Source organism: Pyrus communis, chromosome 5 (genome assembly GCF_041283825.1).
Source record: "Pyrus communis isolate YQ-2024b chromosome 5, ASM4128382v1, whole genome shotgun sequence".
NCBI classification, from domain to species: domain Eukaryota; kingdom Viridiplantae; phylum Streptophyta; class Magnoliopsida; order Rosales; family Rosaceae; genus Pyrus; species Pyrus communis.
The window spans coordinates 29,888,390-29,960,478 of NC_142569.1; the positions used below are offsets into that span (position 1 = coordinate 29,888,390).

Consider the following 72,089-nt stretch of genomic DNA (forward strand, 5'->3'; position numbering starts at 1 on the left):
AGCAAGATATAAGTGAAACCATAAGATGGAGGGAAAGGGCCCATGAAATCAATGCCCCAAACATCAAAAATTTCAACATTAAAGACAGGGGTTTGCGGCATTTGGTCCTTGGTACCTATGTTACCCATTCGTTGGCAACGATCACAAGACATACAAAAGGTTCTAGCATCCCTAAATATAGTCGGCCAATAAAAACCACACTCTAAAACCTTGAGGGCAGTGCGTTGTGTGCCAAAATGACCACCACATGCATATGTGTGACAAAAGCTTAGAATTGAGTGAAATTCAGAATCATGCACACATCTACGTACAATTTGATCTGAGCAATACTTCCACAAATAAGGGTCATCCCAAACATAGAAACGTGCATCATTTTTAAGCTTATCACGTTGGTGCTTGTTTAGTTCATTTGGAATTTGTTTAGCCACCAAGTAATTCACTAAATCTGCATACCATGGTTCACTTACCTCAATGGAAAGCAGCTGCTCATCGGGAAAAGTTTCAGGGATAGGTACGGCATGTTCATGCTCCTCGTGGATCATTCGGCTTAAATGGTCAGCCACTACATTCTCGCTTCCTTTCTTATCCCGGATTTCAATATCAAATTCTTGAAGAAGAAGAATCCAACGGATAAGCCTCGGCTTTGCTTCCTTTTTCGTGAGCAAGTACCTCAAAGCTGCATGATCAGAATAAACGATTACTTTAGTACCAATTAAATATGAACGGAATTTATCTAAAGCAAAAACCACAGCTAGAAGTTCTTTTTCCGTCGTGGAGTAGTTCAATTGGGCATCATTGAGAGTCCGAGAGGCATAGTATATGACATGCGGCCGCTTGTCTCTTCTTTGTCCTAGAACAGCTCCTAATGCATAGTCGGATGCATCGCACATGAGCTCGAACGGAAGGCTCCAATCTGGAGGTACAATAATGGGGGCCGAGACTAGCTTCTCCTTGAGTTGGTTAAATGCCGAATTACACTCTTCATCAAACTTGAATGGCACATCTTTTTGAAGCAATCGGCAAAGAGGGTTGGACATCTTGGAGAAGTCCTTGATAAAACGCCTATAGAACCCTGCATGGCCAAGAAACGAACGTACCTCTCTAACCGAAGTAGGAGAGGGTAAGTGACGTACAAGGTCTATTTTTGATTTATCTACTTCTATTCCTTTTTCTGAAACAATATGTCCTAAAACTATACCTTGTTTCACCATAAAGTGACATTTCTCCCAATTCAAGACAAGGTTAGTTTCAACACATCGTTTCAAAATTAAGGTCAGATTATCCAAGCAATTATCAAATGAACTCCCAAATACACTGAAATCATCCATGAAAACCTCAATGATCTTTTCAACAAAATCGGAAAATATACTTACCATACACCTTTGGAAAGTGGCCGGTGCGTTGCATAAGCCAAATGGCATGCGACGATAAGCAAATGTTCCAAAGGGACATGTGAATGTGGTCTTCTCTTGATCATCCGGGGCTATCACAATTTGGTTATATCCAGAGTATCCATCAAGAAAACAGTAAAAAGCATGACCGGCTAACCTTTCGAGCATCTGGTCGATGAATGGCAAAGGAAAGTGATCTTTCCTAGTCATGGCATTTAGCTTCCGGTAATCGATACATACTCGCCATCCAGTCTGAATGCGTGTAGGCACGAGCTCATTCTCATCATTCTTGATAACAGTTACTCCGGACTTCTTGGGAACGACTTGAATTGGAGAGACCCAACGGCTATCGGAGATAGGGTAGATCACTCCGCAATCCAAAAGTTTGATTATTTCCTTCTTCACCACTTCCATCATCGGAGGGTTGAGACGGCGTTGAGCCTCTCGAGTTGGTTTAGCCCCCTCCTCAAGAAGTATACGGTGCATGCATGTGGTAGGGCTTATTCCTTTAATGTCGGCCAAAGTCCACCCTATGGCCGTTTTGTGCTCTCGCAGCACCCTCACAAGCTTCTCCTCCTCCATTGCCGTGAGACTTGATGAAATGATGACGGGCAATGTTTCGCCTTCTCCCAAAAACACATACTTCAAATGGTCCGGCAACGGCTTAAGTTCAAGCGATGGTGCCTGAACAACAGAAGGTAGCATCTTAGTGGAAACTGAATTTGAAAGTGAGAGTGGAACCTTACCATATTGTTGTGGCAATGACTCAAGGGCTGCCACAACCTCAATTATTTCTTCACTAGAACCCATTGCAAAGAATTCCTCCTCCTTGCCGTGGCCTTGCATTGGCCAAAATCCTTCATTTTTGCACTCTATGGCCTTAGTGATGGTTGTTTCCAGGGCGTCCTCGTTCAATTCTTCAAGGTATACCTGCGCCAAAGAATCGATAACATCAATGGAAAAACAAGAATGGTCATCAACGGGATATCTCATAGTTTCAGAAATATTAAAATCAATCACTTCCCCATCGAATTCCATTGTCAAGGTGCCTTTGTATACATCAATCTTCGTTCGGGCCGTCTTCATGAATGGCCTACCAAGGAGAATCGGCAAAGATGTAGAATGGGCTGAATCCTCCATGTCTAGGACGTAGAAATCAGCCGGAAAAATTAAATGGTTCACCTGCACAAGCACATCTTCCAAAACTCCTTTTGGATACGCGTTAGAACGATCGGCCAATTGTATAATTACACCATCTTGTTTTAATTCACCCAAATTCATAGATGCATAAATAGAATAAGGCATGACATTTATGGATGCACCTAAATCAAGCATGGCATGTTCAAAACGATTATGTCCAATCACACAAGGAATCGTGAAACTACCGGGGTCTTTGCACTTGGTAGGCAGTTTACGTTGCAAAACAGCGGACACATTCTCGCTTACCTTCACTACCTCTTTGTTTGCCCTTCTTCTCTTTGTATTGCATAGGTCCTTGAGGAATTTAGCATACTTTGGAACCTGTTTGATTGCATCGAGAAGCGGTATGTTCACTTGCACCTTCCGGAACGTTTCAAGAATGTCCTTCTCGCTTTCTTCCTTTTTTTCTTGCATGAACCTGCGAGGAAAAGGTACATTGGGCAGATTAGGACGTGAAGTACATGAATTTGAACTTAAATTACCTGATTTGGCCGAGTTAGGGTGATCTGCCTCAGGTTGTGTCGTCTCTTCATCTACTTTCTGGGCAGATTTGGGATTGTTTGGCTCGGTCCCAACTTCTTTTCCACCCCTTAGGGTGATGGCCTTGGCGGATTCGAATCCTCCCTTTGGATTGACTGTGGTTGAGCTAGGAAGCTTTCCTTGCTCTCTAATCTGTCCAAGGAACTCAGAAATCTGCCCTATTTGTTTCTTCATATCCGTCATCTCCTTCTCGTTATTTGCTATCCGGTTGTTTTGATTTTGCAACCCCTGCGAAATAGAGGTTAGTAATTGCATAGCTTGATCACTTTCCAATGACGTACCTGAATGAGATGATGCCGAAGGTTGTTGGGGTTGTTGGGGTGCATACGGCTTGGAATAAAAACCAGGGGGGTTTGGCCTAAATCCTCCTTGTTGGGCAGCTTGTTGTGGCTCCCTCCATTTGAAGTTTGGATGGTCCCTCCATCCGGCATTGTAAGTGTTCGAGTATGGGTTGTTTTGATATTGTCCTTGGAAACCAATTGCATTGGCAGATTCCCACCCACCATTCTCGATTAGTTGAGGGCACTTGTCGGATGGATGCCCTTGAATTGAGCACACGCCACAAACTTGGTGTTCTTGTGTTTTTGGACCAATCACAACCTGAGAAACAAGAGAATTAAGATTAGCAAGTTGTGATTGAATTTCAGAAATAGCACTCACCTCATTTACACTTTGTTGCCGTGGGGCTTCCCTTTGGCCCACTCCTTCATATTGTTGAGCGTTGAGCGCTCGGTTGGCTATGAGAATATTGGCATCCCTTGGTGTTTTGTCCACCAATGCTCCTCCCGCTGATGCATCAAGCATTTGACGTTCGATAGGAAGGAGGCCCTCATAGAAATATTGAAGGAGAAGTTCCTCCTTCATTTGATGTTGAGGACATGAAGCTACAAGGCCCTTGAAGCGCTCATAATAAGCCGGGAATGTCTCACCATGATTCTGTTGAATACCACTAATTTTCTTCCGTAGGAGAATCACTCTCGAAGTAGGGAAGAATTTCTCCAAGAAAGCACGCTTCATACTCTCCCACGAAGTCACAGTTCCCGGGGCTAGTTCGTAGAGCCAATCTTTGGCCTTGTCCATAAGTGAAAATGGAAAGGCCTTCATCTTCAATATACTCCCATCCACATTGACGGGGGTCATGCTCGAACAAACCACCTCGAACTCCTTCAAGTGTTTGTTGGGGTCTTCCATAGACAAGCCATGGAACTTCGGAATATGGTGTAACAAACTGGATTTGAGTTCAAATTCCTCAGTCTTCCCCTCTGCAGCCGTGGGGTATTGGATACAAAGAGGCAATGCATTATCCAAACCCGAGGCCGAAAGCTCCTTGATGGTTCTATTATCTGCTGCCATGGCTTGTTCTTCTTCAAAAATCTGATCCGTGGGCTTTTCTTCTACACCTACTTCGTCTTCTTCAAGCCCAGGTTGTGGTGGAGGTTGTGGTGGCTCTTGTTGACTCCTCGTTCTCCTCAAAGTGCGTTCAAAATCACCGTCAAAGTCGGAGATGTTCTCTATAATAGGCCGAGAGCGACGAGTCATACACAGTACCTAAAAAAACAAGGAAACAAACAAACTAAGAATCTGAAATAAGAATGCACGAAAAACAAAAACAAAATATATAAAAATAAAGACAAAGGATTAGCAAAGTTGCTAATCCCCGGCAACGGCGCCAAAATTTGATGCGTGATTTACTTGACACTCAAATTAAACCCTCGTTTGACAATTGTAGTAGAATGGATAAGTGAGGGATCGTTCTAGACCGGGGATTAGGAGGGCTTGCTAAAACCTTCTAAATTGACTTTAAAACATAAAAACACAATATAAAACACTATTTAATGCTCGAAGAAAGCAAAACTAAAAATAAGAAAGATTAAGACTAAGATTTCAACGAAATAGGGGGGAATTGGATTTGGACGAATTTAAACTAAAATGAATACTTGGAAACAAAACAAATTGTAAATATGGATTTGACGGAAATGAATGGATGGGAAGCTAGCTAAGGGTTCTTTCTCTACACATGATATTTATGCATATGAATCAATTTCCAGTTATTCCTTCATTGAATTATGAACGACAATGCCCCAAATTAACCGTGACATCACTAGTTAACCCTCAGATTTTCCTTATATTATTGGATTGGATGGCATCATTCGACAACCCAAAACATTCTCAAAAGTTCCCTACATGTCATCATAATAGAGATACAATCGAAGATCATTAAGAATAATGAAAACCATAAGCATTGACAAAGCATTTGCAACTATGACATCATGTTACTCATGCTAAGAATTAAACTTAACGCGATCGTGACAAGCGACCTTCACTACTTTCAAGTATAAGATAGTAACGATTATGTGAAACCTTCTTAAACTTTAGTCACATATTCATGCATGCTAATTAAGTGTCGACCCTCAATCAACAAACACAAATAAGTTAATCATCAAATAGTTAAGCCAATTGCATTCACGAATCAAGAGTTCATAACCGGAATTCATCAATTCATATCACATAAATAAACATGGTATTGAAATCACCCCTAGCCAAAAAGGGTTTAGTTCCTCATAACTTTGAAATCAAAGAAACACCTAAACATTCCAACAACTCAAACTTGAATTGTATGAACGTTTAGGCACTCTTCTCTTCCATTTCTCATATTACAAAACAAAGAGAATTGAATTTAAACATTGAAATCAAAGAAACGCATAAACATTCCAACAACTCAAACGTGAATTGTATGAACGTTTAGGCCCTCTTCTCTTCGTCTTCTTTGTAGCACAAGGACTAAGGGATGTTGTTGGTGTGTTGAATGGATTGGGGGATTATGGAAATGGAAGAAATGGAGGAGAAAGGGAAGGGAATGGTGCAGAAAATGGAGAGACTCACGGCTAGGGAGAAGATGGAAGTGTTTTGTGGTGTGTTGTGTATGAAAATGAGATGTTCTTGAATGAATGAATGCAAGGGTATTTATAGGAGTAGTGGAGGGAACATATGGTTGTTTGTTTAAGATGCAAGTGGCTAATTAATGATGGAAAATTATGTGATTTAAAGGATGCAAAGTGAATGAATCATGAATCATTGTGGATGAAAGGTGGAAGTGCATGTGAGATGTTTGGAAAGGAATAAAGAATGAATGGTGGAAATGTGAGTGAATGATGTGCATGTGTGAGAATGCATGTGGAATTAAGAGGAGTATGTGGTGAAATGATGAAGTAGGAAGGTGGAAATGCATGTGAGATGTTTGGAAAGGAATAAAGAATGAATGGTGGAAATGTGAGTGAATGATGTGCATGTGTGAGAATGCATGTGGAATTAAGAGGAGTATGGAAGTGAAATAAATGAATGATATGTTAAGTGATAAGTGAATGATATGTGGTGAGTGATAAGTGATAAATGAATTAGTTTAAAGGGCTAGGGTTTAAGTACATAGAATGAGCCTAAAATAGGTTGGTTTGTATGGCATAATGTGTTTGATTGGGCTAGAGCCATTGTTTTGTGTCTTCAAGTGCATACAAGGCCTTCAAATTCGTCCATCCTCTTGGCTCCATGGATAAGCTATCCAATCCATGCCCAAAAATGCTCCAAATGGCCTCAAAATGCACTTTCTTGCTCCCTAGGCCCTTAGAACCTGAAAACACACAAAAGAAGCATAAAGGACTAAAATAACGAGAGAAACATAACGTAAATGCACGAGAACAAGCCATTTAAGTCGCATGAATATGCTCCTATCATGCCACTCTACATTTTCATTTTAAATTGAAAAGGTGGTATGTCCACATGCACTTTGAAGACATAAAAATCTAAAATCTTTTGTATAGTTCTTACCACAAAGATAAACAAATAAAAAAACCAGAAAAACAGTGTCAAAGTAAGAAGAAAACAAACATGAGGCAAGAAGAATAAGTAAGAAGAAATGAAATAAAGAAAGTCTAGACATCTCTACAACTCTCTGTGGTAAATACTGCTAATATCTTAGTTGGTGTAATAGTTTGACAACATGAGTCTATAGCACACGAATATATAGGTAAGGCGACTATGAATGGGTAACCAAACTAAGAAAGGTTGAAAACTATTCAAAATTTTTTTGCTTTATATTTAAAAAAAAAAAATACTATTGAATCCCTATAGCATTTACACTCACTTTCCTAACTAAATTAGACTACAACACTCCCCTTTGAGTGTGTAAATACTCAAACAAAATGTCAGCAATGAAGTAAGTTCAGGTTGTGGTGTCGTCAGTACATTAAGCGAATGCAAGTCTCAAATTTGTTTTTTGTCAAACTAATAAACTATTGATCACTAAATTAATTCAATAGACTGGGGCCTAACAAGGTTGAGTTGTGGATGCAAGAAAATAGTGACATTTAGGTCATATTGGTTTTGAATTGCTTCGGCCAAGCAATGAAGAAAATAGAGCCCAATTTTAAGATTAGCCATGGGAACACCAACAAAGTTGGGTATTGCTAGAAGCAAACATGCCACATAATGGCTTGGGAAGAAATTAGGGCTAGCCCAACGACTCGAGCTGCTGGCGAAGGGCAGGAATCCAAACTAAGGGAGAAACCCTCCTCTAGCGTCACATTGCAAGTGTTAAAATCCTTGGCCCGAGAATTGGGGCAAGGAAAAGAAGAATAGTTCATTTTTACAAGTTATTTTAGGTATAGTGCAAAGGTCTTTCATCCTTAGTCTGATAAATGGATTGTGACGATTGTGGAGCAAAAGATTCTTCATAGTTTAATGTTTAATTTTTTATACCGAAGTCAGGTGGCATTCCAAATATCGTGATAAGAAACTTTATGAATACTAAGTTTAAAAGATTGTGTTTTTCCGAATAGACATTACCAATGAGCTTTTTAGCACAGTTTTGGGCCCTACAAACTTATTATATTCTGCTTCATTCCTAATTTCCTCTAAAAGTTCGTTTACTTTGGAAAGATTAATTAGATTACAGTTTTATTTCACGAATAGGAGAAGCAAGGGATGAAGAAGGATACAAAATTCATACAAACACAAGTTTATTTTCAAAGTCTCGAGGAAAGGGCACGAAAGACAAGTACAATTGTTTTGGGGAGAAAGTCCTCACCCCTGACATGCAAATTCTACTAAGAAAACTACAATGCATACTTGGCTAGGATAATCAATTCTAATGAGGATCACTTGTCAGCGGCGTCCACTCCTAGATAAAGGCGAATAAGGCTCCAATGAAAAACCTTATAAAGAATCTCAATATTTTGTTGAGATTGCACCTGTGCACGGAAACGATGCAAAAGGATACCGCAAGGGGATGTATGCTATAAAAAAAAACCACAAGAAGCAAAGGATGGTATTATAGCTTGATTCAGGCTTGTTTGACTTGGCTTGGCAAAGATTGATGTGATGAAAGCAAGTTTCAAGTTTGAAAATTTTAGGTATCGAAACTTTTGAAAGGTAACTGGGTTTGAAAAGCGGATCATGAAGCAAGCGATGAGACTCCATGATTCACATTAAAGAATGCGGAAGTACAAGGAAACCTAACAGGGAAGAGGCTATTTAAAGGCAGTACTAGGCAATCTTACCGTTGAATACAAAGGGTCTTTGTCTCGAGATCGGTAGATACGAAGATCGAAGTTACTTGAAGAATTGAATGGCCACTTCTTACAAAATGTGCCCACACGATACACACAATCATGAAAATCTTCATGGCACAGTACTCGAGATCACATGTCTAAATTTGAAACGCCACTATGCATCGAATCACCAAACGAAGAAAGAATACTAATTGGTACGTATTCGAGCTTACTCTGAAAGGCATGACCGTTGGATAACTATCCATGCGCAAGAGGAATAGGTTGTCTTTAGATACATAGTTAGGGGAAATTATGGGACCATGATTTTTGACGAGCGGAGTAAGGCTGATCAAAATACAGATACCTCAGAAGTCCGATCAAGAACTTGACAGCTCCGAGCAGAGCTGGATCATAAGGAGAAGCAGCACCACCATCACCATATTCTAGGACAATAAGCGAAGTCTGAGCAACTATGCTAGAATGACCATGCTTGTTCCGCAAGACATGTGGATACACTCAGATTTCTTATAAGTCATGGGTTTCCTTACGATTTAGGAATTGACATGCGCCACAAGTAATCACAACTCCTAAGAAGGTACAATCTAGGATTTTCCCATCTTAGAATGAGGATTTTATCCTACAAAGGTCTATCTCCCAATGGTATAAATACATCCATCTAGGGTTTGTCTCTAGTAATGCAATCACTATACTTTAATTCTCTTACTCATTGCTTGAGTCTAAAACTGCTTACTAACTTGATCGTTGGAGAGCCTTTGACCGGCACACACATACACACCCCCAGAGACCTACTCACAGTTGTTCTCTGTATTAAAGGTTGCTCATATTAGTGCCTCCATCATCTGTGGCGGTGCACAAATTTGGTTCCAAAAAATTGGTTGTGGAGTAATTTGGAAGCCATAGTCACTAGCACTGGTTTTAATTTTCATAATTTTCATGTTTGGAATAGAACTTTGTCATCCGTTGCAAGGAAAACCGTCTTGTTTGATCGTATTGGAACTGGGTGTAATCGAGGTCACACTATCTATTATCTTTCTTCTTATAAAAACATGATTATTAACAATCTCGCCGCTTGATAACTCAACCAATTGTTTTTACTTGTTTTGCCAAGAGCTAACTATTTTTACCTTGGGGGGGGTATCATTAACTTTCATATTTTCTTGAGGAGCTTCTGCCTTTTAACTTCTTAATTAATATATCTTATTAATTCTGTACTATGAATATAGAAAATGCATGTACTTGAGTTAATATATTACGTACTCCCACCATCACCTAAGTAATAATAATAACAACAACAACAGCAATAACAATACGATACCAATAATAATAATAATAAATAACAATAACAACAACAATAACAGTAATAATAACAATAACAATAAACAACACTTTACTTTTGCCAAATTTTATTAATTGAAAATTTCAAATTATTACATCGCACAACGAAGAGAAAACTTATTAGCTCTTTTTGGCAGCCGATAGTACTAAGAAGGGACTAAGGGACTTCAACACTTATAGGTGCAATAACAATCAAGTTCACTAGAAAGACTTTTGGCTTTGCATTCATATCCATCTGCTCTCTCTTGCCCGTATTCATTAAAACACTTGGTCCTGCAAGCATCTAATGTACACCTACTAAGATGCAATTGACTTGTGCATAACTTCTGCGCATACACTTGACGCACATTTTCCTTCTTCAACGCAACTGCAAAATTTACAACTTAAACAAGTGAATAAACAAAATGGATAATACTTGCATCATCCACATGTCTCACCTTCTGCGAATAACGTATCTTGACTAAATAAAATCAACTATTGGAACTGTTCAATTTATCAATATTAATTTGAAAATCAATTCTACAAAAAATTATTCAAATTGCAGATCATTTTTTCATCCAAATGTATCCAATAAATGGATGATTAATCATAAGCATATTATTTGGTATATAAACTGTCGTTTGTTCTATACATTTGAATGACTAAATAATATTCGATTGAAATGATTTTTTTTGTAGAGATGAACTTCAAATGAAGATACAACAACTTAAAGACAAGTGTTTTGCCACTCTACATTTTCATTTTAAATTGAAAAGGTAGTATGTCCACATACACTTTAAAGATGTAAAAATCTAAAATCTTTCGTATAGTTCTTAGCACAAAGACAAACAAATAAAAAACCGGAAAAAACAGTGGCAAAGGAAAAAGAAAACAAACCTGAGGCAAGAAGAACAAGTAAGAAGAAATGAAATAAAGAAAGCCTAGACATCTCTACAACTCTATGTGGTAAATACTGCTAATATCTTTGTCTATGTAATGGTTTGACAACATGAGTCTGTAGCACACAAATATATAGGTAAGGCCACTATGAATGGGTAACCAAACTAAGAAAGGTTGAAAACTATTCAAAATTGTTTTGATTTACTTTTATATAGTAATTTTTTTTGCATCATGTTATATATAGTTGATATATTATATCTGATAACCACTTTTCACATATATGTATATATATTTCTATCGAAAGAAATTCTATTATTGTACATAACTTTTTTTTTTAAAAAAAATTCTTTATATTTATGTGGTTAAAAATTTCGCATCATGTTTATATACAGTAGATTGATTATTGTTTAAATATGAGGTTTATTTTCCAAGTATGTATTTATTTTTTTCTATCCAAAGAAATTCCAATAAACAGGTTGAAAACTATTCAAAATTGTTTTGATTTACTTTTATATAGTAAAAATTTTTGCATCATGTTCATATATAATTGATATATTATATCTGATAACCACTTTTCATGTATATGTATATATATTTCTATCGAAAGAAATTATATTATTGTACAAAACTTTTCAAAATTGTTTGTCTTTATATTTATGTTGTTATATACAGTAGATTGATTATTGTTTACATATGAGGTTTATTTTCCAAGTATGTATATATTTTTTTCTATCCAAAGAAATTCCATTAAACATAATAATGTTGAGGCCTATTCATCTGAACAATTATAGAGAGATAGAAACGGGGCGGTGGCAAAGAGAGAGGAGTTGGTGAATTTTGAAATGTGTATTATTTTACCCCCATTGTGCCTTTATTTATAGTAGAAAAGGGAGAATCTTTACCCTTTAAGTAATACAACTCAAATAGGACAGTATTTAAACAGTCCACCTCAAACAAAATGTCAACAATAAATTAAGTTCACCTGATGGTGTCGTTGGCACATTGGGCGAATGCAAGTCTCAAATTTGTTTTTTGTTGAATTAATGGACTATTGATCACTAAATTAATTCAATAGACGGAGACCGCGCAAAAATAGGTAGTGGAAGCAAGAAAAGATTGAAATTCATGTAATATCGGTTTTTAATGGCTTCGGGCCAAATAATGAACCGAGCTTCAGGCTCGGCTTGGCTCAGCAGAGCACAGCTCGGCATGAACTTGGGTTCATGCCAGCCAGGCGCGGCTCGGCATGCGGCTTGGCGCAACGTCGCAGCTCCAGGCCGCGTGCCGCGGCCAGGAATCGTGAAAATGGACCTTACGTCAGAGTGTATTAAAGAGCAAACCAAAGCTCAGCCTTGTGTGTGACTACTCAAACTTGGAAAAGAAGAGAGGTTTTCCTTTTAATTTCTCACTTGGCATGTATACTTCGTGAATATCATGCTAAAATAATCACCTTGATTTCATCAAAGTTCAATAACATCTGATATTGTGAATCTTCCTGAAGCACCATTATCCAAACAAAATACATGCCCATTTCTTGCAAGTTCGCACAAGTTATAAACTCTCAAGAAGATAAACTAGGGTACTACATCACTCCATACAAATCACAGATTGTAAGACATTTTAAAGAAAGGGTTCCGCGAAGCAACTCATATAAAACAGAAAATATGGTTCAAACAACGATTCTTGGTAAGACAGATTTCGTACAAGGGAAAACGGATGCAGAATACTAACAATCATGATCAGACTCAACTAACCCGGTCCTAACTTTTCATGCTCTGAATTTAATCTCAACAACAGGGTCCCAAAGTATTAACCAATCCATATTAGCTTTCTGAATTTTGTCAAGCATCGTGATGTTTTCGATAATGAAATTTGAAACGAAAATCAAACAGACATTGTGGTGAAAAGCAGTAGTCAGCCTTGCATGAGTAAATCGAACAAGCAGCTAATAAACGCACAAGAGATAATATACAACAAACGCTCGAGCTAGTGAGATGCTAACAAGAAACTGGTAATGTTAGAGCTGCTGAATTCAGAACATTTAAGCTTGTATAAGAATTTAACCAAACGGCGTATCATCAAGAAAAGATAAATTCAATTTATCAGATGCAAAATTGAAAAGGAACCAACCAGACCGTGTACTTAGTCTTGCATTTTGGAACCCGAATTTCAAGGAAGCTCTTAACCCATAATTTCAATCATTTGAAGACAGCAGTCAGTCCCAGCAAAGTATACCCTGTTCTGCTCCTGTGATCACAAAAAGCATCCACCGTAAACTGGAGGAGTCGCAAGCAATGTTATTAGATAATACTGCTCTCAAATTCCTTGTCCTTTGCCTCCTTCGGGCTCTGATTCGCTTGAACCCAGCCACCATCAATGTTCTCGAAACTACCAACTAACCCATCATCCAAGGAATCACCCACTCGTTTCACTTTAACCTCGCTAGGCTCCACAGGGTATTTTCCAGAGAAGCAAGCATAACAAAAGTTAGGAGACTGACTGCCCAACATTTTCTCCAATTTACCAATTGGCAGAAAAGCAAGTGAATCCGATCCGATAAACTCCCTAATTTCCTCAATACTCATCCTATTTGAAATCAACTCCTCAGAGCTTGGTGTGTCCACTCCATAATAACAAGAACCAATAATCGGTGGGCTTGCAATCCTCATATGAACTTCCTTTGCACCAGCCTCCTTCAACAACCTAACAATTTTGGAAGAAGTGGTTCCTCTTACAATGGAGTCATCCACAACCACAACCCTCTTCCCCTCCAACACTGCACGAACCGGGGACAACTTGAGCTTCACACCAAAGTCCCTAATCTTCTGTGATGGCTCAATGAAGGTCCTCCCGACATAATGAGACCTAATCAAACCCTGCTGAAAAGCCACACCAGCTTTAGCCGCATAACCAAGTGCGGCTACCACCCCAGAATCAGGCACTGCTATCACAACATCACAGTCAACCGGCGCCTCAGTGGCAAGTATCTCACCAAATACCCGTCGGGACTCATACACTGAACGACCGAAAACCACAGAATTTGGAAGAGCAAAGTAAATGTGCTCAAAGATACATTGCTTTGGCTGAGGATGAGACATTAGGCAAAGTGATTGAACCCCCTCCTTATCCACCACCACAACCTCCCCAGGAAACACCTCTCTCTCATATGTGGCTTCAATCAAATCAAGAGCACAAGTTTCAGAGGCAAACACAACAGAGCCATTGCTCCTCCTACCCATTACCAATGGCCGAAACCCGTGCGGGTCCCGAACCGCTACGAGCTTATCTTTGGTCACAAAAACCATAGAATAAGCCCCCTCAATCTGCTCGCACGCATCAACAATTCTCAAAATAAAAGGTCTATGCTTAGAAATTGCTATAAGGTGAAGAACAACCTCCGTATCAGAGCTGGTGTTGAAAATGGAGCCGTTGTCTTCGAGCTTAGCTCGAAGGGAACGGTAATTTACCAAATTGCCGTTGTGGGCAACCCCAACTGAGCCAAACCTGTACCCTGCAACAAAAGGCTGGACATTTTTTAGCATGGAGGAGCCTGCAGTGGAGTACCTGACATGCCCAATTGCCAAGTCGCCGGGCAGCTGGTCAAGCTTGGTCTGATTGAAGACCTCGGAGACGAGCCCCACGCCCGTTATAGACTGAAGCACCTCGTCTTTCACACACACGATACCGGCACCTTCTTGACCACGATGCTGGAGCGCATGCAGGGCCAAATAGCAGAGGCGGGAGGCTTCTGGGTCGCCGTATATGCCGACCACGCCGCACTCCTCCCGGGGCTTTTCGTCATCAACATAATCGATTGAATTGACATCTGGGTTTTGTTTGGCGGCCGAGAAAATGTCGGAAATTGGGTTTTTAGAGTGGAGGGTGAAGGAGGAGGGCTTGGGGGTATGTGAAAGGGTGGAGGTTTTGAGAGGGAGAGTGGGTTTAGGGAGGGTTTTGGGGGAGAAGGAGGGAGGGGTTTTGTGGGTTCGGGGGAGAGGAGAGGGATTGGAGAGAGAGGAAGAGAGAGTGGAGGAAGAGGGGTTGTTGGTGGCGGTGGCAGCCATGGGAGACTTGCAGAGAAGGCGGCGTTATGTGAAAGAGAAGCGACAGTGAAGGGAATGGAGGAGTCGGAAGGAGTCGGAAGGAGTTGAGGTTTGTAGGTTTTTTTTTGGGAGTTTGAAGGAATCAAGTAAATGTGTTAAATCACCCTTTGGTGAGATAGTTGCCTCACAAACAAAGATTCGTATTGGATTATTTTATTTTTTTTATTATTTTATTTTTTATCGGGTCAAGTCGCCCTCGGTCGTTTTGGGTTTTGGGGAAAAACGACTTTAATAAAGTAAATGATTCTAATCTATTGATATTTATCTTCATTTATAAAAAATGTTAAATTCGATTTTTATTAAAGGAAAATTTGAACCACATCATTATTTTGTGAGACTTAATCTTCTTTCTTACTCCTTAACATAGATAATATTATTTATTAAAAAAAATGTAATTCAATTCTAACTTTTTTTGGTTCTTCTTCCCGAATGTTAAATTAATATTAGTTGGCTTCTTTTACCTGTACTATTTAAGAAATTTGAATTAGAGATTTTTTAGATAAAAAAAATATAAAAGGTTGGTTTATGGATGAAAAAAGAAGGATTAGTCTGACATATTATGGGGTCTGATTTTAAGTTAAGTGACAAGTGATGCACACAATAAATATTTAATGAGAATTATGGTGAGAATATGGCTTTTTTAGGATACAGCATTTGTCACATTAAATAGTACATTAATTTGGTATAAAAATATGATCTTCCTAGAAAGTGATTTTATATGCTATTAGGTGTACTCACGTACACTTGATAACCTAACAAAGAAGAGGGTTAGAATTCAGATAGGGTTTCAATGAGCTTGTTTCTGCTCATGTGATTTCTCCATTTGTCGATTCTCGACTTGTAAAGCTTCTAATTCTTCTTTGTGGGCAGTGATGATGGTGGTGGGCGCATCATGGCAGTTCATACCATTTCAGCAACTTGTACAACCTTTTTCTCTATGTTGGCAGCTTGAGTTGTAAGGTGGAGTCGGTGATTTTTTTATTGGATTTGGAGGTGATGGCTTGATGGGGGTTGTGGTGAACGTTACTCATTTGGAATGTTTAAAAAAAAATTGAGACCAATTTTAGAATGAAAATAAAAAGTTTTGAGAGTTTTAGATACTTAATCCTAATAATAATTGTTTTTAAAAAAAATTATGTGGCAAGGTTGTGGCACAAAAGACATAAATGTATTTTTTTTAACAAATAATATTATCTACATTAAATGAAAGGAGATGAACTTAACTTATATTAATAGTAAAACTATCCGATATGAGTTTAGTGGGACTTTACACTCTTCAATAAACCCTTTCCCACACAATTATAGTTGAAAATGCTTTAAATATGTATTAACACTCCGCTAAGTGGGACTACTCTTCACTCGGCCACACGTCAGTCAATTTCAAAATGATAACCCTATTTGATTTTAATTGGGTTCCAGAATCTATCTACTTGCTCGCTACTAATCAACATCAATAATGTATATCCACTTTAATCACCTAAGACCAGTGGCGAAGCCATAAATTTTCAGGGGAGGGGCGAAATTTCAAAGCGTAAAAGGTTCAAAAAAATATCGACACCCACATCCTTTTAGATAGTAAATAATATTAATGTCGTTCATAATTTGTCAATATAAACAAGTTACAATGTCGTTCATATTTTGTGGTGATTTCCCTAATAATTTGGCATCATTCCTTTGGAACTTTGAAAATCCTCATCCAAATATGAATATGAATGCAATTAGCCAATTTTAGATGTGTCCTAGCAGGTGATCCATTTGTGAGTGATGGTGGCCCTGTTAGTTGCGGTGTGGTGTTGGTCATGCGAGTTGATGGGGGCAGTGTGTTGGTGTTTAAGGGAAACTCTTTAATAGATGTAGAGTCCATCAATACATGTGAGTCTCATTTCTATTAAAGAGATAGTACAAGTAGATGAAAAGAATATCATTTTTGTTAAGTGTGGTATTCTGATAAAAAGTTAACATGTATACTTTTTAGTGGCATTGTATATCGACGATGTGGGTACTAATTAATATATTCATTTGATTAACATTCTCAAAATTATGGTTCTTAACTGAATTATATACTATCATTAAATTCATAAAGTAGATTAGAGATGTCTAACAAATGACACAATAACCAACTTGACAATTTTTTTTTTTTTTGAACAATCGATATTATCATTAAGGGGTGATGGAGTGAGCTAAAGCTGCACAATGAGTTAGCAATAATATAGTTCAAATTCGTCTTTGGCATGAATTGAACCTGAGACCTATCACTTACAAGTGAAGAGGAATATCATTAAACCGTAGTACTAAGTAGCAACTTGACAAAATTAAAACAACTAAAAAAATGAAATCAAGGGATAATCACAGCACCAAAATGCCTTCATTATAAATAAAATATTAAATGAAATAAAAAGAAAAACGAAAAAGAGCCCAAAAATTGGGCCGAACCAGTTTCATGTGGGTTGTAGATATAACTAAGTCAAAAGCCTATACCCGTAACGGCACCGTTCCATTAAAGCCAATAAACATAACGGCACAGTTCCTCTTAAAGCCAATATACGTAACGGCACCGTTCCATTAAAGCCAATAAACATAATGGCACAGTTCCTCTTAAAGACAATATACGTAACGGCACCGTTCCTCTTAAAGCCAATAAACTAAAATATGCTACAGTTCTTCTTCCTTGCGAGAGATGTGTGAAAATTTCACTGTTTTAGTGCAGGTTCAGAGGAATGACGTCCAGTCCAGAGGGGCAGCTTATCGCTCTTAGAGTCGAGTTCCGATGACCAGAGGTGCGACCACACCTGCTTGCGTCTTTGTGGCTTGCCACTGCATGCGCAGCGTTTGTGCAGCTGCAGCAAAAAACAAGATTCCAATTCCAGCTAGAGGAGGGGCGGGTACTCCATCCTGGGCTTCATTTCTGGCGAGGGGAGTGGCGGCCGCCACTCCTCGCCCTCACATGGCTTTGCCATTGCCTAAGACACGAGAGAGTGTAGTACTATTTACATTCTTACTCTTATCTCTCACACACCCTTGTCACATTATGGAGCTTCAAACTTACTATACCAAGTCTGGTGTAGTACAATAAGAAAGCAATCTCTCATGAACTTGATGTGAAGTCTAAAATAGTCAGAATTACAAGTTACAAGCATCTTAATGTTCCTTCAAGTTACAAGTAAAGACATCCTAGATTACATATATTTTTTCAACAACGAATTTAATCAAGACCCAATTCAAAACAAAAAAAAAATGATACAAGGCAAAACACAATATCTGATTTAAATGTGCCATACAATTTTGAATTTAGTTCATCACTTCATTATGTATTGATTTAGTATTTGAGTAACTTCTTTTACATTCATTACTAGCAAAGCATGACAATGTGGATGCAAATTCTGACACACACCTGATGGCAGATAGTGTTCCTAAACAATTAAATTTTGACAACTGGATTTTGGTTAGACCTCACTTAAGTTCACGTTGAAAAGTTGAAAGGTCAGAATGCCCCTTAACTCTGTTGTGTTTTCAGTTACACCCCTTCCATGTCTTGTAAATTACAGGAAATTGTACAGCCTCGAACGATTCCCTCCTTTCTTTCTCTTAAAAAAAAAAAAAATTAAAAATAATAGCTTTCCAACTTTCTCCAACTTTGCTTGCCGTTAGTCTAATCACAACATGTTACTGCCATTTTTTTGTTTTTGTTTTTCCAGTCAATGGTGCAGCAACCATTTTTTTGTTTTTCCAATTTATGGATGGAGACATGCAAGGCTCGGACACAGGTATTTGATTTTACCTTTTAGTGTATTAAGTTGTAAGTACGAGCTCTTAAACATTTATGTGGACATCGAAATTTCGGTGAAATGAATGTTGACCAATAATTAAAATTTCAACGCTCACGTGTCACGTAAATTTTACATGTAGCGTGTGACTCAACGAAAAATTGAAATAAATTGGAAAAGTCATCAAATAGGACACGTGTCATTACCTGGCAGAAATGATTTATTTCATCTGATTATTTAAATCCAAAAATCAAGTTTTGGAATTCTATAAATAGGAAGCCAAGGTATTCATTTTGGAAAAAAGGAGAAAGAAAGGAAGAAGGGAAAGAAAGAAGGGAATTCACATCACACCAAAACCTTGAAGCCTTGAAACTCTAAAGCTCTCAAGCAAATCCCGAAGGATCAAGAAAACACTCTTCGTTCTTCGTCAAACCCTCCTTCAAGATCAAGCCCCGACGGCCCCTTGAAGAAAGCGTTCATCATCCGTTCGTCCTAAGATCAAGCCCCAACGGCCCTTTGGATCAACAACCTCAATAAATCCACACATCCAATCAGTCTTCAAGATTAGGCCCAAAAGCCCTTGAAGATCCGCTCATCCATCAACCCTCAAGATCAAGCCCCGACGGCCCCTTGAAGAAATCCATACACTCAGTCTTCAAGATTAGGCCCAAAAGCCCTTGAAGATCCGCTCATCCATCAACCCTCAAGATCAAGCCCCGACGGCCTCTTGAAGAAATCCATACACTCAGTCTTCAAGATTAGGCCCAAAAGCCCTTGAAGATCCGCTCATCCATCAACCCTCAAGATCAAGCCCCGACGGCCCCCTTGAAGAAATCCATACACCCAGTCTTCAAGATCAAGCTCAAAAGCTCTCGAAGATCCGTTCATCAACTGTTCATCCCTAGATCAAGCCCCGACGACCCTTTGGATCAACAGCTCATCCACAAACCTACACCCTACGAAGATAGAATCAGAGGATCAAATTACAAAGAGATTGTAACCCCAAAATCATTAAACAAAAAATATATTTTGTACACGGTATTCTTGTTTCTTGTTTCAGGAACTTTTCGTGTTTACAAATTTGGCACGCCCAGTGGGACTTATCTCTACCTCTCATCTCTGTCTCCGTTCAAGATATTCAAGCACAGTCCACGGCTTCAAACAAAGAACAAGTCATGACTATCGGCACTACCTCTATTGAAAAACAGCTGGTTCAGATGAAGGAAACAATTGCAAGGCTGATAAAGACTGCAGAGGAGAAAAACTTGCAAACCGCCGGACTCATCAACCGTCTGGAGGCGCAACATGGTGTTATAGTGAAACCAAGCTCTCTTCCAACTAAGAGGACCGAAGAAGGCTTCAACCCAAATGCCTACGAACTCATGTCAAAAGCTAGGCATGACTTTGCTTCCTCTTCAAATCTTGGAAAGAAGGTTTCAAACACCGTCAACGACAAAGATCGCGACCTCACCGAGACTCAAAAGAAGTTGAAGGAGCATGATTATGGAGTTGACAACAACAAGGCTGGACTTGGCTTCACACCAAATGCACCCGTGAAGATTTCAAGCAAAGTGAAGAAAGCTAGCGCTCAACACATCAGCGTGAGCATTGAACAAGACCAAGAAGAGCCTAAACCCTCCCCTCGGACGTCGGTCTTCGATAGGATGAGCCAGTCAAGCTCCAGAACTTCAGTGCTTAATCGCATTGGTGGTCAAGACCGAACCTCTGTCTTCAAGAGGCTTAACGCGCCGACATCCCAAAGCTCTATTTTTGAAAGGTTGTTAAAGCCTAAGAAACAAAGCAACACAGTTATCTCTCCTCTGCGACGATCAGCTTCAGAAAGGTTTGAAGATAATGGGAAGCCTTTTGGAAAGAGGAAGACAACACCAAAGGAAGAAAAGCTCAATGGGTTAGGAGAAAAGGACGACGTTCGAAGCTTGATTCCTTCAAGGATGAAGCGCCAAGCAATCCTAGAGGTTGACACAAAAGGACCACTAAAGGTAAGGAGGCGCATCATCGTCCACACTGGCAAATCTTCATGCCAACAAACCCAAGAGAACGGCACTGAAGATGAAATCCCTAAGAAAGATGTCACTTCTGGCTCTTTCGACTCAAAGTCTTCACCTCAACCGCTAGGGGCATGCTCCAAAACCATGTCAGTCAAGTCAAGTGAAGATGAAGGATGGATTCATGTCACTCCGAAGAAGTTGCACGAGAAACATATGTCTTGTCCACAAGTTCACCAATCGGAAAGGGGGCAAAGCAGCTACCGTCAACCTTCAAAGCTACATGAAAATGTTAAGGATGATGAAATTACAACACAAAGATCGTTCATGCGGGATCTTTTCTTCCTCGAAGACGTCTTCAATTTCTCGATCAAGGCTCCTTGTTATGAAGATTGTGAGGAATGCATTTCGAAGATCGCTTCGAAGAAATTGGACAAGCAGCAACCATCTTGTCCACAAGTTTATCAGTCGAAAAGGGGGCAAAACAGCTCCTGTCAACCTCCAGAACAATGTGAGAGTGTTGGAGATAATGAAATTTCGATACAAAGATCGTCCATCCCCATCACAATGTGCGACCTCTTCCCAGAAGACTTCTTCAATTACCCGGTCAAGGCTCCTTCCTATGAAGATTGCGAGGAACGCCTCTCCCAGAACACCAGACAATCCTTATGCCGACAAGCTCGAGAAGACAGCACCGAAGAGGAGATCCAAGATGTTTTCCACGTCACGGTTCAAGAAGGTAAAGAAGACGAAATCCCCGAGGAAGATGTCACTGCTGCACCACCACAGCTCGAAGATGGGGGGCAAGCCACAATCGATGATCTCAAGGAACTCAACTTAGGTACAAGCAAGGAACCAAAGCCTATCTTCGTAAGTGCATTATTAAGTACAGACGAGATAGAGGAGTATTATCAGCTGTTGTTAGAGTACAAAGACGTCTTTGCCTGGACCTACAAAGAAATGCCCGGCCTGGACCCTATCATCGCTGTTCATCATCTTGCGGTCAGGCCTGGAACACTGCCGATAAAGCAAACTCAAAGACGCTATCGATCTGAGCTTATCCCACAAATCGAGGTCGAGATCGACAAGCTAATCGAAGCAGGCTTTATTCGAGAAGTGCAATACCCCAAGTGGATCTCCAACATCGTCATTGCCCTTAAAAAATCAGGACAAATACGTGTTTGCGTAGACTTCCGGGACCTCAACGATGCTTGCCCAAAGGATGACTTCCCCTTGCCAATCATTGAAATCATGGTGGATGCAACCACTGGCCATGAGGCATTATCATTCATGGATGGCTCTTCTGGGTACAATCAAATTCGCATGGCCCTCGAAGACGAGGAACTAACAGCCTTTCGTACTCCAAAAGGTATCTACTGCTACAAGGTAATGCCCTTTGGTCTAAAGAACGCTGGAGCTACGTATCAACGCGCAATGCAGAAAATCTTCAATGACATGCTACACAAAAACGTAGAATGTTACGTAGATGATGTGGTGGTTAAGACGAAGAAAAGATCAGAACACTTGAAGGATCTGCGAATAGTGTTCGAAAGGCTGCGAAAATACAACCTCAAGATGAACCCGTTAAAGTGTGCGTTTGGCGTCACCTCTGGAAAATTCCTCGGCTTCATCGTCAAGCACCGTGGTATTGAAGTAGACCAATCAAAGATCAAGGCCATTCAAAGCATGCCCGAGCCAAGAAACCTGCACGAGCTGAAAAGTCTACAAGGACGGCTAGCCTTCATCAGACGCTTCATCTCCAACCTCGTAGGGCGTTGTCAACCGTTTAGTCGCCTTATGAAGAAAGATGCTCCATTCGTATGGGACAAAGCATGCCATAATGCTTTTGAAAGCATAAAGAAATATTTGTCAAGTCCACCTGTCCTGAGGGCACCTGTGCCCGGGAAACCACTCATATTGTATATTGCTGCTCAGGAAAGTTCAATCGGAGCACTCTTGGCGCAAGAGAATGAATCCCAAAGAGAAGGAGCACTTTACTACCTCAGTCGAACTCTCACCGGCGCTGAGTTGAACTATTCCCCAATAGAAAAGATGTGCCTCGCTTTGGTGTTTGCCATTCAGAAACTCAGACATTACATGCATGCTTACACCATCCACTTGGTTGCTAAAGCCGACCCTGTCAAATACGTTATGACTAAGCCAGTCTTGACAGGGCGACTCGCTAAATGGGCTTTGCTTCTTAATCAATATGAGATCATCTACGTCCCAGCTAAAGCCGTCAAGGGACAAGCGCTAGCAGACTTCCTTGCCGATCATCCAATCCCGGCTGATTGGAAAATCTCAGACGACTTGCCTGACGAGGAGGTGTTCTACATCGACATCTTCCCGACATGGACGATGTTCTTCGACGGATCCGCACGAGCAGACGGAGCAGGGGCAGGAGTAGTATTCATGTCACCACAAAGGCACATACTACCTTACTCCTTCCAATTGAATGAGCTATGCTCCAACAATGTTGCTGAGTACCAAGCATTGATCATCGGGCTCCAAATGGCGATCAACATGGAAATCACAGCTCTTGAGGTATATGGCGATTCCAAGCTCATAATCAATCAACTCTTAACTGAATATGAGGTGAGGAAAGATGATCTCGTCCCATACTTCCGGCTAGCGACCCAACTGCTACAAAGGTTCGAAGCTGTGACACTAGAACATGTGCCAAGAAAGGAAAATCAAATGGCAGACGCTCTCGCCAATCTAGCCTCAAGTATGACACTAGGAAAAGATGAAGTTGCAGACGTGCCAGTTTGCCAAAGATGGGTGATTCCGCTCGTTAATGAAATGTCACTAGATGATACAAATGTCATCTCAGTACTTCCAGTCGATGCTGAAGAGTGGAGACAGCCGCTGATCGACTACTTAGAGCACGGAAAGCTTCCCGATGATCTTAGACACCGTTCCGAAATACGTCGACGAGCACCTCGCTTCCTTTACTACAAAGGAACACTCTACCGACGCTCTTTTGAAGGACTGCTCCTGAGATGCCTAGGTGAGGAAGAAGTTAATCAAGCCATGGAAGAAGCACATTCAGGTGTGTGTGGGGCACATCAATCTGGACCAAAGCTATATTTCCAGCTTAAAAGAATGGGCAATTTTCAGAGTGTGTAGGTTGGAGTGATCGATACCTCTGTAAAAAGCCAAGCGACACGACCACCGATTCAAAAATCCGGATTTTCCTGCGTGAAGTTCGGCGACGCGTTCGCGGCTTTTCAGAAAATGCGTTCAACTTTGTCAAAAGATATCTGACAAAGTCGAGAACACGTGCAGGCCATCATCGCAACTACACGTCTTTAGCCGACAAGCGCAAAGTTCGACGACGCTTTCTCTGCTTTTCAGAAAACGCGTGCAACTTTGTCAAAAGTGGCGCTCGTTCAGAAATCAAAGTGGCGCTCGTTCAGAAATCGAAGAGGCGTCGTTCAGATATCGAAGAGACGTTTGTCGACAAGGGTAAAAGAACGGTACCACCACTTGCTATTAAGAAATCCCTATATGTGTCGACCTTCGTCTCTTATGGCAAGGCAGACCTGAAGAAAATGCCCAACTCTTCCTCACCTCTGAGGGCGCACTCCCAGCAAAGCCTCTCGAAATACACAATTCTTCTTCTTCCTTTGAGAAAACCTATTCAACCTTTGAAGATACCAGATGCCTGGAGTACAGATGACCCAGGAGGAAACGATAGATTGAAGCATGTGCTGATTCATTCACCGCTTCTTCAAAAGCAAAGGTATCTCATATCATCAAGGGCGAAAGCAAAGGTATCTCATATCATGCTTTTTCCCTATCTTTTCCTTTGCCCTTGTTCTCACCTGCCAAGACAAGGACAGAGAAAGCAATATGTCGGAACCTCCACTCAAACCAGTTGCCACCAAGAAGTGAAGCACCATTTAAATGCAAAGGTTGCATTCAACTCCTGCATCGGAGGACAAATACTACAAGAGAAGATGCTAAACCTGCATAAGGAAATACCACTTCTGCAAAGGGGAGCAAGTAAGGCAAGTGAAAATGATACATCGAAGCATGTGGAGACAAGCACAACAAATATATGTGTTGATTCATTCGCTGCTTCTTCGAAAGCAAAGGTATCTCATATCATGCTTTTTCCCTGTCTTTTCCTTTGTCCTTGTTCTTACTCGCATGGCAAAGTGAAAGAAGCAATCAGCCGGCACTTGGAGTCAGTCTTCCAATCTGGAACCGACTACCTGGAATCTATTCCTGATTGCTTACCTAGTATTGCTCTCGAGTAGTCATCTTCAACGGTTGATACACTGCCAGAGAAGGGACAAGGAAACTTCAATCTTTCTGATTCGTATTCAATACGAATTGGAAAGATTGAACAAAGAAACAAGTCAGCACCTCCACTTCGTACTTGCCTGCCATAGCCTGAAACCGCTCGTAGATCTTCGGGGGGAGACCAAAAGAATCCTGCTGCCCAGTTCAAGAGTAGCACAAAGGAAAATCAACGATTGGAGGAAACCAGAAAATCTTCCAGTCGAACTCAAGAGCAAGCCTCGATGGCCCTTGAAGAAATCTCCAGCCCAGTTCAAGGTTAAGTCTGTGGAAAATCAACGATTGGAGGAAACCAGAAAATCTTCCAGTCGCACTCAAGATCAAGCCTCGATGGCCCTTGAAGAAATTTCCAGCCCAATTCAAGATCAAGCCCCGACGGCCCTTGGGTTGACATCTACATTAAGGGACTTCAAAACGCATCTTCTACACGTGACAAGCACATGTCTACGACGCGCCTTGAAGTGGGGGTATTTGTGGACATCGAAATTTCGGTGAAATGAATGTTGACCAATAATTAAAATTTCAACGCTCACGTGTCACGTAAATTTTACATGTAGCGTGTGACTCAACGAAAAATTGAAATAAATTGGAAAAGTCATCAAATAGGACACGTGTCATTACCTGGCAGAAATGATTTATTTCATCTGATTATTTAAATCCAAAAATCAAGTTTTGGAATTCTATAAATAGGAAGCCAAGGCATTCATTTTGGAAAAAAGGAGAAAGAAAGGAAGAAGGGAAAGAAAGAAGGGAATTCACATCACACCAAAACCTTGAAGCCTTGAAACTCTAAAGCTCTCAAGCAAATCCCGAAGGATCAAGAAAACACTCTTCGTTCTTCGTCAAACCCTCCTTCAAGATCAAGCCCCGACGGCCCCTTGAAGAAAGCGTTCATCATCCGTTCGTCCTAAGATCAAGCCCCAACGGCCCTTTGGATCAACAACCTCAACAAATCCACACATCCAATCAGTCTTCAAGATTAGGCCCAAAAGCCCTTGAAGATCCGCTCATCCATCAACCCTCAAGATCAAGCCCCGACGGCCCCTTGAAGAAATCCATACACTCAGTCTTCAAGATTAGGCCCAAAAGCCCTTGAAGATCCGCTCATCCATCAACCCTCAAGATCAAGCCCCGACGGCCTCTTGAAGAAATCCATACACTCAGTCTTCAAGATTAGGCCCAAAAGCCCTTGAAGATCCGCTCATCCATCAACCCTCAAGATCAAGCCCCGACGGCCCCCTTGAAGAAATCCATACACCCAGTCTTCAAGATCAAGCTCAAAAGCCCTCGAAGATCCGTTCATCAACTGTTCATCCCTAGATCAAGCCCCGACGGCCCTTTGGATCAACAGCTCATCCACAAACCTACACCCTACGAAGATAGAATCAGAGGATCAAATTACAAAGAGATTGTAACCCCAAAATCATTAAACAAAAAATATATTTTGTACACGGTATTCTTGTTTCTTGTTTCAGGAACTTTTCGTGTTTACAATTTATATTTGGATCTGTTTTTTTTTTTTTTTTAGTTGTATAAGACCAACAATATCCAACTGCACTTAATTGGATATGGGTTTGTTGTTGTTTGTATAAGATCAACAATATGTCAGAGCTATATTACATGATTATAGGACACTCTATTCTAGGCTACGATATTATTTTTTATAAAATATTAATGTTGGCCAATATTTTAAGAATTTTTTTGCTTATAATATGGTAAAAAAAAAAATCTATCAATGAATAATGCAGTCACTTATGTAAGTGATGAAGAAAATAGTGAAAGCCACACTCGGAGAAAAAACTCCGCCTATTGTAAATCTTGAAGAGAGTTATGCTGAAGATTTGTATGGAAAGATTGTGAAAAATGAGCAAGAAGCTTATGATCTATAGTGAGTATGTTGCGCGCATTGACTTTAGCATTCGAAAAAAACAAAAAAGAGATGGCAAAAATGGAGATCTCGCAACACTTAATTTTTGTTGTTAAAAAGAAGGCTTTAAACAAGATTTGACCCTTGTGAAGAGAAAAAGAGGAAAAGACTAAGAGATGGGCCGAGAGAATAGGTTGCCAAGCCAAAATTCGATTCTTGCTAGAAGATGATGTGTGGAAAGTCTCTACCCTTGATCCTGCACACGATCATGAGCTTGCAAGGTATATAACAAATGACAAGTGTTTGTATCTTGTGTAGTAATTAAAATGAGTGAATGGATTTTGAAACTAAGAAGTACAAATACGTACTCATATTTAGCAGAAGAAGTCGGTGGGCCTCAAAATGTTGGGTCTACAAAAACCGATTGCTACGATTTTGGTAGATTATTCATCTGAGTGGTGCATCAGCCCTCATACTATAAAACTTTCTAACAAATTATTCATCCTCAACAACTTCAATACAAATATCTTAAAACCAAAAGTACTCAAATCATACAACATATTTGTTAACTGTACGTCTCCCAAACAACTAGTTTTCTTCTGTATTACATATTTTTCAGCACATTTTTGAAATCCAATCACTCATTTTAATTATTACAACAAATAAAAACACTTGTCATATTTGTTATAAACCAAGAAATAATAAGTCAGCAGCAGGAAGATACTACAGTAATTCAGACACTGTAAAAAGAAATGAAATGGCATAAGTGGTTAAAACCACACATATATATTATAAAGAGTTAAAAATATATTGCAGATCAGGTGAAAGATTCATGATTCAAATCTAAAAAACCAGGCCAAGCATCAATGCTTCCTTTAGCTATTTTATCAAACACCTTTCGTGCAGGTTCCGAGGGGCAATTCCTCGCTCTTCATGAAAAGTTTCGATGACCGGAGGCGCAGTATTGAAATTTGAAGGTGTATTTTCTATTATGAAGAAACAACGTACAAAGATAGCTCATACATATGAGCGTGGGAAGAAGAGAAAAACACGGAACAAAACAAGGAACAAGAAACAATCTTCCTTCCTTGATTTACGCCTAATCACCTAATAACTAAAGCAAGATCAGCAATCCCTTGAATTAGTGAGAACGACAGCCATACTCAAGTTGTTAGACAGCACCCCATGCATACACCCATGCTACCTACTAGCTAGGTTACGTACCAGCTAGGATAGATGACAGAAAGTAGATCTTCTTCCCGATCTTCCTGATCTTCTTCCAATACTCCTCCTCAAGCTGGATCAAACGGGTCGATTGATCCAAGCTTGGACAGGAAGTGATGAAAAGTAGCAAACGGTAATCCTTTTGTGAAGATAATGTGAGAAAGCTTTCAATTTGTATTCAGTTTCTGCGAAGATCCCAATTTAAGAAATAGTCAATGCACGCCAACTTGTATTTAGTTTCAAAAATAGTGTTCGTGTTCAGTTTTAAAAATAGTTTAGTACTCGTGTTTAGTTTCAGAGATAATAAGTGTTCAGTTTTCAGAAATAGTGTAGTACCGTTCAATTTCAAAAATAGTATAATACCATTCACTTTTAAAAATAATGTGTGTGATGGACGCGCGTGCGTATCAGTTTTTATTGCCTTTTCTATTTTTTTTCTATTATATTAAACTTTTGTCATTTTTATTAAAATTTAAGTCATTTTCATTAAAATTTAAGTCATTTTCATTAAAATTTAAGTCTCATTAAATAAAGTTATAGGATGATTTTTTGTTAAAATAAACTTAGTCCAAACCCTTTTCATTAAAACTCCCATAAAAATAAGGCATATGCTAGGGGTGCTAATCTGTTTTTATTTCTCAAAGTCGTGAGACACCAGAGCACCAACTCCTAAGCCCAATCCAGGATACCCACCCACAGCTCAGACGACTACCTCGTACTACCATCCAAGGGATTGAACACAACCCTCCCCAAAGCATGTAAGCCACGCAGACAACTAGACCCGAGAACCTCTTGCCTCCTTAGATAATGAGGAACACATCATCAGACATGCTGATGTCACTATGACAATTGTGAGATGAATATAAAGGTTGGGATGATGTTTGGGTCATCATAGGTAGAGATTGGAGGTGGCGGGGCTTGACATATCTCAATCTTTATTTTTGTTCTCCATCTTATTTGTGAATTTTTTTTTTATCCTCAAAACTTTTCTGAAGTTATGTTTATTATTATTTTAGTATCCATGTAAGCTAAAAAGTGAGACCCATTTTTATCACATGTACATTTAACGGAAAAATTAATGGGGCTTAACTAATGTGACATTTCCAATAGGTTGGATACTTGTTTGGAATGTCTATAATTAAATATTGAGACCAAGTTAGAATGATACTAAAAGATTGGAAGATTTTAGCCCTTAGGTGCTTAATAAGTTAAATTATTCTGATTATAAAATTAGATTAATAGTCTTCGTGGTGATAAGGTAGTTGGGAGATAGCCCATGTGGTGAAAAAACTATGATTTAAGCCCCTATGGTAAAGTCTGTTAGGATTTATACCCAAAATTGAAAAACATCTGTCAATTTTCTGTTAATTATTAGCACGTGAGCTGCACATATTAGACTAAAAAGGAACTCTCCATACACATATTAGGCTAAAACAGACCTCTTTGTTAATTGTTAATACGTAGGGCTGCCTCAAGTGTTAATAATTAACAGATCAGTTGACGGAATTTTCAGTTTTGGGCATAAATTCTAACATACTTTACCACAAGGGCTTAAATCCTAGTTTTTTTTTATCACATGAGCTATCTTCTAATTACCTTATCACCATAAAGACTATTAATCGAATTAAGCCTAAAATTTATATAGAAAAATAATATTCGTAAGGGTAGATGCACATATGCATACATCCACCTCATGGGGTGGATGAAATTATCATCCTTTTATTACGATTGATGCTATTCCTGCCCACCTTATATATCGACCCCATAAAATTGTAAATAATACAAAGGTTTCTTATTTATTTATTAATTTTATAACATTATATTTATACTAAATGGTTTTGGAATAAATTGGTATCGAACTCGTCATTCACGAGATTCAAATTTAAAAACTCATTTACAAGAGAAAAGTGTTGCAATACGGTAATTTATTTATTTTTTTAATCAAAAAATTAGTTTGATTTTTCATCTTTTATTAATTAGTAGGCACAATTATAAAGAATTTATGTTTAATAGATTCTAACCGTTAAACCCGATAACCGTGGATAACCGCCCGAATGGATTGGATTTGGATATGAAAATTCGGGTATGGTATGGATATGGGGAAAAATCGTGAACTTTATTCGGTTATGGTTTTGGATATGGTTATAGGGGTCCCCAATCCGTATCCGTCCCCGAATCCGACCCGAATATATATATATGATATATAATATAATTTTATTCAATTTCCTGAACCCTCCTTATACTAATTCATTATGCATGCATCAAACCCTATACTATCTTTATTATGCACCAAACATCATGCATGGACATACCAACAACCTCATCAATTCAATACTCTTATTGTTATACTCAACCAAATTAATTCATTGAATCATTTTATATATCAATTATCAAATATTACAAGTTTATCAGATTCATCTAAGAGTCTCACTGTCAAGAAATTGGTGCATGTTATCATGAACAATTTCAAATATATTGTTAGTCTTTTGTAATTGGATGTTGCTATTTAATGACGGAATTAGTATCTACTAAAATTTATAATGCGTCAATTGGATAAATATAATTTTTTTTTTGTTTGACGAAGATGGATATAACCGATAACCGATTGAAAATCCATTACCCGGTGGATATGGTTATGGATAATCCCCAATGGTTAATTTGCGGTTATGGATATGGTTAATTTTCGTGGTTATGGGGATGGATATAGCATTTTCGTTCCCAAACCGAACCGTTACCATCCCTAGATATCTTAGTATATTTTAGTTAGGATAATGTTAGAAAAACTAAATTTGCAAACTAAATGACTAGTGTGGATCCAAAAATAATCAAGAGGTGACACGTGGTTTCCTACACGCGAGCAGCGGGCAAGCATCCCTCAACCAAGTCAAAAGTGCCCAAAATGGGTAACAAATTCAAAATTATTTCATCTATCCTCATCTTATATTCCCTACAAGGTATTTACTTCATAACCTTCAAAACATTCCATATAAATTGAGTTAATTGGTCAATTAATGGATTTATTACCTAATTAGTCCATTAATTGCCAAATAACTCACCCATTACACCCCAAAAAACACCCAAAGGCCGGCCACTCTCTCTCCCAAAAAGGGTCGGCCATGCTCTATAAATTGGACCCCATTTTCTCTAAAAAGCTAAGTTACACACTCTTGCAAAACTCCCAAAAACTCTCCAAACAATTTTCTCTCTAAATTCTAACTTTGACATAAGAGGTTCTTAGGCCAAAGCCCTCACCCCCCCCCCCCCCCAAAATTCATCGTGAGCGCTTGAGGCTCTTGGCCTTGACCATAAGGTGTTAATTGTTTTATAGGTGCAATTTTGTCTAAAAAGAAGGAGGCAAAAATTTGCATCCACAAATTGGTGTTCTCCAGTGCGAGAGGGTAAACCAATTCCCTAACACCCATATGCATCCTCAAGGAACATCATCCACCTCACATCAGAGAGGATAAACTAATTGCTCTCCAGTGCGAAAAGGTAAACCAATTCCCTGATACCCATATGGGTCTGTTCTCTAACGCGAGAGGATAAACTAATTGCTCTTTAGTGCGAGAGGGTAAACCAATTCCCCAACACCCATATAGGTCTGGTATCCAGTGCAAGAAGATAAACTAATTGCTCTCCAGTGCGAGAGGGTAAACTAATTCCCCACCACCCATATGGGTCTGCTCTTCAGTGCGAGAGAGTAAACTAATTCTCAAACACCTATCTGGGTAAGCTCTCCAGTGCGAGAAAGTCACATGGCTCAAAGGATCGAATGCTTGAAGATCGAGTAAGAAGCAAAATGGTCAGGGGACAGTAGCCACTTTTTGCACTCAATAATTCACTCATCCAACACTTCATCTTCAGCAACTCCGATCTTGGCAGTTCCATCCTTAACTGCTCCATCTATGGCAACTGAAAAATCAAACTCAAGCAGTTTCCTCATTTCCGATAGGCAGCCCAAACCGTAACCCATGCCAATACATTTCCTCAGCCCATGCCGAGCCAATCCTTGGCTTCAATCAAGCTGAGCAGCACAAACAATGGCCCCTGCCACACCACCTTCTTGGCCCATGCTAAGCCGACTCCTGACCCCTGCCAACCGACATGCCGCACCACCCCGACAGTTGCACCGCGACAACATTATCCAAGAAGAAGACAAGGAAAATTAAATTTTTTATATCGATGCGGCGTGGAGACGAAGCAAGCAACAAAAGACGATATTTTGCACATGCAATATGTAGAAGATTGCTAGAAGAGGGGGAACAAATATCCTCTAAGCTTTCTCTCTCTTGTAGGGTAGAATAAATCGCTCTCCAAAGTTGATTTAACAAGCCACTTAAGGTGAACTTAAATAAACTTTGAGAGGAATTTATTTCCCTTTCCTAGAATGATCTAATTTCATATTAAAGAGGGAATCTGCATCAAAATAGGAAGCAGTCCTAAGTTTCCTAGAGCAAGATCTATACACCTGCTGCCCTTTCCTACAAGCAGCCCAGTAGGTGTGGGGGTATTTATGGAGCCAAAAATAATCAAAAGGCGACACATGGATTTTTGGGTGAAAAGGACAAAATTACCCTCAAGGCACACCAGGTTTCCTACGTGCGAGCAGCGGGCAAGCATCCCTTAACCAAGCCAAAAGTGCCCAAAATAGGTAACAAATTCAAAATTATTTCATGCATCCTCATCTTATATTCCCCACAAGGTATTTATTCCATAACCTTCAAAACATTCCATATAAATTGAGTTAATTGGCCAATTAATGGATTTATTACCTAATTAATCCATTAATTGCCAAATAACTCACCCATTACACCCCAAAAAACACCCAAAGGCTGGCCACTCTCTCTCCCAAAGAGGGTTGGCCATGCTCTATAAATTGGACCCCATTTTCTCTAAAAAGCAAACTTACACACTCTTGCAAAACTTCCAAAAACTCTGCAAACACTTTTCTCTCTAAATTCTAACTTGGCATCGGAGGTTCTTCGGCCAAAGTTCCCCCCATTAACCGTGGGTGCGCGAGGCTCTTGGCCTTGACCCTAAGGTGTTAATTGTTTTGTAGGTGCAATTTTGTCCAATAAGAAGGAGACGGAAATTTGCATCCACAATTACCATTTTAGAATCACTAGTAGAATGTGGCCTAAGGCTATTTATCTATGGCAACTTTTTGGTCAAAGGCCACGCTAAACACCATTGATCATCCGTGACAGTTTAATTGAACACTCAACATTTGACAATTATTTATTTTTATAACAAGTACATTACATTCATATAGAACTCAACCAGAAGGGGCACTAGCCATATTGGCAATACAAATATAGAAAGACACACACCAATAACATATACAACAAACTCATAATGAGTTGTTGCAATTTATTCCAAATCGGAAAGAGTTAAATTGAAAAAAACTAAAAAAAAGCCCCACAACATTCATCATGGGAAGTTACACTTGATACAAAAAATCAGTGTCTCCTACATTATTGGACAAAATATTTGAACTTCCTTTGCGCTTCTTGAGGAAATTTTTGAACCAATACATTGAAGGTTTTGGGTACCTTTGGAGTCCATTGTCATAATCCACATAATTAATACCAAATCGAACTGTGTAGCCTTCACTCCATTCAAAATTATCTAAAATTGACCATGCAAAGTATCCTTTGACATTACTACCCTTTCTGCACCACAAAATAAATAAATAAATAAAGATTTGACATCAATGTAATTGTTAAATAACTAAAATGCAATATAGTCCTAACTAATCTTTCAACAAGCACTTACTTGATTGCTGCTTGAAGGTAGCAGAGGTGGGGATTGTAGTAGTCAATTCGATTGGTATCATAAAGGGCATCATCCAGTGATAAAGTGGAATTGTTGGCCTCATCAACGCCTACAATATAATTCATTACATACATACTTAGTATTTTCTCTCAAAAAGAGAGATGCAGTTGGTTTTAAATTTTGGATTTTGGCATCACTTAACTTTATTTTAGTTCAATATATACATATATATTGAAAAATTAATGAGTAAAATTAAGTAAGGCTTAAAAGTATTAATTGTCGTTCTAATGATTGGATCACCATACTTATTCTTCGTGTAGAGTACAACATCATGAATTCCTTTTGGATAAACATATAACCAGTCTGAAGTAGCCTGTAACACCATTTGAAGATATTTGAGATTGTTAGGAGTTGTATAAATTAATCTTCCAAATACAAATAACTTAACATAAAATTTTATGTGTACTTGAGGACCAAGGAACGCCATCACGTTCAACTACCACAACATATATGACTGCGATCAATATTTGAATGTAATAATTCCAAGACATTAATTAATTAGTCGATAAAAGGTTTCAATTTGTACTCACTTAGTGTAGTAACACGTGCATCATATAAGCAACTTGCAGGTTTAGAATAATTCTTAGGTACGTCGGCTGCATATCTAGCAGAATAATTGTTCAATCCAACAAAATCAAAAGACCCAATTAACATCTTGGATTCTTCTTCCGTGAATTTTGGTAATCGTTCTCTAACAAGGCATTGGATGATACACGGGTAGTCACCTCTTGTAATCGGATCCATAAACCTACAAAGATGTGAAAATTCCAATAATCAACTTTATAGTCATAAAAAAAGTACGAACCAATTGATTTATAAATTAATAATACACTTGCCATCCAAACATAAAATCCAAACCTCGATTTGTAGCATCTATATCTTCCTTTGCATCTGAAGCAGGCTCATACCAATGTGATACTAGTGTTATTCCTATCATCCCCTTTTGATATGCCTATAAAGAAAATTTAGAAAATTATTTGCTTAGTGCCATACAAACTCCAAACTTCGTTTACCTTACAAAATGTTTCCTCGTGTTGGAACATAATACTAGTGACTCATTGGGATTTCAGACAAAAGAAAGGGAACTTGCTAGTTAATTTATTATACCTGAATTTTATCTTTGTACCCTTTTACTGCAGCGGCATGAGCAAGGAGTAGGTGGTGTGTTACCAAATAGGGTTCAGTAGCTGAATCTCCACCGAGGCAGGTCTGGTCTTGCCAAGCAGAGCATCGTCCCAGTGCGTGGATTCTAATTGCATAAGCATGGTTACTAAAGGTATATGGCTTATTCAAAATGTTTTGTTTTATAGATTTAGCACGTTTTAGTTAAGCGAATGGTCAATATTATACATAAGATAAAATATGTTCGCTTGCACAATATGAGGGCTTTAGAAACCATCATATGCATATTCAAAAGCTTTGGGAACATCCCAGTGAAAGATTGCCACAAATGGTTGTAGGTAGTCTTTAACAGCGGCACGCCTATTTTCTCTTTCTTCTGAGCCATCTCATGCCACCGAGAACGAAAGCAACACTTAAGGGCATACATGTTGGACCCAATCAAGCTCTGTCCGAGTTTTGACACCAACAACACCAGCTAGATCTTGATACGTTTGTAGGTTTAGAGTAAAGGGTTGTTTGATAACCCATTTCGTTTTCAATTTTTGTTTTCATGTTTTTTTTTTTTTTTTTTAATGAAAACTGAAAATTCGTTTGGTAGTTAATTTTCAATTTTCAAAACAATGAACGCGGAAAACCCAAAAAATGAAACCTACTTCATTGAGTTTTCAAAATTTGACTTTCAATTATCAATTTTATTTCTCTTTTTTCTTTAAAATAAAAAACTAAAAACGAAATGGTTATCAAACTAAAGAGTTATTATCAAGTGACAATATTTTCCTTATAGCTTTCTATAACTCTTGAATCTCTTCTCTCAACCTCTATCATCCCAAACCCTCCATTTCGTACCCTAATAAACGCTCCACAATAAACGTGAAAAAATAATCCCTACAACAAATTTTGTTCGACACTAAATGCTTGTTTAGAAGTGCTTTTAAAATGGCTAAAAGTGATTTCGGTAAAAATATTTTTAAAATCAATTCTTAGTAAAAATTTATGTGGATCCTGAAAAATCACTTAAAGTTCTTTCTGCAAAAAGCAAATATCTGGTGCTTCTTTTAAAAATGCATTTGAAATAATTTTGGTACCCAAAAGTAATTTCACCAAAATTGCTTTCGATCATTTTAAAAGCATTTCCAAACGAGCTATAATTCTATATGTTTAATCTTTTACTAATAGAAAGTCAGCCACCTATTTGAAGTCACCAGGCTTCATGAAAAAATATTTGGACATAAAGCCCCTAAAAGAATATTCCAAACCTGACCGAAAAATAATAGATAAAATTTCGCGAGGATGATTTTGTTGAAGAAAACGAAAAATTTTGAATTTTCTATTTGTTGAAAAAGAAAACGGGATATAAACTACTAGAAGTTTTGAAGCCGATTTCTCCACAACGATTATTATGATCTGAGTTTAGTGAGAGTTTCAACAATAACTACTCACAAGCCACATACCAGTATTTAGAGATTTAGAGATATAGAGATGATGAGATTTCTTTTAAATGTACTGTTTTCAAATGTGTAGGGATTGTTTGACTGAGGATAATATTTAATCTGCTCAGAAATATTTGGTTTACTTAGGCAATGAGAACTTCAAACAAGACCTTACACATTATCAACAAACAAGAATGATAATTGAAACGTAAAGCGTCTAGATAATTACTAACTTGAGTTTTCTTTGCAAACAAAGTATGTGATAGAATGCCATACAACTTCAGTCTTAGATCACCTATTGTTGCAAATGAATGTACCAGGCTAAAGCATTGTAGGGTTCTTACTACTATGTTTTTGTCATCCAGTTCTTAATGTAATTTCGGTAGAGAGATTCCGAGAAAATAAGAAATATGTGAAACACTCTAAAGAGAGATGAGTTTCACCGTATCAAAATTGCACACATAAAATATGAAAAATGAATAAAGAAATTAGCCTGTAACTCACGCCTAGTGCCATGTGATTAATGGAAGCCCATGCAGAATGGCTAGTTGCTTGTTAAAGATTAGAGAAGCGTATGGATGACGAAGCGGAGAGATAAGGTTTCAATATTAAAGGAGGGGAATGGAAATAATGGATAGATCTTGAAGAATGAAGTAGGAAAGGGAAATATGCAATGATTATTTCGCTATATAAGTGAAAAGTATTATATTTGGCTCATATAGATAACGATCAGGTTTTATGTTCGCCTCATATAGATAAGGATCGCGCATTATATTTGTATTGAATTTTATATCTTAAGTCGATAGGAAAATAAAACAAGTGAATGAACTTACAAATACTGGGTTAAACTTGTTAAGTAAACTCCATTCCTAAAATAAAACAACGAGGAAGTGTTTCATTGGTTGACTCCACAAATAATGGGCCCAACCATCTGTAACGGGTGGATGGACGATCAAGATTTGAACCCGGGAAAATCAGGTAGAAAGCCCGAACGAGGCAGGTAATCCAGGTCCGCAATTGCTCGATATATAAAGCAGTGGAAGTCTGGAGGAATAGGGCTCGGTGCTTTGTGAATTGGGAGGTTTTACAGATTTTCCTTCTCGTTCGCTTCGTCTAATTGCTGAACAGTCAGTCTCCTCTCCAGCAACAAAAATGGCGCCGCCTCCTGGACCATATTCTGGAACCAGCACCCTCGCCTTGGTATTAATTCCTCTGGAATTTTCTCTTGTTTTTTTGTCTTTTCGTTCCGGATCTAATTAATTTTTTATTTGATTTTATATTTTGGGAAAAAGATGAGAAGTTTGTGGATTTTGGACCAATTTCGTAATTGTTAATCTAATTGGTGATTTGGGGTTTTCGGGATTTGCAGGTGGCTCGTGTTTCCGCATTCTCCTTTGGACTCGTATACGGAAGCGTTAAGCTCAAGTATCTCAAGGTACTTCCTTTCCTTGGTTTTTTTAAAAAATAATAATAATTTGACCCTTTTTTTTTTAATTTTTATGAGTTAATATTGTGTTTGTGATTAAAATTGCGTATTGGGTTTGTTTTAATTTTTGTAGATTGTAATGTGTAATGTGGATTTTAATCGATGTTGGTCAACCCGATTGTGTAGACTACTTTTTGTATTCATAATATGGTTTCATTTTCTTATGAAGAGTTTGTGTATTTTCTTTGTTTTAATGGAAGAGTATAAGCACCATTTGAAGAACTGATATAGTAGACATCCACCTTTTGTTAGCATGTGTGAAAGTAGCAAAGTTTATGTGGAATACCTTACAATTTGAGCACATTACGGTTATGTGATAGTGTCAGAACTTTAGAAATAAAGCTAGGCTACGTTATAAATTTTGTCCATTAATTTATCACTGTGCAAGGAATGAACTCTTCTTCACCTCCAATCCAAGTATGCTCAAGCTGTGAAATTGATGTGTAAGGGTGTTTTAGAGCAATGGTTATTGGCTATGCTTGTAAAAAGCCCGAGTCTTTAGAGCAATGGTTAAGCATAATAATGCAGCCCACTATGTTAAGATGAAAGGGTTCAATTGGAAGTATGTGTAAGAAAGAAACAAATGCAGGTTATGCAGGGAAAGTTCTAGAAGTAAACTTAAAAGAGTTCGACTTCAGTTTTGTTTCTAGCATCAGTTCATCCATTTGAAATAAATAAAAGCAATTCTAAAGTCTTAAATGCATATGAAGTCTTTTAAGTGGAACCGAATTATTCAAAAGGAAACCAAGCTGCTGTAAACAGTTTAGTGGGTTCTACTTTGAGTGAGTTGCATTTTGAGATTGGTTGCAAGGACTTCTCACTTCATGACCACTTCTAGGTTGAGCTGTTAAATCTTAACTCAAGCTGCATGCAACCAATCCAATGTCTTCACTGTAGCTTCTTAGTGGTTTAACAGTCAACCCACAAACACAACTTACACAAACTCACTATTGAAACTCAAGTCTTCAATACAAGGTCTGGTTTGACAGAAAAATTAGTCACTGCAAATGTGAACGTAGTAGCATATGTTTTATAGAAACAATTACAAGTGTGAAGGGAAAAAGAAAAATGACGAGGCTGCATATGGAGTTTTGTGAAGAAGAAAAAAAAGGGAGGGATTTAGGAAAAATATTTGTTAACCATTTGTCAACGTGTTGATAAAATTGTCATATAAATAAGCACAATTTCCAAAACAATGCTTGAGTAAAATGTGAGAGAGAAATAACCCTTTGTGAATTGGTGGATTTTAAGGTAATAATTAATTGCCTGAAATTAGGGGCAAACCTGAGATTTACCTTCAAATGTGAAAGGAAGTCTAACAGCAGTGTCCTAGAAAGGAAGTAGGGTTGCTCCAATTTGCCGAAACTGGAAATGGAGAATGAAAGAAGTCAAAGGGTTAACATTTTTAACCACCCATCAATTTACCATTGTATACTTTGCTCTAATCATGCCCAATCAAAACTTCACGACAACTTAATATGTGTGTATATGTTATCATTGTCAAATTATAAGGACACGGGTCTAGTGTTTGACTAATTAGGGATAACTAATGGAATGGGAATGTAACCTGATTAGGGATAACTAGTGTTTGTCAAGCTGTTCAACCCAATGTTGATGCTAGCATATAATGCAATGTCGAATTATTTGTTTGATGTTGTTTGAGTTGTGCAAGTCTTGTGCCTGTTTGTTGGATTGCTTGCACCATGTCATTTTATTTGTGCACAAGTGCTTATTTCTGTTTTTTTTGTTTTCTCCCTGCCAAGGCAAAGGCTAAATCTGAACAAAAGGCTGCGGCAAAGGCTCATCACTGAAGGAGATGTGTTCTACCAGAAGTTGTGAATGAAGAATGAGTTGGTTTTCAGATATAAATAATACGTAAGGGTGGACTGTACCAATATTTCGCTTAAAGCTTTTGTGGATCATGAAATCTTTGCTTAAAGCTCCAGGTTTTTTTTTTGAACTGAGAATTATGAATTCGGTACTTAGGATGCTTAGATTTCCTCTTCATAGCGATGATTTTGAGGGTAATGTTCCCTTGATTAATAAGATGCTTATCTTTTTCAGTCTTCAATTTTGCTATTCGGTAATGTTCCCTTGATTAATATGATGCTTTATCTTCTTCAATTTTGCATTGCATGCCTTAGTGTAGATGCAAAACCTGTAGATTTTGGGCTCGTTTGATATGTTGGATTGGATCGGAATTAGCAAGTCCTTAATTTCAAGGCATATTGAAGGTAGAAGCGAATAAATTTTCATTTGAAAGGGGCTTGGAAGTGGATTAGACATGAAGAAAACTCATACCATTCTGGAAAGGATTGGAATGGATAAGTTTATGAGTAATCCATCTTTTACCCTCTTTCAATCCAATCTTACCAAACACGCCCTTTGAGAGCATTGGCAAATGTCAAGTTAGAATTTGTAAGGCTTGTGCAGTATTTGCCTATAGGCTATTTTGATATTTGAATAGAATAGTGATACCACGTGGCGTTGGCGGTGTTTTGGGTAGTCAAGAATTTACTGCACAAGCGATATGGGGAGGGTGGAATTTAACTAACCTTTTATGGTTGAAGGAAATGAGGAAACATTTGAGGCAGCAGCTTAGAAAGCAAAAACAAGCTTCTTCCTTTTGTTTCTCTACGCCTCTTATAAGTTCTCTCTCGTTTTCAAGGATTCATTTCCAAAAGTTATGCAATGATTCCATCTTTCTATCACTAGAAGCCTTGTATCAAGTGGAAGTAGAGCACCATACCTGAGGGTGGTTTATGGTCCTAACGCGCGGCTGACGTGAAATAGTGGTGAAGAACTTTGCTTGTAAGGGAACGCCAAGGTGCAAGAGCAACAGCACGACGGGAAAAAACAAACCTAAACCAAACTTGAACAAGTTGAAACTCTAACATCATCAATTTATAAGATGGTGGAGACACATTTATCCTCGATGTCGTGCTACGCATCCACTCAAATTATAACGCACTGAGTTCAGAATTTACGTTAGCGATTGCAAATGTGCTTAAATTTGTGCAAATTTGTAACACCTTGTCATCACGAGACGTGGTGGTGTGGCTATCATCAGTAAGTAACTAGTAGGTGGTATCGGTAGGTAAGCGACCCTAGTGGAACAGAAACAGTAGAATGTCACAAAGGCAGACAGGTTTATAAGAGAATTCCATACGCATCATGTGGATTGTCAATTTCGTGAACTATCTAGCACTATAAATACCATAATTTCTGCTTCTGGATTCAGATAACCAAAACAAAAAGCAAATCACAAGCATTCCTGTAGAAACGAACAAAAATATTATAGGTAATTTTACAAGTCATGACATGGTCGAAGCTCGTGATTCAGATGATGGGGCTCCAGCTGTGGAGTTTTTCTGTCTAGGTTAGCGTTGTGACTTATGGCGCTCGCCTGCATCACAGAAGATAAACAATATACTATAACACTTATTTCGAGCGTAATAAAGTAAATGAAACGTGTGTACTATTGCACCATTACAAGCAGTCCCAACCCCCAAACAAACCCCTCCGGAGGGAGGTGTTCAGAGATCAAACCCCCTGAAAACATGTTCAGAGATCAATATTGCACCATTACTAATCTTTCCTAAAGTAGATCCCAACAACCACGCAATGATTGCACCTAAATAGACCAAGCATTACGAAACTAAATTGCAGGTCATCGGCTTCATTTAAATTATGTCTGCCACCGATTTCAGTGACTTGAAAAGAAACAATTAAAACGTAAATTTCTGTAAATTCTACATCAATACAAGGCAGTGTTAACTCTGATTATAATCCATATAACCCGCTGCAACTAAGAAAGTCAAGAAAATGAAACAGACCTGTGGAAAAGCAAAAGCCATGCCTCAATCCAAGATAGCATTATGCTCAGAAACTAGGGGGAGTAACTACTTTATGTATATAATGTCTTCATCAGGGTCATCACCCTCCCAATCTCCGTCATCCTCAGGTGCCTCGGATGGTTCCAATTGTTCGTCATCTTGAATTTCTGAATCTTTCTTTTCATTCTTTATCTTATCTAATATAGCAATCACCTGAAATGGTTCACCATTCACGTATTGTATTAGCATATATTGACACCCCCTTAAAAGCAATTTTACAAGCACACAAGTCCAGCCTAGATAACCAAATAAACAGAAAACCGAATGCAGTCGTTGGCAGTTGTCCAAATAGATTATCTTGCGCGACAAAACTTTTGCAATTCATGGATGCATAAGCAACCTAGAGGGAACTCAACCTTTTTTCTTTTGATTTTTAATTTGCTAATCACTCAAAGAAACCATACAAGTTGATTATTTATGAGACAACTAGTACAGTGCTGCATATTTTACTTTCCCTAGTTTTGACAAGAGTATTATTAATACTCTTTCACAGGTGCTCGTTTTACATGACACAATCCACATAACCTGCTAAGAGAAAAGTTCATGATAGGTTGAAACAGCACATATAACCATATAACCTGAAATTGATCCAGAAAATAGAATAATCCTAATCGACATAGATTAGTTCAGTTTACTATATCACAAACAACAATATAGACAAAAACATGGATGATGTAACATCAAACTAGTGTATTACTGACTTTCATTCATATTGTGTGGGACTTAAAATTCATTATGGTAAACAGATTGCATCATAAGGGATGACACAACCAGTTTGAATTTATCGATTATTGTGTGGGATCAATTGTCAGTTATGTGGATCAACCAGAAACACAAACTGGCCATAATCATTCTAAATGGGTTGGTCAATATTTGGCCTTAATCCATTATGCTCGACCAAAGTCTGGTAACTTCATGTTCAGTTCAACTGGCATTCACAGATTATGTCACGAAATACTCCTGCTTCAATTCCAAAGCAGAATACCATGATTAACAAGCCTAGTCAACCTGTATATGCAATCATACTTGGCTATACTTTTGACCAACATAAATAAGAACCTCAATTAATGCAAGAGGAGCCAATTGTGTTGCTTTCCTTGGTTATAGATATGTAGATAATCATATCCAATGAAAATAGTATAGTGTTAATCTTACCCTGCTTCCTCTCTCTAGAGACTCATCTTCTATGAAGCGTATCTCAGGAGTTAACCGCAGCTTCATACGCCTTCCTAATTGACCTCGGACATATTTGGCTTTTGACTTTAGCCCAGCAAGGGCAACCTCTTTCCCTCTTTCATCGCCAAAAATAGAAACATAGACTTTAACCACCTGTAGTGAAATAAACAAACTATAGTTAACTAGAACTCCAAAACCATAGATTTTCGTCACATGATGAAGATTACCATCTTTGCTGAAGCATTGAAGGTAGGTACTATTTGAAACGACCGAAAATATTGGTAAAGAAGGTTTCCTTAGTATCATTAAAATGGGAAATCAACAGGAACTGTTAACATGCTTCAGAATTCTCCCTAAGAAGGAAAGGTCAAACAAGATAGCAAGTACTTGAACAATGAAGGTATACGACCAAAGTCGGGCATCCTTTTAAAGTATACAAAAGTTTTGAACCTTAGACGTATCAAACAACTTTCCCACCTCATAACTATTTTAGCCAAGGCCTAAAGAAAGATACAAATAGCAAAGCGCAAGTTTGTTATATATAATGTCACATATAAGTGTGATTACAATGTACATAAGCTACTACAGGAGCTTGCCAAGTCGATAATCGAGGGAATCACATGGGAAAAAGAGAACCGAGAAGTACTAAGGAAATAAAAGGATGTTACTAACTGAGGTCCACACAAGGGAGTTTATCTTGACAGTTTCAGGAGCTTGTAGCCTTGTGCTACAAATATTCCACATTTGAAAGAGAATAAGCTGGAACTTACGCAACAGTTAGAAACACAACCACTATAAGGTGATAACTTTTTAATTGCACAATGTCAAAGAAATTGATAATACAACTTAGAACATAACTGAAAAATGATATAACATGGCATTAAAAGGTATTTGGAATGCGTTGGAGACAAACGGGCGCAAATCGGGGGGCTTGTAACTATCAAGAACAACATGAAAGTAACCACATTTCAGGAGCTTGGCAGCAATGTAAAGTTTGGAACATGTTCTTCCCTCCAATGCTATCTTCCTAACTTACCCTAATCAGTTCAACAGAAACGGGTACAAAACCCGGGGCTTGTAACTTTCCATATGAACATGAAAGCGAAAAATAAAAGCAATTCTATGTAACGCAATATAGGGGCATCTATTGCCATTTCAAAGGAAGAACAAAAACAGCACGAAAACACTTAAGCACAAACTTAAAGCTACTAAAATTGTTTCCCGTTCCATAAAACACCATCACACAAATTAAAGGTATACAATTTCAATCTAAGACAGCCTTAAACAACCCGAATCGTCTCCGATGCCTCACCATTTTCCTAAAAGACCATCACAGCGATGAAAAGCTATACAATTTCAACCTAAGACAGCCAAATTTCAGAATCAAAACAACAAAGAAGCGTACATGTGCAAGTAACTATGTACCTGCAAGTCGGTGGAGACTTCAACATCGCTTATGGTGGTTAGCGAAGAGAGGTAACGGTCAGCACCCAAAGAAACCTCAGGAAGAATAGCGTACTGCAAGACCTTATCAGTTAAGAGCATGTCAGAAAGCTCCCTCCTTATCTGCTTAGCCACCATTGCTACTCTGCGCGGGTTCGCCATGCACCTGATGGTGTTGGGCCGCCAACGGAGCAGAACCGCATGATCTATTGGGGGAAAGGAGGCCGTTGATTTCTGGGTCCGAATTTGAAAGCTTGATGATGATGATGGGAGGTGGGAAAGGAAGGGGGTGAATGGTGGGTGGTGGAGGACCAAGTTTGGCATTGCTGATTGCTGTATTCTATCCCAGCTCGCTCTTCTCTTCTCCTCTTTGATTTTATTTTGTTGTTTGTGTCCTGAATTCTTACTTTCAAGAATTTGCTTTGTGTCGAGAGCGAGGGAATGCAAAGTCGCAGGAGGCAAGAACAAGAGGAGGATATTGTTTTGTTTTGTTTTTGTTTTTGTTTTTTTTGTTTTTTTTTCTCAAGAGGAACACTGAGGAAGATAATTTGCGGGACAAAATCTATTGTTTTAACGGTGAACATCGGAACTTGGTATTAACCATCCGAATTGTTATTTTTTTTACATTCGTGATATGAGCATATTTATGCGATTTTATTATCCTATTTTCTTACATTTACTTAGTTTATATTTATTAGAGTGTTTTAAGTCATTTTCATATGTTTGTAGATCCAAATAGCAAAAGTGGCAAAAAAAGGCAATTTGGAGCATTTTTGGGCTTGGAATGGAAAGCACATGTGTCGAGCAAGTTGAAAGGACGTTTTTGAAAATCAAAAAGGGCTAGGAGTGTGCTTAACATCTGGAAGAATTAATTCAAGACATTGAAGATAAGGAATCAGCTAAAAGGAAGGAACATTATCCAAACTTTATCCAAACTAACCTTATCTTATCCTATCATAATCTTATCCTACCTTAATTCTAGCTGCAAGGGGAATCAATTTCACATTAAATCACCTAAATATCTGGTTCTAGAAGCCCTATCCCCTGCCCTAGATTTGTGACGCATATCTTATCCCTTGTCCTTCTAGAAACCTGTCACAATACCCCTTTCTAGAAGCCTTAGATTGGTGCCGCACCACCCTAACCTTTTTCCCCCTACAACTTTGCCGTGCCCTATCCTTGTCCTCCAAGGATTGGTGCCGTGAACCCTAACCCTATATATACACATTTTATACCACACACAACAGAGCTTTAGAGAGAAAATCAGAAAAATAACTTTGTGCCGCAACTTTGCAAGGAAGGAAGGAGAGAAGGAGTTTTGTGCCGTGACCTGCCATCCAAGGCCATTGGATTGTTGGAGCGTTTCTGGGTTTATTCTATCCTTAGTTTTAGTTCAATGGTTGAATTAGATTGGTTTTGTTTAATTGCAAACATTTGGAACTAATTTCGTTTTAGTTAGAGGTGAATTCAAAGCCATAAACATATATGTGATATGAATTGATTTCCTCTAGTTATTGTTTCGAAAAACGTGAATGTGATTTACTTATCTGTTTGATTGATAATTTATTCTTATATGTTGATTAAGGGTGCACACTTAGTTTGCATGCATGAATCTGATACTAAAATATAAGGGAATTTCACCTAATAGTTATGAATTTATATTTATAAGTAGTGGAAATCACTAGTCATGATTGTGTTAAGTAAATCCATGGCAGGAGTATCATGCAATTCATAGTTATGAATGCCTTGTCAATGCTTATGATTTTCATAGAACTTAATGATCTTTGATATGTATCTCTATCATGATGTTCATATAGGGAATTTGATAAGAATAATTTGATTGCGTCGCTGAGTCCAATTCAATGAAATTAGGAAAATCTGAGAGTTAATTTGTGTAGTTCACAATTAATTTGGGGTATTGTTATTCATGGTTTATAGGAATAATAACTGGAAATCGATTTGTATGCATATGTGTCATGTGTGGAGAATAACCCTCTAGCTAGCCTTGCTAGCCTTTCACCCTTTAATTCACCCAATTTCGTGCAACCTTTAGTTTGTTTCTGCAACCTACTTAGTTTTAGTTAAAATTTGTCAAAACAACCCCCATTTAGTATTCTGAGTCTTTTTAGTTAATTTTCGTCTAAACTACTTTCTAGTTCCTGTTTTGAGTCAATTTAACTTAGTTTTGTGTTATTTGAGTCAGTTTAGTTTGTTTTGAGTTAGTTTAAGTTTAGTTTTCTGTTTTTTTAGTCTAGTTTAGTGATTTAGAGTTTAATTAGTGTAGATTAGCATCCCTCCTAATCCCCGGCCTAGAATGATCCTCACTTTCACATACTACAAGTATCAAAAAGAGGGTTCAATTTGTGTGTTAGTTTACATCACATCAATTCGTTAAAAGATTATATTTTTTTAAAATAAAATTCGATGAGAATAATAAAACGTAATTGACAATCAACGGTTAAATATAAATAAGGGTTTACGATTATAGATTTCGAAGTTGAGCCTTGAACGAAAGTTGTGAAGTTTGCCACTACGAGCGATTGTATATTTTTTTTTTTACATTTTTCACACTTCTACATTTATTATTATGAACTTTTATTAATTTTTCACTCAAACAAAAAAATTATTCATGAGGGTTTGGAGGGTTTTAAAAATCCAAAAGACAATGCAACCATTGTCTAAACGTAGAGAATCAATCACGAGCGTTTTTATATCCTTTCATATTTTTTAATTTATACATTCATTGACACATCCCGATCTGGAATGTCCACTAGGAACCTGAATCGAGCCGTGCTGGCCGACACTTAGAAGGTGACGAAGCCATAACTGCGATAATGTATAAAATGTGAATAAATTAAAATTTAAAAGTGGTTAAGTACACGAGTGCGCGGTAAGCGGGTATGGACCCAATTCACGCGTGATATAGAGCATAAGTATAGTACAGTAAGGTAAGATAATTATTATACCATCATAAGAAGACATTTGTACTGAAAAGTGTCACGAATCCTCGTCGATACGGAACTCTACTGCTAGAACTTGGAGGGGTACAAAAATAGAAAAATGTGAGTGAGTGAAACAAAACTTTTCAAACCAATTTCAATTACTAAAGGCAATAGCCCCTCACCGTAACATCTGTATATTTCCCAGAAAATAGAATACATATCTATCTCAATCCCATACACAGCATAACAAAGTCCACATGAATATCATGCCATACATCTCAATAAACATATATATTTCATCAACATGTTAGCCGAAGTCACCTCACGTGGCCTGTACGGCTGAATCAATATCTCATCAATCAATGCTAGCATATAAGTCGGAGTCACCTATAGTGACTTGTACGACTTATCCATATTTCATCACGTATCTCATCAATCATTACTGGCATATAAGTTGGAGTCACCTATAGTGACCTGTACAACTTAATTCATATCTCATCAATCATTGTTAGCATATAAATTGGAGTCACCTATAATGACATGTACGACTTAATTCAGAGTTAATCCATACAGCCGAAGTCACCTAACGTGACCTGTACGGCTGAATCCATATCTCAACAAATATTCCTGCACACGAGTCGGAACCACCTAAAGTGGTCTGTACAACAAGCTGGGTGTAAATAAGTACGCTCAAGTGCTACGATCACGTGAAGGCTGTGCGATGAATCGGCAGTCTCCTATGAGTCGAAACCACCTAATGTGGTGTGTACGATAGGCTGGCACCAAACTTGGATCCAAAGTGAGTGTGCGCTGTCGGAGGTGAACGATCATGTGAAGGTTGTGCCCTAGCCCGGGGCGGGAGCACTAACACCGGGGTACAGGTTTATGAGCTCTAATATATCTCAACACAATCATACTTACTACCATCACTATCATCAACATATACTCACTTGGAGCTTACCTGGCGTCCGCCGCGTCATTTAGCACTTCAAAGCATTCACAATAATTAGGTTCAGGTAATATACATATGAATATGCCATGATGCAATCTAAACTCAAACATTTGATAATATTCCCAAAATATATAATACGACGTAAAAATGTACAATCAATAATGCCTTACTCCCAAACTATTTAACTTCAGAATTAATTATCGGTGAATAGCCCAACTAAACGCTAGTTTAATTAATTATCATTACTAACGATTTTTCACTTCAATGTTACGATTCTTCACACATTAATTTATAACCCACATTTAATCACCAAAACATAAGGTTAAATCTTACATTTTCCATCAATCTTCTTTACATTGCTCAATTCCCCACACAGAGCTATTGTCTCAATTATTTAGTCTCATTTATTGTATGGCTGCATTTAACATCTCATTAGACTGCTTACGTACCCCTTAAATAGGGATCAAGCCATTCATAGTTTACAATATCAACAATAACATAAGTAATCACTAGATGCATATTCTAAAACATAAAGCATATATACTTGTATAGAAAACCAAAAACCCATTCACCTGGAGTCCACGCTATGATTCTCTAGCACGTACATCAAGGTGTCCCAAATGATTGGCGCCTATGACCATTTATCGAATCACATCTCAGAACTCTTATCAATAGAATACGTAATTCTTACAAAACACATCCTCAATGGCATTCTAAAATAGTTTGAGACCCATTGACCACTTTGATCGACGGTAGGGTCTACAACCCTATATAACTCGATCCGAAAGATCCACATATCATATTTCCAAATCCACAACTTCCAAAGATCCACATTTTGCTTCTAGAACAACATACTAAAATTTGATTACGATCCAACAGTCCGATCTCCGCCAATTGCCCAAAACCAAGTGGCGGTTAACATTTATTTTATAAACTTAAAAATCCAATTTGGGAGGATCTATACGTCGGATTCCCGATCCGTAAGTTTGTATGGTCCTCAAATATTACGTACTATAATGTAACAAAGTTTGGTGACAAACTAACGGATGGATCGTCGATTTGTATGAATACCTATTAACGTATCGTAAAACGATCAACCTATGTTATACAATCACCAAAACCGAACTTAAGACATCTAATTTAGTCTAACAATAACATCGGCAGCCCCCTGGCCATGCGCCGCCGCGGGTGGCGGTTAACCGCCTCGACTTGCCGGAAAATCCAAATATTTCCAAAAATTACCAAAATTTACAAGAATGAAGATCTTAATGAGTAGAGTAACATTCATACCTGTAACCAAGGCCAATTAGGCCGGGAAGAGCTTCAATTTTTTAAAAACCCGTCGGAAACCCTATACTTGGGTGTGTTCGATTTGACCTCCAAACTTGCTTCGACGCCTCCACCACTGTCTAGGCTTTGTTCCTAGGTTGTAGGGAAGTGTTTTGGCAGTGGTAATTGAAGGAGATTGATTCACAATTAGTGAATCCCGAGCAATGTCTCACGGCACCCACCGCCAGTTTTTAGAACAAGTTTCCACCAAATTCCTCCTAATCTTGGGTGAAAATGGAAAAATGGGGCCCAAGGGATGATTTCTAGGTGGAGAATGGGTGAATTTCGTCGGATTACTTGGTGGAAATTACCAAGAATTAGAACCGGGTCGAAACCGATTTTGATCGTGGGTGTGGGTGTGGCTGACGGGAAGAGGGAGATCCCCTCTCTTGATTGGTTGTCCACCTTTTCCTCTAATTGGTCATTTCCCCTTTTGTCTGATTGGCCCAATCCTTCCTCCCTAATTTTCTAATTGGCTACACTTCCCACATGGTGGAATTTAATTTTCCTTTAAATCTAAAGTTTAGTGAAACAATTTCTAATGTCCGTAATTATACCATTATAATCCTGACTCGCAAACGGATTTCGCCTATGCATTTGTAACTTCAAAATCTAATCGGAAACATTAATTGTGACTTTGAACGGTCAACGGGAGTCAAACATCCTCGCCTCAAAGGGTATTTTCGTAAAATCGCGTATTAAAATTATAAAATCATCATTTTTAGGGACGGGCTGTTAAATTCATTATTATGAATTTTTATTTTTTTAAACTCCCTAAAAACACTACTCATGAGGGTTTGTAGGGGTTTAAAAATTCAAACGACTATATAGCCATCCTCAAAGCGCAAAGGATGTGATCACGAACATTTGCATATTTTTTCACATTTTTCACACTTGTAAATAAATTAATATGATTTTTTTAATGTGCTTCGGTATTTTTAAATTGCTTTGTATTTTTAATGTGCTTTGAAATTTTTTAATCTCACTTATGAGAGATTAAATATTATGGCCATTGTAGTAACTCGATAGGTTTTTAGTAATTTAAAACTATCAAACTAACTTTTTTCTTTATGGTTACCCGTGCGTAAACTCGTTAAGAGCTCATTATTAATGGGTGACTCAATTAGCTATCGTGTTGACCTGAAATCTTCTATTTTCATGTCATTTTCGTATGATATTAACGGATCATGTAAAAAATTGTCTGGTCTAAAAAAAACTAGAAAATTGTAGTAAGAAATAGTCTGATCTAAAAAAGACTAGGAAATGGTAGAGGAAGATAAGGATAAAAATTAGAAATGTCGAAGAGTTTTGGACCAGAAGAAGAAAGAAAATAAGGAAGTAGGAAAGAACAAATGAAGAAGAAAAATAGCAGAAAAAGAAAAGGAACTTATGCCATCTCCAAGGGAGATGGCTAAAGGCTTAAAAACCAAAAAAATGGCATCATTTGCCTAAAAATTTATCTCCAACCGATGGTTAGGCTATAATTCTATGTAGCCTATTGGACCATTATTTGGTTAAAAAGGTATCAGGCTGGCCAAATGTAGTCTCCCTCTAAAGTCTTAACCCATTTTTTGGGGCCCAACTCCTTAGTTAAATAAATGATTCAAATTTAGCGACTTAATTTAAAAACATTCAACGGGGAGGTTAATTAAATTAAGTAATAAATTTAAAATATTAATGTAAAACTAATAAATTATTGAATGAGCCATGTTTAGCTCATTTGATTGGAGATGATATATGAATATAGCATGACACTATTTATTTAAAAATGACTTTTTACAGGACTATAATTCTAAACAAAACTATATTAACCTTTCAGTTAGAGATGACCTTACATGTGAAACAAGAAGTCCAGCGAATTACGAGTAGCAGACAAGCATAGGAGTTTAAGGGGGCATGTGTTTACCCTTCTTAGCTTTCATTGGATTGGATTGGATTGTAGTCTTGTGTTTGGTGGCTTGCGGGACTAACATTAATGGCACTAGGTGGGACTCACTTTCACAAACGGCTTTACTAGCCGGTCTTAGTGAGAGACCCCAACACCCACGGGTTTAGCTAAGACCTTCCATCATTCTCTCTTGCCTTCGTCCATTCTTGCTGCATCCTTTATGGCCTTCGTCTACTTCATTGCCCTAGGTTCATTGACCTTGATTTTCTACAGCCTGGGCTTCAATGAAAGCTGGAACTTGGAAGATAGAAATATTTTTACAGCTGGGTTCATCCATCTCAGTCTCCAATTTTTGACGGCATATACCTCGACCTCGATTTCAACGACTGGTTCATCCATCTCTGTCTTCAATTTTTGACAGTATCGATCTCGACCTCGATTTTCGATGGTTGGGTTCATCCATCTCGTCTTCCTCCACCCACCCTTTACCGTCTGCAACTCTAATCCCTGCCCACGCCCATATCTAGCCCCACCCACCCGTGCCGTCTGCAACTTCTATCCCTACCCATGGAAGAACAAGTGAAGTTGGATGGGAAAAGAGGCAAAGGGAAGAGAGAGAGGGATTTGAAAGGAAAAACTAAGGGAAGAGAGAGAATGAGCTGAATAGGAAAACTCACCATGGCTGCCATTGAATTAGCGATGCTAAGCTTGAGAGGGAGGGGTTGGGGTTTTTTGGAGGAAGGCAAGTCTCCATTTTTTGTGATTTTAATTCGAATAGTCTGTGCAACAAAGGGAGAAAAGGAGCGAAGAAAATTTAGGAAGAACATTACCTGAGAAAAGTGACCCAAAAAATGTGAATGGTGCTCTGTTTGTGATTGCTTGGTTTGCTGAGGACTGAGACGGCGAGGGAGGAAACTGAGAGAGTAACAAGAGCGACTCGCAAAGGGAGAGAGACGGCAGGGCAAAACAAAAAGAGAGGTTAGCTAGAAAGAATGATTCTAGAAAATAAGAAAAAGATAAATTAATAATAGAATATTAATAAATATATATTAAGTAAATAATAAAATATTATAAATATAGATTAAATAATATAATATTAGAATCCTACTTCTTAGTCCGACACTACACCAAACGCTTCACTAAATCAGTCTAGTTTAGTCTTGTCTAAGCCAGCCCAGTTTAGTCCCTAAAGTTAGTCCAGTCCGAGATAGTCCGGTGCAACAAACGCACCCTAAGGAATGTAAAAGATTATATTTTGGGTTGAAGGGTATGGATTAGGATAGTTGGATAACTGGGGTGGTCTAGATGAGCTATTGTAGGTACGTGTTGGCTGTAGGTTAAAAATCTCGGATGGGCCAAAACCTACCTTAGCCGGGCCTGGACCCGTGTCGGTGATGCACTTTCTGGTTCACCTGCAACATAAAACACGTTGAGGTTTTATTTGTGTCGGAAAAGACATATATGATACGGGTACATTGTTATTGTAAAATTTAGTGCTAATCAACTACAATTTGTACAAATTTCTCTTTCCATAACATTGTGTCAAGCGAGGCGCTACAGTAGCAATGTACCTGTATATGATAACTCTCCACATAAATAGGTTTTATTATGTTTTTTTAGGCTGAGACGAAAGTTTGAGGTTTGAATGGCAATTTCCATTGTAATTTTAATTTTTAAAATTTTTATTACATAAAGATGGAAGTTGGACTTTCATAAACATCCTTTGACTCCATAGTAGCCCAGCTAATCACCCCGCAAATTGGTCCCATCCCATCATATATTCCCTAAATCTTCAGTGATTTACTATTTTAATCAATATTACTGTGTTAAAAAGATACTGGTCGACAAGAGATCATGGGGTTAGGAAAAAACCAAAAACGCTACAAAAAATATATATATTTGTCCATTTCATGCTTTATTAATATATTTGTGGACTTAAGCACTAAGCCACACCAGTAAAATTAAGCATTTCCAAAGTTTCTAGTGACTAAAGTTCAAGCACTCATTTAGTGTTACTTAGAGCCACATAATGTCTCAATCTGTTGTTTATTAGGTGTGAGGCATCAAATCATTTTTTCATTTTGTTTTTTTAGTTTTTCTTTTCTTTTCAATAGTTACATAGTATTACGGTTTAGTAGTAATCATCTTCCCTTAAAAGTGTCTTCACCTGTAAATGAAAGGTCATAGGTTTGAATTTCGTGGATAACAAGTTCAATACCAAGTTATTTCCTTCCACTTCGGTGTAAATATATTGTATTTTAAAACACAACAATATTGTCTTCTATGAAATTTGAATCTGAACTTCCTTTAACAAAATAAAGATGAATAAATCATTAGGTAAAATTATCGTTAGCTTGAATTTTTCAATTCTTTTGTACTAGGTGATATTAATCTAAATTACGCTAATTGACGAGAAAGAAAATATAAATTTGAGTGCAAAGAGCGGGTATACGAGAAAGAACATATGAATATTGTAAAAATGAATGTGTGGTGAAATGAATATTAGCTATAACTTAATTCCTACTTATGCTATACTTAAGTATGTGCATATAAAATTTTGATACCATGTGGTCCATTTAACTGCAAATACAAACAGTTAACTTTCTAATCGAATCATTATCAAATATAATAAACCAAAAAACAAAAAGTTAAGATGCCATGCTCCTCCTAATAAGTTGCCAAAACTAACTTGAATAATTTAACTTATGATCAATTAATTAATCGGTATGTTATCATATTATTTTGTCGTTTTATTTCATGAGGCTTACTGGATGCACATGGTATTTCCAAGCATAAAATCGTATGCACATTTATCAAGAAGGATTTTATTTTTCACTTGAAAACGATTAGAATGCACTTCATTAATGATATCATAAACGTTTTCTATTTCCTCGACAGAGAGAATATATAATCGGATATATGATTACAAAAACATGGGTAGGAGGATACAAAACAAACAAATTGTCAAGCTTATAAATTGCAGTCGGTTATTAAAAAATACAAACCATTGTGATTGACAACAGAATGCACTTTCATTTTTTGTTATTGTTATTTAACTTGTGACAAACACTTGTTCGTTAAATTTGAACTCAAAACTTTACCATAAACATAAGACGGTTGCAGAACATGCTCTACCTTGTAAATATATAGTTGAATTAACTGCATTTTACTTCACAAAGTTTAGAAGTCATTTGAAGCACATATTTGAAAAACACATTGACCGTCAATTTTGCAAATAACCCACAACTTTTATGTTGAAAAATACAGATAAATGGGAAAACCTCATAACAATTGGTTGGTTGTGGTCTTTCATAAGTGTATTGCACAACATGGTCATAGGACAAGGTTCTAAAAAGTGCTAGGTGTTAGTCAGGCGGCCGGCAAGAGTTTAGCGTCTAGGCAATTTTTTTAATTTTAATTAAATTTATTATATAACGTATAAATAGATGTCCTTTTATACTTATAAAAGTACGTACATAATTTGTTGGAACCCAATTCGTGCACGCCGTGGATGATGAGGGCACAAATCCAAGTAACCTGTAAAATAGTTAACAACCATGAGCAAGCCTTCAATCACCGGGGGTGTCAACCAAAGGCTTTCAGATGGTCAAATTAGTAAGGAAGTATAAGACTCAAGTGGCAAGAGAATTAGAGTGCGATGATTGTGCTACCAGAGACGAACCCTAGATTGGTGTATATATACCAGTCAGGAAAACGACCTTTCTAGGATAGAATCCTTGTGCTAAGCCGGGAGAATCCTAGAGGATATTTAGTAGTAGATATTGCATCATCTTTAGTAGTGTGATTACTTGCGGTGCACACCAATTCCTAGATTGTAGGAACTTCAAGACATATAGAGGATGATGGTCATTCTCACCGAAGTCACTCAGACTTCCTCCACTGCTTCGGAACAGGATGAAGGACGCACTACTGCTCTGATAATCCAGCTCCACTCGAAGATGTTAAGTCCATGAATGGACTTCTAATGTAACTGCATTCCAATCCGCCTTACTCCTGCCCTGGAAAATCATGGTCCCACATAATTGTATGAGGATGCCTAAATTGCAAAATAGAATGACGTATAGATTATAAAGTACTAGAATATATTGAAAACATAGGGAACAAGCATATAATGAGTGTTTGTCTAAGTATTCAGCAAGTCTCTTACAATTTATTGAAAAAATAAAATGCAAAATGAAAGTTATCTAATTTCTGTCTAAGTGAGAATAGTGACCTAAAGGGTTCTAGGCAGGCTAGGTGGGAACCTAGGCAGGTTTAGGTGTCTTTTCTTATTTTTCAAACGCTTAGAGTTTCATTAATGTGGTGGCCAACTGCCTAGCGCCGGCTAGCGCTAGGCAAGAGTTTTTAGAACAGTGCTTAGGGGTCATGATCATTCATTTTGGTTGGATGCCCATGACTCAGGGTTTGTATTTACGACAATTATTGTAATTCATAAGAATGTGAGTTTCTTTTTCCTTAATCAGGAATTCTCACACGTGGTTTATCTATTTAAGGTTTTTTTAAACTATTTTCCAAATTACATGACTATTTCATGTCTGGTCCTCGAATGTTAATTAATGAATTATTATTACTCAAGGCTTAATCGTAGCAATGGTTTTTGAATTTTATCCCTGTTTAATTTTAGTTTTTGAACTTACATATTAGTTTTTTAGTCATCAAATTTGACAAAATGTTGCAGCATTAGTCATTTTCACTAGTTCTGTCTATTTTTCCATTTAATCTAGAGCTATCTCAGGAACTTTAACTTAAAAAAAAAAAAAAAAAAAAAACAATGAGGAAATTATAGCAGTGGTCTCTCACTTTAACCCAATTGGAGTAATGATCCCTCAACTAAAAATACATGATCAATGGTCCCTTAACTCCTCAAAATGTGCATTTATGATCATTTTCGTAAACTCTGTTAGAACTTCTGTCAAAACGAGTCGTGTTGGAAGAATCATTGCTAATTGGGTTAAAGTTAAGGGACCCTTGCTGTAATTGAGTTAAAGTTGAAGGACCATTTCTACCATTTTTTTCATTTAGTTTCCATATTTGTCCCTTAATTCTAACCTTATGTGCGTGGCACGTGACTTATTTTGACAGAAGTTTTAACAGAGTTGACGAAAATGACCATAGCTATACATTTTGATAATGAGTTAAAGGACCAATGATCATGGATTTTTAGTTGAGGGATCATATCATTGCTCTAATTGGATTAAAGTTGAGGGACCATTGCTACAATTTTCTCAAAAACAATAGAAGAAGCTAAAAACAAATAAAAGCTTATAAATTAATAACTAAAACTTAAAACAAAATAAATTTGAACTACAAAAACAAAATGATGGATGAAAATGGTTGGACTTTAGTAACTTTTAATACTATGTGATGCAATTTCAAAGTCAATAGGAGATTGAATTGTGGTTGGATAACTAACTAATCACATATTTCACTACCGAAATGAAAATTTCTATGCATTCAATTTTCTCTCACGGAAAAATAATTTGATATTTTTAGTTTTCTTTTTCTTTGTTATTTTCTTATTTTTGCATTTTTAAAATTTATTTTTAAAGACGTGGGATGAAGTTTCTAATATATTCCTATATTTAACCGAAAAATAAATGATGTTAATGAAAATGACCAATATTAGTACAACACATGGTAAAGTTTAAAAGCTATTGGTACAAAAGCTTTACTCAAAAAAGCCATCTTGGTTCAGTAATTATCTATATAGGAAATTCATAAGGATTCCCACGAAATAATATTCAATTAAATTTAACTTAGTTGTTTTATACTTCTTTATTCCTATCAGCACTTGAAATTATCTAACCATGAATAATTTAAATGTATTGATAGAATTCTATTTATTAAATTATTGAAGAAAGTTAGGATTCTGACATAAAACTATTTGGAAATATAGGAAATAGTCCAACTTACTTATAAGCTCATGCAATGTCCATCCTCTCATAAATATGTGATTCATTCTCAACACGTCTCGTTATGTGTGACGAATTTTCAAGCCTAACATGTGAACAACATAACGGAATGGTGTAGAGCATGTGTGGCCCTTTTTCTTCACACGCGGGACAACCTGCTCTTGTACGATGACAGAAGTTGGGGTTCCACCATCAAACCAATAGGCAATATGGAAAGTATCTTAACTTACTTATAAGCACATGTAAGGTCTCTCCTCCTATCAATTTGGAATCATTCTTAACAATTATATAAACCATATACGTACATTTATGGAGCATTGGATTTTCAATTTAAATGAAAGCGAATAGAATTGTATCAAACATAAAATATCACTCTCTTTGGTCCAATTTTAATTGGAATTGTTCACAGACAGCTTCATGTTACTCGAATCTATACCCAATAAAATATTGTATTTAACTTTACTAAACACATTGCATCTGTTAGTTGGAAGACGTTACCAAACTCGGCAAAATGCCTTTTCATTTTTGGGCTCTTACTAGAGAGAATCCAGTTGCATATAGTTGCTAGTTGGTCACTCAACAAGCCCATGACAAACTCCTAATACGCCTAAAACAGTCTTATTTTATTAGACAATTAGCTGGAAGGATCGGTTTATAACATTTGATTGCAAATAAAACAGTTTCTTACAACGACAATATATTAATCATATATCGATTATATAACGATGACATAATGATCACACAAGGAGATATAATGATGAGATGATAAAAATTGATCATTTATGCAATTAAATGTCAAAAACTGATCATTTCAGCTAATTGCCCTAACCCTACTTCATTTTTTCGCCTGCATTTCCTATTGCACATTACATGTACCTTTATCATTCTTTGTTCGTTTTCATTTTAGCCATTCAACCGAGGATGACTTACTTACACTGGACATGTCACTGAGACAATATTTTACATTAATAATATAATTAAAAAAAAATATTAAGATTAGCACAATAACATTCGTTCTGATATTTTTCTATGGGTTAGCCTACGGTACCGTTTAAGAGAGAAAAATGATTGGTAGTGTAATGCAATCGAGTCGGCATATAATAACTTATCTTGATAGTGTAATAAGGTGTCCACAAGGTACGTACCAACCTTGTTACAGTAATAACAACATCATTATTTGTTATTAACTGTAACTTTATCATTATTATTATATAACCTTAATTAGAGTGTAATACGACTATAGTGTAACTGTAAATGTTAATGACTATAGTGTAATTGTAAATGTTAAGGACTATAGTGTAACCGTACCTTTCTTGTAATTTAGTTGTTGAATATATATCATGTTGTAACACTATTAGACATGAAAGTAAGTAACTGACAATGATGTGTAATTATTTCATGACATCCCTAATAATAGCCTACCTGTATAATGTAATAAGGTGACCATTATAACGTTGAGTGTAATGTAATCAAGTTCAAGTATAATAACCAACATTGACAGGGTAATGGGTCATTCACAACATAAAAACCAACCTTACCACAGTGATAACAACGTCGTTATGTATTATTAACTACAGCTTGATTATTATAATTATATAACCATAAAAATGTAAATTTTAATAATTACGTTGAATGTTAATGTTATGTTATACTATTGTTATACATGAAATTAGGGCACCCAACAAAGTAATTAATACAATAGAGTATAATTTGATATTTCATGACATTTACTAATAATAACACGCGTCTATGTTGAAAATGATGTACCGCCGTACTCGTGTAGGCAAGTGTCCCCCAATCAAGCGTATCCGTTGTTTGTTTGTTGTCAGGAGCCAATCAAGCATTTATCTAATCTCAAATTGAATGGGGGCATGGCGCATCCATCAAGAAACAACATCGGTCCACCAAACCCATGTTATCATCTCAACATTCCTCTCTACCCATCACATGGCCTCGCCAACAACTCAAAACAACGAGCACAATCTCGTAAATATCTCCAAATCCAGGGGCATTTCACTTCTTCACGTCCCATATAATCCTCCCACCAGCAAATTCCCAAATCCTCTCCCCGGAACACTCTTCCTTAACAACTCCCACTTTTCCACTCTTTTCCACGCTTTCCGGGAAAATGTCGCCGGCGATCAGCAAATGCAACAAACTCCGACGCATTGTCAGAATCCGTCAAATGCTAGGGCGCTGGCACAAGAAGGCGCGCCTCATGGCCGCACCTGCGCCGTCCGACGTCCCCTCGGGACACGTGGCGATCTGCGTAGGCAGCAGCTGCAAGCGGTTTGTCGTGCGCGCGACGTACCTGAACCACCCCATCTTCCAGAAGCTTCTAGTACAGGCCGAAGAGGAGTACGGCTTCGCCAACCAAGGCCCCTTGGCCATCCCGTGCGACGAGTCGTTTTTCGAAGAGGTTCTTCGGGTCCTGGCCCGGTCAGAGTCTGGTAACTCCGGCCGGTTCTTGAGCATCGAGGATCTCCAAAGACGCTGCCACGTTGATGCTCTGAATCAGCTCGAGTATTTGAGCGAATCTCGGCCGTTGCTTCGAGGGTTGGCTGATAAATCTGTATGTTGATTTGCTTTTCGTCGAATGATCGAATCTGTATGTTAATAGGTGTGGGCGGTGTGGGGCGGTTTTGAGTGGAGCGAGTCGAGTTGAGACGACTCAGCTGAGTTTCCGAGTTACTGACTACTAGTGACTACTACTATAAGTTAGCTAATTATTATTTTAATTATTTTTGGTAAAGACCAAAATTAGGAGTAATTATTTGTGTAATATTGTAGAATTTCAGGATATAAATATTCAACAAAATGTTTGATATCTAATCTATAACAATTGTAATTCAAAGGTACCTTATTTTCCATTTTTTTTTTCTTATTAGTTGTTTCTAATTTATATGCTCTTTAACATACTTTTATGCTGTAAAGATGTAGTTAATTTTCTGGGTTCATTCATGTAATCCTTAACTTTACCTAGTGTTACTCTAATCTTAATATTTATATTTTATTTACTACGATTAGTAGCATTTCTCCCTACTTTTTAAGTAAAAGATTTTCTGTTCAAATCTCATAAATAAATGACGAGTTCAAAACTATTTTATTTTCTCACATTAAGTGTAAATATATCGTTGTATAAAAAATTATACAAATTTAAAAATCAATTGCCCTTGATGGCTCAAGTGTTAATTAGTTAATGAACTAATGGTGCTAACCCACTTTGTAGGCTTACAATTTTTTTTGCTTTTTATCCATAAATTTGTTATATTAGATGTTAGATTAGAGAGTCAACGGAATTCGAACTCACACGATAATGTAAGAACAACACTCTTCTCTACCATTGTGGTAAATGATCACTTCCTTTGTAGCCTTACAATTGAATATCAGGAGTCGCTCATTTTTTATGTTATTCATTAATAGATCATCTTTACAAAAATTCACTAAAATCATAATTCTTTTAGAAATTGTTATTGGCACTTCAAACTTTTTATAATTAAAATGAAAAATACACTTGTAAAGAGTGTAGAATGAGATTTGTGTAATACAAATAATAGTTCCCATTCTTTTAACTATTTGATTATTGGTACATATTCGTTTTTTTAACACAACTTTTGATACATGTTTTTTTAGGAACTACTTCATAATGTATTCCAACGATCGAAATCGTCTATGTTTTAGGTATTCTCTTAAATATCATGTCTATTAAAAATCATCCCAAATTTGAATTCATATAACCGTTGGATTAAGGAATTAGAATTTTTTTTGTGGAAACATATTCGTTTATTTTCTTCACTACAAATGAATGTTCTAACGGTTTTGGATTTATCTAATTTTTTTTTGCAAAAATGATCTATGAATGACGTTTTAAAAAATAAACGATTTAGATTGTTGAAATATAGTACATGAACCTAAAAAATTTGTGCCAATATTTATGTAAAAAAATAGTGTTACTGATCTGCCCTTTTAATTATTGTTTCATACATTTCATTAAAAGCAATTTGCAATCTCAGTGTTCAAATCTAGCCGTTCGTTAGGTACTCAGTGCTCAGTTGCGTCATGGAAAAATTGGAATGAGGATCATTTTTCGATATTTTTTGTGAGAATTTTGAGAATTTATACATCGTTATGTTCATTGTACATCATGTAATCAGTTTTCATCAGATATTATTTGTATTCAATTTTAAATAAAATAATTTAAAAATAATTTATAATCGTATAATGTACACAATTTATAAATATCTGAAAACCTCACAAAAAACAGGATCGTCATTCGAAAAATTGTCCTACATTCGTATGCTGTTTGTTTATATTGACCGATGGTATGCTTTTATTTATCATGGCCGGCAATTCCAGCCCATGGCAGCTCCCTCTGTGTATATCATGGCTCTATTGGTCATGATGGTCATCACAAGCCTGCCTTTCAAATTCATTATCTTTTTATTAAATCCGTAAGAGTAATTATAAAAGGCAGATATGGTCAAAAAATGGGTTAGATGAGGGACCACAATATGTACGATTTTGATGCACTTTAATCATACATGAGGGACCTTACCAAATAAAGATGTTATATTTTTTTTTTAACTATTTGGTCCAATCTAATTATATGTCTCACACGTCACGTCTATATATATTTTTCAGTTTTATATAAATAATATCAAGATAAGAGATTTAAACACAGAATTGAGTGCACTGCTGAAAAATTTTAGATCTTGTTTGGTAGCTCGAATTGTACTAATTATTTCAATCGGATAGTACTGACTAAATTAATCAGACATTTGGTATTATATTGGACTAATAACTGTGTTCTTTATCTAAAAACCCAAATACATTTCAAATCCTAATCTTGAAAATAAAAAGCAAATAAAAAAGCCCCAAATAAGAGCAAAATCTAATTTAAAATAAAAAAAATTGCCCAGATAAATTTTTCCTAATTATCATCAATTCTCAACCAAGAGAAGCCTATTTAACAAACCCAGACCAAATCACGGTAGCAAAATGATAAACCCAAATCTCAAATAGCCAAATTACCAGATCTCCTAAACAGTGGCAGGTCCAGGAAATAATATTAGGGGGGGTCAGTAAGAATAGCGCGTGCAGCGTGCAAATTTTTTTTATACCAGAAATAGCATGCATATCGCCGTTTCATCAAGTCTTAGTAGGCCTAAAGTCATTTGGAAAGGCATATTGCACACCTGTTAATGTATGCAAGGGGTAGCACCCAAGGTATCCATAGACATTCACCGAGTCTTGGTAAGCCTGAAGTCAGTAGGAGTTAGAGGGCATGTATGAAGCCAACTTTAATTTTTAAAGGGCAGCACCTAAGGTATCCATAGACATTCACCGAAGTTCGGAGGGTCAGCACCTAAGGTATCCATAGACGTTCACTGAAGTTCGGGGGGTTAGTTGACCCCCCCCTTGCCCCTCAATGCATCCGCCATTGCTCCCAAATATCACAACTAATAATTAAAATTAGAAACCCACTTCAGTATTGAAAAAAACCCAATTCGAATTCGATTGTTTTGAAGCAAGAATGAAACTTTCTTTGTGCAGTGGATGGTGTGAGTAAGACGGCCGATGAAAGAATTTGTGGGCATCTCCAACTACCAGATGGAGAGTAGACGACAAGGAAGGCCACGAGGAGAGGATAACGAGGATGAGAACGAGGAGAGCAGAGTCAGTGAGAGAAAACGACGTCGAGAGAAGGTGACAGGAAGAACGGCGACGGGGAGGGCAACGATGGCGAGAGAAGGCGCGAGGAAGACGATGGCGCCAAGAAAAGGTGAGAGAGAGAGTGCCGAGTTCGCGAGAGTGCAAGAGCAAAACCGACTAATAATCGAGAAATTATCGTTTATAGCCAAAATTTATGTCTTAAATTTAAAATTGTCAGCTTTTATATAAACTATCATTTATAGCCAAAACCTCATATCAAAATACCAAATTACCCTCAAGATAGAAAACAAACACCAAAGAGATTCTCTTTGTGTTCTTTTTTCATTTTAGGGTTTAATTATTTTTAGATCTCAATTTGAATTTGAAAAGATAGAGAGGAGCATGATGAAATTAAACATTTAATAAAGAGGTATTTATTCTAATGGAAACTAAGTCAATCAAATTATCAAATTCATTTCTTAATTTACAAGCCTACAACGAAGATCATGATAAAAATTTCATATAACTACAAATTTTGAATATTCTTGTGTGATAATTAATTGATATTTCACAGAAAATTTTGTTAGAATTATAACTTCTTGATATTTTTTTTAAAGAGCATTCGGTAGGTAATTATTTTTTATGAATATGTAAAAGGCAAAAAGAAAAAGAGGGAGGCGGAGGAAGGTCTTTGCAGCAAATCACTCTAGACAAGTGCGTTGGAAGATGAGAATATTTTAGATCGATTTTATGGTGATTGGCTTCTTCCGTGAGGATAATCATATATATATGACGATTCAAATCCAAAGTCTAAGAAAATTGATGCTGCTGCTTCTGGATCCCAATATGGCAGCAATGATATTGGGGAACAAGGATGCTTAATTAGGTTTTGTGTCACATCCCAGCCCGGGCCCCCACTACATCCCGGGCCCCACTCCACCGTAGCACAATATTGTCCGCTTTGGGCCCCGACTACGCCCTCACGGTTTTGTTTCTAGGAAATCACACGAGAACTTCCCAGTGGGTCACCCATCATGGGAGTGCTCTCGCGTGCTACTCGCTTAACTTCGGAGTTCCAACGGAACCCGAAGCCAATGAGCTCCCAAAAGGCCTCATGCTAGGTAAAGATGGGAATATATATATAAGGATCACTCCCCTGGGCGATGTGGGATGTCACAATCCACCCCCTTAGGGGCCCGATGTCCTTGTCAGCACACACGCCACCAGGGTTAGGCTCTGATACCAAATTGTCACATCCCGGCCCGAGCCCCCCCCATATCCCGGGCCCGACTCCATCGTAGCACGATATTGTCCGCTTTGGGCCCCAACTACGCCCTCACAATTTTGTTTCTAGGAACTCACATGAGAACTTCCTAGCGGGTCACCCATCATGGGAGTGTTGTCGCGCGCTACTCGCTTAACTTCGGAGTTCCAACGGAACCCGAAGCCAATGAGCTCCCAAAAGGTCTCGTGCTAGATAGAGATGAGAATATACATATAAGGATCACTCCCCTGGGTGATGTGGGCCCAGGCGAGACCACTTCCCGGGCCCGACTCCACTGTAGCACGATATTGTCCACTTTGGGCCCCAACCACGTCCTCACAGTTTTGTTTTTGGAAACTCACACGAGAACTTTCCGATGGGTCACCCATCCTGGGAATGCTCACGCATGCTACTTGCTTAACTTCAGAGTTCCTATGGAGCCCGAAGCTAGTGAGCTTCCAAAAGGCCTCGTGGTAGGTAGAGATGAGAATATACATATAAGGACCACTTCCCTGGGCGATGTGGGATGTCGCATTTTGGTTTTAGGTGTAATTAAGTTTTAATTTTGAGGGTAGTTGGTTCTATTCAAGTGAATTTTTAGCTATATTTGAATTGTTTTACAAAAACTGATATTAATGAATTTGTGAGCTAAATTTTGACTATTAATGATAAATACCCCTAATACTCCAAGCCTTTTGGTTGGTTTTAATAAGCAGGTGTATACCGTGTTAAATAAGCAGACCGGATAAATTAATCCGTCGCTTATTTAATACGAATGAACACCAAACGACCGAGTCTGTATAATTAATCATATCTGATCCTTTATACGGTCTGTCAAACGAGGCCTTAGTCCATATTATTAGAAAGCAACATTTTTTTTATACACATATATATATATACATTAATGAGAGTCAGGTAGTATCAAATTCACCATTCATGAAAGTCATACAATTTATTCATAAACGAAGAGCAATATTACTTAAGCATAGGACTAACGTTAGAAAACAACATTTTGTAGAACATGATGTCCAAAATGTCACACAAATTTAAAATAATAAGAAGATAATGAGGTATTTGATTTGTTTTCCTCTTTATTAGGGGTGGTTTGAAAGTACTTTTAAAATTATTAAAAGCACCTTAAGAGAAAATATTTGTGGATTCCAAATGCACTTGAAGTACTTTTTGCAATAAACATCAGTTGTGTGCTTCTTTCAGGAAGCACTTTAAATGTTTTTCTAAGATTCACTTGCATTTTAACTAAGAATTTGTTGCAAAAATGATTTCACAAATTTTTTTTTAGTTATTTTAAAATTATTTCTAAATAAGCTCTTATTCTATTATGGAGATTAGACTATGTATTTTTACATAAAAAGGGTGGTGGTTTTTAGGAAAAAAAAAATGTTTCGGGCCAAAAGAAAGTGAAAAAATAAGGCAGGAAAAAGGGAAATGATAGATAAGGTCCACCAACATGTGGAAAAAAGGGTGTAAAGTGAAAAAGTGCTAGCACTTTGTCTAAGTGCTCTTACCAATATATAATTCCTAGAAAGGTCATCATCAAGTGCTCTTACCAATATCTAATCTTCTAAGGATTGACAACATAGCATTCCTCAATTTTGTGAGAATCAAGTACAACTACAGTCTTGTAAGAAGACTTTTAATATCATAGCGAATCTTTAAGCCAAACTAAAGATAACATGAAAATTTCAATCTATTCACCACTGTCCTGATTCATGATCTAGGCATGTTGTGATAACAAATGTTTTGATCAACTTGATCCATTTAGTGTACAATTTGGAAGGGACATCTCTTTATCTTCTCACTACTTGTGTAAGAAGACACGAAAAAGTTGGTAGGGAGACCAAACGTGAGATGAGTTACATAAGTGAAGGACCATAAGTGAAACTCGGGACAAATTGAAAAACTCGCTCTTCATATGAAAAGATAGTGCACAACATGTGGGTAGAGATACAGAGACATAGGATCTCCTTGACGCAAACCCCACTGGTTCCATTGCAAAGCACATCATAGCATGTTGACACACACCGTATAATGAGTGACACCTACCATTCAGCTAAAAAGAGTTGGAAAAAAATTCCGTAACAACAGCACATCAATACGATCGCAAGTTTTAATGCTATCCAGCTTCAAATTTCAAAAACTTTTGATAATTTGGAATGCCAATCAGTCAAATTTTAGTTGTCGCATTGATCAACCGTTTCTCAGATTGATGAATATACCACCACAGTATGAACGGCTGATGTAAGGTTCACCTTGTAACTCAGTCTTTCAACTGACCTTTCCGAAGCCACGTCAAGGTGTGCTCTTTTGTAGTTAAAACCTTCATCAAATCCAAGCTTATTATTATTATTTGTTGTTTACAAACTGTGATATGATCATTCTCGTACTGTATCTTACTATATCTACTCCTCATAAATGTTTGCATGATGTCTCTTTTTATTTGGACTATTTGGACCATGAACAGTTTTACGTGTATGTTCATATGCACTCTTACGTTTACTTTGGATCAAAAATAGGTGCCAGCCTATCCCTAGATTACACCAGGCAACTAGGACTCGTATGCGAGCGCTTAGGCCAATCTTCATGTGATTATAGTACAAGAATGTAGCTTATACACTCAACATGTTCATGTAGCTACCATCTGCATAACTTGTGTGCTTATATGATTTTGATGAGCTTTGCAAATATTATTGCTTATTATTTTAGTACCTGTATCCTTGACACATTACTAATGTTTGGATACTTTACTGTTTACATATGAGTAGTATTAGCTTTTGGAACCTATATAGGTTTTACAGCAAGAGGTTACTATTTTTTTAAGGAAACAACGGTTTTACAAAACTTTACTCTCTGGACCACACACATTTGTTTTTCACCCTTTTAGGACTTAGTGGCAGTGCTCTTCTGGCAGCAAACACTAACATTTACTTTTAATAATATAGGAAGTTATTTCCTTTTATTGTATTAATATTCATCATACCTTGATGATAATATTCATGCTACACTATTACTTATGCTCTGACACTTTGCATTGTCGTTTGGATCCTAACACGCACACTACTCTTGCTTTAGTTTGTTTAAAGTACTAATTTATTCACACTTTTTCACATCATCTTCACTTTATGGCTTCGTAACTTTTTGAGTGTCAGCCAATGTACCTTGATCTGGATGCATAGCTCAATATTTCGAGTCGGATTATGTCAGTATGGTATTAAAGTTAACAGCAGAATTAACAGAATATAACTGAAATATTTCAACCCAGATTCGAAAATAGGTCGACTCGTCTAGTCAAAAGCCAGATTATCTGGTTGGGTCAGACCGGGTTATCGGGTCAGTCCGGTGCTCATCCCTATTTTAATGTGTGCATAGAGCAACATGCATTGAAGTAACCTGCCCATTCTGCCAAATGCACTGGAACGAGTAAAGCAGAGTCAGTGAGAGAAAGCGACGTCGAGAAAAGGTGACAGGAAGAACGGCGACGGGGAGGGCAACGATGGCGAGAGAAGGCGCGAGGAGGACGATGGCGCCGAGAAAAGGCAAGAGAGAGAGTGCCGAGTTCGCGAGAGTGCAAGAGCAAAACCGACTAATAATAGAGAAATTATTGTTTATAGCCAAAATTTATGTTTATAGCCAAAATTTATTTCTTAAATTTAAAATTGTCAGCTTTTATATAAACTATCATTTATAGCCAAAACCTCATATCAAAATACCAAATTACCCTCAAAATAAAAAAACAAACGCCAAAGAGATTCTCTTTCTGTTCTTTTTTCATTTTAGGATTTAATTATTTTCATATCTCAATTTGAATTTGAAAAGATAGAGAGGAGCATGATGAAATTAAACATTTAATAAAGAGGTATTTATTCTAATGGAAACTAAGTCAATCAAATTATCAAATTCATTTCTTAATTTACAAGCCTACAACGAAGATCATGATAAAAATTTCACATAACTACAAATTTTGAATATTCTTGTGTGATAATTAATTGATATTTCATAGAAAATTTTGTAAGAATTATAACTTCTTGATATTTTTTAAAGAGCATTCGGTAGGTAATTATTTTTTATGAATATGTAAAAGGCAAAAAGAAAAAGAGGGAGGCGGAGGAAGGTCTTTGCAGCAAATCACTCTAGACAAGTGCGTTGGAAGATGAGAATATTTTAGATTGATTTTATGGTGATTGGCTTCTTCCGTGAGGATAATCATATATATATGACTATTCAAATCCAAAGTCTAAGAAAATTGATGCTGCTGCTTCTGGATCCCAATATGGCAGCAATGATACTGGGGAACAAGGATGCTTAAATAGGTTTTGTGTCACATCCTGGCCCGGGCCCCCACCACATCCCGGGCCCGACTGCACCGTAGCACGATATTGTCCGCTTTGGGCCCCGACTACGCCCTCACGGTTTTGTTTCTAGAAACTCACACGAGAACTTCCCAGTGGGTCACCCATCATGGGAGTGCTCTCTCATGCTACTCGCTTAACTTCGGAGTTCCAACGGAACCCGAAGCCAATGAGCTCCCAAAAGGCCTCGTGCTAGGTAAAGATGGGAATATACATATAAGGATCAGTCCCCTGGGCGATGTGGGATGTCACAATCCACCTCCTTAGGGGCCCGACGTCCTTGTCGGCACACACGCGACCAGCGTTAGGCTCTGATACCAAATTGTCACATCCCGGCCCGAGCCCCCACCACATCTCGGGCCCGACTCCATCGTAACACGATATTGTCCGCTTTGGGCCCCGACTACGCCCTCACAGTTTTGTTTCTAGGAACTCACATGAGAACTTCCTAGCGGGTCACCCATCATGGGAGTGTTGTCGCGCGCTACTCGCTTAACTTCGGAGTTCCAACGGAACCCGAAGCCAATGAGCTCCCAAAAGGTCTCGTGCTAGATAGAGATGAGAATATACATATAAGGATCACTCCCCTGGGTGATGTGGGCCCAGGCGAGACCACTTCCCGGGCCCGACTCCACTGTAGCACGATATTGTCCACTTTGGGCCCCAACCACGTCCTCACAGTTTTGTTTTTGGAAACTCACACGAGAACTTTCCGATGGGTCACCCATCCTGGGAATGCTCACGCATGCTACTTGCTTAACTTCAGAGTTCCTATGGAACCCGAAGCTAGTGAGCTTCCAAAAGGCCTCGTGGTAGGTAGAGATGAGAATATACATATAAGGACCACTTCCCTGGGCGATGTGGGATGTCGCATTTTGGTTTTAGGTGTAATTAAGTTTTAATTTTGAGGGTAGTTGGTTCTATTCAAGTGAATTTTTAGCTATATTTGAATTGTTTTACAAAAACTGATATTAATGAATTTGTGAGCTAAATTTTGACTATTAATGATAAATACCCCTAATACTCCAAGCCTTTTGGTTGGTTTTAATAAGCAGGTGTATACCGTGTTAAATAAGCAGACCGGATAAATTAATCCGTCGCTTATTTAATACGAGTGAACACCAAACGACCGAGTCCGTATAATTAATCCTATCTGATCCTTTATACGGTCTGTCAAACGAGGCCTTAGTCCATATTATTAGAAAGCAACATTGTTTTTATACACATATATATATATATACATTAATGAGAATCAGGTAGTATCAAATTCACCATTCATGAAAGTCATACAATTTATTCATAAACGAAGAGCAATATTACTTAAGCATAGGACTAACGTTAGAAAACAACATTTTGTAGAACATGATGTCCAAAATGTCACACAAATTTAAAATAATAAGAAGATAATGAGGTATTTGATTTGTTTTCCTCTTTATTAGGGGTGGTTTGAAAGTACTTTTAAAATTATTAAAAGCACCTTAAGAGAAAATATTTGTGGATTCCAAATGCACTTGAAGTACTTTTTGCAATAAACATCAGTTGTGTGCTTCTTTCAGGAAGCACTTTAAATGTTTTTCTAAGATTCACTTGCATTTTAACTAAGAATTTGTTGCAAAAATGATTTCACAAATTTTTTTTTAGTTATTTTAAAATTATTTCTAAATAAGCTCTTATTCTATTATGGAGATTAGACTATGTATTTTTACATAAAAAGGGTGGTGGTTTTTAGGAAAAAAAAAAATGTTTCGGGCCAAAAGAAAGTGAAAAAATAAGGCAGGAAAAAGGGAAATGATAGATAAGGTCCACCAACGTGTGGAAAAAAGGGTGTAAAGTGAAAAAGTGCTAGCACTTTGTCTAAGTGCTCTTACCAATATATAATTCCTAGAAAGGTCATCATCAAGTGCTCTTACCAATATCTAATCTTCTAAGGATTGACATTGACAACATAGCATTCCTCAATTTTGTGAGAATCAAGTACAACTAGAGTCTTGTAAGAAGACGTTTAATATCATAGCGAATCTAAGCCAAACTAAAGATAACATGAAAATTTCAATCTATTCACTACTATCATGATTCATGATCTAGGCATGTTGTGATAACGAATGTTTTGATCAACTTGATCCAGTTAGTGTACAATTTGGAAGGGACATCTCTTTATCTTCTCACTACTTGTGTAAGAAGACTAGAAAAAGTTGGTAGGGAGACCAAACGTGAGATGCGTTACATAAGTGAAGGATCATAAGTGAAACTCGGGACAAATTGAAAAACTCGCTCTTTATATGAAAAGATAGTGCACAACATGTGGGTAGAGATACAGAGACATAGGATCTCCTTGACGCAAACCCCACTGGTTCCATTGCAAAGCACATCATAGCATGTTCTCACACACCGTATAATGAGTGACACCTACCATTCAGCTAAAAAGAGTTGGAAAAAAAATTCCGTAAAAACAGCACATCAATACGATCGCAAGATTTAATGCTATCCAGCTTCAAATTTCAAAAACTTTTGATAATTTGGAATGCCAATCAGTCAAATTTTAGTTGTCGCATTGATCAACCGTTTCTCAGATTGATGAATATACCACCACAATATGAACGGCTGATGTAAGGTTCACCTTGTAACTCAGTCTTTCAACTGACCATTCCGAAGCCACGTCAAGGTGTGCTCTTTTGTAGTTAAAACCTTCATCAAATCCAAGCTTATTATTATTATTTGTTGTTTACAAACTGTGATATGATCATTCTCGTACTGTATCTTACTATATCTACTCCTCATAAATGTTTGCATGGTGTCTCTTTTTATTTGGACTATTTGGACCATGAACAGTTTTACGTGTATGTTCATATGCACTCTTACGTTTACTTTGGATCAAAAATAGGTGTCAGCCTATCCCTAGATTACACTAGGCAACTAGGACTCGTATGCAAGCGCTTAGGCCAATCTTCATGTGATTATAGTACAAGAATGTAGCTTATACACTCAACATGTTCATGTAGCCACCATCTGCATAACTTGTGTGCTTATATGATTTTGATGAGCTTTGCAAATATTATTGCTTATTATTTTAGTACCTGTATCCTTGACACATTAGTAATGTTTGGATACTTTACTGTTTACATATGAGTAGTATTAGCTTTTGGAACCTATATAGGTTTTACAGCAAAAGGTTACTATTTTTTTACGGAAACAA

The 72,089-nt window shown here is 37.6% G+C and overlaps 3 protein-coding genes and 2 pseudogenes across 5 annotated transcripts; 2 read left to right on the forward strand and 3 right to left on the reverse strand.

Annotated features, from left to right (window-relative positions):
* Window positions 1–12,940: 12,940 nt before the first annotated feature.
* Window positions 12,941–15,119, reverse strand: LOC137725990 (amidophosphoribosyltransferase, chloroplastic pseudogene; annotated as a pseudogene). Its single transcript, XR_015963071.1, has one exon. The product of XR_015963071.1 is annotated as an amidophosphoribosyltransferase, chloroplastic pseudogene (transcript).
* An 18,502-nt stretch (window positions 15,120–33,621) lies between these two features.
* LOC148697110 (beta-glucosidase 12-like) lies at window positions 33,622–35,666 on the reverse strand (annotated as a pseudogene).
* Window positions 35,667–37,605: 1,939 nt separating this feature from the next.
* Window positions 37,606–40,125, forward strand: LOC137725778 (uncharacterized). Its single transcript, XM_068464563.2, has 3 exons — window positions 37,606–37,768; window positions 37,938–38,003; window positions 39,818–40,125. The coding sequence occupies exons 1-3, from the start codon at window positions 37,721–37,723 to the stop codon at window positions 39,863–39,865; spliced, it is 162 nt and encodes a 53-aa protein (XP_068320664.1). The 5' UTR covers window positions 37,606–37,720; the 3' UTR covers window positions 39,866–40,125.
* A 1,059-nt stretch (window positions 40,126–41,184) lies between these two features.
* LOC137726297 (putative ribosome-binding factor A, chloroplastic) lies at window positions 41,185–45,141 on the reverse strand. 2 transcript variants are annotated; one of them, XR_015963072.1, is made up of 4 exons: window positions 44,552–45,141; window positions 43,106–43,279; window positions 41,891–42,103; window positions 41,185–41,460 (listed from the first exon to the last, which is right to left on the reverse strand). XR_015963072.1 is itself a non-coding variant. In XM_088694882.1 (3 exons), exons 1-3 carry the CDS (start codon window positions 44,891–44,893, stop codon window positions 41,957–41,959), a joined length of 663 nt encoding a protein of 220 aa, XP_088551008.1. In that variant the 5' UTR covers window positions 44,894–45,141; the 3' UTR covers window positions 41,705–41,956. The 2 variants fall into 2 exon arrangements, 1 of the variants encoding a protein (XP_088551008.1); XM_088694882.1 differs by lacking the exon at window positions 41,185–41,460 and having other exon boundaries at window positions 41,705–42,103.
* Window positions 45,142–59,651: 14,510 nt separating this feature from the next.
* On the forward strand, window positions 59,652–60,483 carry LOC137726240 (indole-3-acetic acid-induced protein ARG7). Its single transcript, XM_068465133.2, has one exon. It carries the CDS (start codon window positions 59,742–59,744, stop codon window positions 60,192–60,194), a length of 453 nt encoding a protein of 150 aa, XP_068321234.2. The 5' UTR covers window positions 59,652–59,741; the 3' UTR covers window positions 60,195–60,483.
* The last annotated feature ends 11,606 nt before the right edge of the window (window positions 60,484–72,089 follow it).

Excerpts from the sequence above, each read along its gene's own strand:
- LOC137725778 (XM_068464563.2), top strand. The coding sequence starts at position 37,721 with ATGGCGCCGCCTCCTGGACCATATTCTGGAACCAGCACCCTCGCCTTG. Across the intron at positions 37,769-37,937 it reads GAACCAGCACCCTCGCCTTG|GTGGCTCGTGTTTCCGCATT; the intron begins GTATTAATTCCT and ends CGGGATTTGCAG. Across the intron at positions 38,004-39,817 it reads TTAAGCTCAAGTATCTCAAG|GCAAAGGCTAAATCTGAACA; the intron begins GTACTTCCTTTC and ends CTCCCTGCCAAG.
- LOC137726297 (XM_088694882.1), bottom strand. The coding sequence starts at position 44,893 with ATGCCAAACTTGGTCCTCCACCACCCACCATTCACCCCCTTCCTTTCC. Across the intron at positions 43,280-44,551 it reads AAGTCTCCACCGACTTGCAG|GTGGTTAAAGTCTATGTTTC; the intron begins GTACATAGTTAC and ends ATTTCACTACAG. Across the intron at positions 42,104-43,105 it reads CTCTAGAGAGAGGAAGCAGG|GTGATTGCTATATTAGATAA; the intron begins GTAAGATTAACA and ends GAACCATTTCAG.
- LOC137726240 (XM_068465133.2), top strand. The coding sequence starts at position 59,742 with ATGTCGCCGGCGATCAGCAAATGCAACAAACTCCGACGCATTGTCAGA.